Raw genomic sequence first — 64570 nt, 5'->3', positions numbered from 1 at the left:
ATTGTCTTATTGTCAAAATGTATCAAATGTATTCCCAATAGAAGACAAGTTATGAGTTGACTCATGAGTTGTTATTGTCAGGTTTTGTTTTTTTTTCTTCTATGATACAAAACACGAGTTAAAGTTACCATGATTGTTGCTGCAAAATGTTTTCAGCACAGAATTTACATTTGAAGAAATGATTTCATTTATTAAATGAAATTACAATGATGTTTTCTTGACTGGATATAAATCTTAATATCCTAATCATTTCTTGTTGCTAAATGTTCCTTTTTCTTAACTGAAATAACATGAAAAACCAAGTTCACTGAACCTTGTTGACTGTCATATTTGATTTTCAGTGTCCATTTCTTCAACAAACAATGGTGTTTGACTATAAAAGGAACATGGTCAGGTAGTGTATCAGGTTCCTTTGAAAAATACTGATTACATCCATTGATGTAACCCAGTGTCCCAACAGGGGTAATCAGTATTTTTTCATGACACTCTGATTATGTACAGAAAAATAAATGTGTATGTGGAATAAATATAATCCACTTTTGCAATGCAATAATAGGTTTTTAACAAATTTTACATAATTGGCCAAAACTTATTTTGAAAAAATAGTTGTTTTTAGGATAGATCCTGCTCAATATTGACAAAACACATTCAAATTTAAATGAAGGAATACTCCAATTTTTTTTTTTTTCATTTGATGTTTTAAAATGAATTCTTTTTTATCAATCAATCTTTATTTATATAGAGCCAAATTGGGAGAGATAGAAATGATATAAATAAATAAATATATTATTATCATGCATTTTTGTTTTTAATATATTATATTATAAATGCACTTAAATACACTGTAGGTGATTAAAATATGTAATATTTATTATTCTTTGCGGTTACACCATGGGACATTTTCAGGAGCCCTCAGTCTTACTTTGGTAAAAACAATGTTGCAAATGTCATTTCAAATTACACAAAACCAACAAAAACACAAAATATTCATATTAATAAACCTGATACATGCTTTAAAACTATTTTAAAGACATTTTTGAATTTTTCATCTTGCCAACCCTCATTTGTCACTGACCCACATACAGATGTACAGACAGATAAACACACACACACAGGCATAAACATGTAACATTTTACAGTAAAATTACAGTACATAGGTTAAAATTAGCCCTTTGTAGAAAGCATTGTATTTTATAAGTAAAGCTCAATGTATTTGTTTCTGCCCATTAAATGTCACTGCTTGTACACACACACACACACACACACACACACACACACACACACACACATGGTAAATGAGCAAACCTTGAATTCCAGTTGCTGTGTACAGCAGTCTTGAGGTCCTTAATCACTGGAGTCATTGGGTGGCACTTCTCATCTCCTCCAGCAGCTGTGCCTGCAGAGGTGCAATGACGGATAGAGTTGGGGACTTCTCTTCAGACATTCAAGAAAAACTGAATTATATTGAATAGATATAATAAACAAGATAGAACAGTCAACTTGATTATATTAAGGATAATGCCCAGTCTCGTGTATTCTAATAGTAAGTTAAAATTGTTCATATATGTATAATTATATACACTGATCACCTGATTCACCTGATTGACTTACATTGATTATATTGTTAAAATGGCACTTGTTAAGGGGTGGAATATATTAGGCAGCAAGTGAACAGTTAGTTCTTGAAACTGATGTGTTGAAAGCAGGAAAAATGGGAAAGCGTAAGCATCTGAGCATCTCCAAAATTGCAAGTTTTGTGAGGTCTTCATAATATGCAGTGGTCAGGATCTACCAAAAGTGGTCCAAACTAGGGTAACTAATGAATCTGCGACAGGGTTATGCGAGCGCTCATTGATGTACAAGGGGAGCAAAGGCTAGCCTGTCTGGTCTGATCCCACAGAGAAGCTACTGTAGCACAAATTGCTGAAAAAGCTGTGATAGGTTTCAGAACACAGTGCATTGCAGCTTGCTGCATGTGGGGCTTCATAGCCATGACTGGTCAGAGTGCTCATGCTTTACCACTGTCCACTGCTGAAAGCATCTACAATGGGCGCATGTGAGCGTCAGAACTGAACCATGGAGACCTTGGGTGCTGGCATTTTTGTGGATGTTACTTTGAAATGTATCACCTACCTTAACATTGTTGCAGACCAAGTATACCCCTTCAAGGCAACGGTATTCCCTTTTGGCGGTGGCCTCTTTCAACAGGATAATGTGCCCTGCCACACTGCAAAATTGCTCAGGAATGGTTTGAAGAATATAACAAAGAGTTCAGGGTGTTGCCTTGTCCTCCAAATTCACCATATCTCAATCCAGTCGAGCATCTGTTGGTTGTGCTGGACTCACGGAGACCCCATCGTGCAGCATATAGTACTTAAAGGATCTGCTGCTAACATCTTGGTGCCAGATACCAGAGGACACCTTGTCTTTTGGACAAGGTGTCCTCTGGTATGTTTTTGTGGCACAAGGGGGACCAACACAATATAAGGCAGGTGGTTTTAATATTTTTGCTAATCCGTGTATACTTACATTATTTAGCACATTAAAAAGAGAGAAATAGCAAAAAGTATCAAGTGTTGAAACTTTACCATACTTTCCTCAAAGCATTTAGCCTTCTAAGGGCTAAAGTGTCACTTAAAGGGTAGGAGATAGCAGGTGAGTAAAAGGTGTGTGGGCTTTGTGACACATGGATTTGAGGTGTAAATCTGCAGTTGGATTGAATTCCTATAGCAGTCACACACAGTGTCCTTTAGACAGCTAAGCCAAAGCTGCTGAATGAAAAGGTAGAGACAACTAGAGTGCACTGCAGTGCAGGACCTGCAGGTCATGTCTTTCATCCCATGTCATGTCACGTCCATCCCATGTCATGTCTGAATCAGCTCTCAAGTTTCAAGCATGTGTCTATACTGTATGTTGCTGTTGACTCACAAGTTTCTGGACTTTTCTTGTGTCTTATGTGATAATCATCTCCAGCACACAGAGTCCCAAATTTCCTACTTCCTTTTGTTGAAGTGGACTGTATTTCTGCATTTTGACCATGGGATGTCTTCCCTCTTGCCCACATCATCAATAATAGAAAAGCCCAGGAGAATTTCTGCTGAAAAAAGCTGCTGTAGTACAAAATAGCTGAGGGGAAAGTCATATTCTGTTGTTGTTGATGTCACACACACTGAAAGGGGTAGTCTTAGGTATTTATCTCACTGACGGTTGGCAGAGTAAATGCTGGTAAAGCAGTTACTCTAGTGCACAGGTATGAGGGAGTGGCCCAGTGCTATAAGGTTGCCTGATTCACCTGTCTCTATCTCCCAGCCCCACCTGTCAGAGTGAGGGAAGACAAGGAGGAGGGGTGGAAATGGAAAGAGAGGTGTGCCGCCTCAAGAAGCAAGTACATTTCAGTGAAACACAGACATTCAATCACACCAACACGTTGCTTTTAGGAGAATATACAGGGATTTTCTTTGGAAGCCACACAGGTAGGATCTTTTTTTCTTTTAAACTTAGGAGCCAGTTTTCTTTTATGATTCCAAAACAGAAAGTCAAGATGTTGGTGAATGGTGATTCACAGGTAAATGTTGGTGGGGAAATAATGCAGTGAAATAATGAATAATGCAGTGAAATCCTTTTTGATTTTCATGTATTCACTTTATCCCCCCAGGCTATATTTGCTGTCATATTCCTCCTAAAATGATAATCTAAATGGTTTTAAACGGAAACAAAAACCAAACCATAAGCCAATGATTACATGAGTTATCACTACAGAATGTGGCTGTAAAGAGTGAAGAGTGATTGACTATCTACTTTTAACTAAAGATAGTATCTCAAGTGACTTTGGTTTTACATTTTAGATTCGGTTCACGTTTTATGCCAGCTCAATGTTAGAGTTTTTGGGCCCCATCTTGTGCTCAGTGGATAGTGGGCACGATGCATGTGTCTTTGTTAGTTTCAGACCGACACAGTTGTTATTGTCTCGCCCTGCGCTAACGTTATTTAAATAGCAAATGCAATTGCACCAGTCTGTGCGCCCGTGGGCGTGTTGGTCTCAAAATGAGGTGTGGTCTGGTGCATTGGTGGTGCTTTGTTATTTTGAGGCAGAGGAAAGCGATTGCACCACTGATAGGGCTGGATGATTATGGCAAAAATCATAATCACGATTATTTTGATCGATATTGAAATTGCGATTATAAAACACGATTTTTCATAGATTTGTAAACATAAGCATTTATTGAACAACCAGAACTCAACTTGAAATATATTTGAACAGCACAACCAGAAATAACTTAAAATCAAGAGAAAAAAAAGAAAAAGATAAATGGAAATAATAGTCTCACGCATTGACCGTGAGACACTCGCATTTCAAGCAGTTCACACGCTCTCACGCCACACCGTCGTTTCTCACGCTGAGAAGTGATAGATCCCACCGCACAGAAATTCATATATTATATACAGAATGTAATCCAGACATCCCAACTCTCCTGCATATTGATAGCGGCTCCCTAACGCCCGCATATGAGATCCAATCTCCCGAAATCTGGAGCGAACGAGCGCGCGTGTTTGTGTGGCTATCAATGCAGCGTGTGTGAGAGGGCAGCGTCCTTATAGCTCTGTGTTGCTGCTTATTAGACAGCAACCCCACCCCCCACCCCGGGTCAGCACTTTGGAGAGTGTCGCTGCGGACAGTCCTCACAACTGTATGAAGGGTTAACATGATTAAAACAGTTTTTGAACAATATTTAACAAATGTTCTTGAGATGACATAGATCATGTTTCCATACTTTCAGCAATTAAAACCCTGTTACTCAATGACTGAACAAAACGATTGTAGAGAGAACCAAAACTGTAATTTAAAAATAAACAAACAAAAACAAAGCGCCATGATGTCTGTGTGGTGCGCAGCTGCATGCACGGTAAAGTGACGAGAGGAGACGTGAAAAATATGCAGCACAGAGCAGATAGTTGGGGTGTTTGTGGAAAATGGGTCTTAGAACCACATCTGCTTCTGGAGGAGTTCCGCTGCCACTTAGTGATTTTATCAACAAGAAAGGAATCTGTACCTTGACCATTTTTCTGCCGTTGAAATAACAAAAGTGGATTCAGACAAGCCCCAAAGGCACTTGCGCCACGCGCTTCACGCCGTGCAATATAGATCATTCAAATAGGGTCTCCCCACTCTCTCTCTGTCATTCACTCTCACCGGACCAACGCTCTCTCTCTCTCACTTCTATCTCTCGTCTTTTTTAAAGTAAGTCAGGAAGCCAACAGCAAAGCCTACTTCACATTTAACTTTATCAAATGAATATAAATGTCCTCACCTCATCCAAGTCTCTGTCCTCCCTCACATCAGCTGCTTGTATAGAGCTCTGACCAATCACAGCGCACACGTAGCTTAATTGATCAAATAAAATCTCTGGACACACTGATGGGACTTAATTAACAACAGCGCGGCTATTTGTTTGATTTTATCGTTGTAGTCTATGCTCAGTTCAAAAAGTTAGTTTAAAGTTCATTATTTTAATAAATACATTTGTTGAATTAAAGCTAAATCAACTGAGGTCACTGCAGTCATGCAGGTAATCCGTGCGCACTGAGCTTCTTTTTATTTTTAAACCATGTGACCCTAGGGAGCTCTGTACTGTATTTGACATATGTATATGTCCGGTAGTTGTTCTGTATGGCTGGAATTCTGGAATATTACCGGTTAATTGGCCGGCAAAAAAGAAGTCTAGCATAAACTCTGAGTTTTAATATGATACTAATCAATTTTTCTTTTTCTGGCATGGCAACAATACACTGCCTTACATACCATATTTGGATAGAACCAAATAAAACTTATGAGGTTTTTTTTGGGTATCACTTACTATTTCTTTGTAATTGGTTAGCCAAAACACTTAACATACCATAACTCTTAAATGCAAAATGTAATTACAATAAAAAATGTGTGAATCTGGTACATACAGCAAGTGTGTTACATCAATTGCATAACATTTGTTACAATTCTACCCACATGGGGCACTACTGTTATATTATGACATGATATTTCTACAATGCTATTGTCTTTAATAAAATGAAACTTGGTACACAGGTTCTCCACGTGAATGTGCAAGGCAAATTTGAGCATGATACCAGTAGCCCAACTTTCTGGTCATTAATAAAACACCACCATACTACTTAATAACTGCCATATCTTTTAAATATAATATGACATTTTGATTGGTTTTGATGTTGAGATATTAAAGAAAATCATAACTATTAAAATATACTTTTGAAACAGAAACTACTAGTCAAAGGAATTCTACTAATATGTCATGTCTATTCAGAAGTAATTTGCTTGCATAAAAACTGTAGAATTCTATAGAACTAGAAAAATATCTGGCCATCAGAGGAACAACTGAGCAAAACAGACCACAGCTGATTGAACAGACATGGTAGCGTAGATGAAAGCTTGTCAAAATCTTGATATGGAAAGCTGTATATTTTGTTTCAAATATTATCAACATTTGACAATGTTTAAAAGGAAAGGTTCATAATCCTGGGTTGTTTGTTTAGTTTTTCCTTATTCCTTTGTGATATTTTTTTTCTTTGATTTTTGTGTGGAAATGACTTAATATATGCTTTTGCATTTCCACCAACCAGTCCATTATACTTGATAAATGTTTTTTTTCTGTTGGTATGTCTGTCACGTCAGACTATTTGCTTACTACCATTTGTTTACTTCCTGCTAAAGCTAACAATTGTTCAATTGTTCTTTCATTTCATATCATTTGTTTACCTACAGATGTTTCGGAAAAAAGCATCTTCCTCCTTGAGAATGAGAAGAATAACAGAAAGTGCTAGATGTAATTTTTTCCTTCTTACTTCTGTAGAAAAATGTGTAAAGTGGTGTTGTTAGCATTCACTGATGTCAAGAAAACGACACAAATGTAGATGCAGCATTATGTTGTCCTCCAAACAAACAAAAAAACTTGAAAACAACTTGAATGTATTCAAATAAGTAAAATGACTGGTTTCACAAGACTGGAAAAGAGACATACAGTTTTGAGTTTAAAGCTCTTGCTTAGTGAATTACTTGTTTGGTTTTATTCACTTTAGTAGAAGAGAGCTTGACTCATTGATTTTGACCAAATGAATCCTAGGTGGTTTCAACTTTGACATCACTGGATGTTTAACAGAAAACACATCTCCTCTTTGTCTGATTCTATACAAACGTTTCCAATCACCTTTCTTGGGATCAGCTGTGAGAGCATTCCATTCACTGGGTTTTGCTTCCCTGTAAAAATGGTATAAGCCTCTTTTTTGAGATTCTGGGGTTCAAGCCAGGCTGAAAGCAGTGTTTTGTGTTTTTTTCCTGTAAAGATCAGATAAAGGATTGAAAGTTCACAATTATACCCACTCACTAGTTAGTTTTTTGTTTCATGATTTATTTATTTATTTATTTATTTATTCTTTGCCATTATTGCCTTTATTTGAGGGTCAGTGTAGAGAGACTGTGGTGGAATGCGTTTTAACCAGTGGACCACCAAAGTGCCCCTTCTCACCTGTTTGTCAGACTCACTTTTCACAGTAACCATTGTCATGATAGTAGACTTAAATAGAAATTGATCAACAACAATTTTGATAACTATCATTCCATCTATTGAGCAAAATTGCAAATAGCAGTTTAGTAGTGTGTAAGGACATATACAGATTTTGCTGGTGTTATTGTCAAGGCACTGGAGGCTTATGCTCAAAGATTCCCTTTGATCCTGGAATGCTAAATTTTGCTTATTCTATCACATCATATAAACAAAGTTTCTACTTTTGTCCTTCAACAACAAAAAGACAGCTTCTTTGCCTCTTAAGCATTTTATATCAATCCAGTCCACAGGCACTGCAGCCATTGTGTCACCAACAGTCTACAGAGGTTTTAGTGCAAACACTGCAAAACTGCTTTCTGCTGCTTTGAGTTTTTTCTCAGTGTCACAAACAAAGCAATAGTAACATTTAAAATTCAATTCAAGATCCATGTTTAGCCATGTGAATGAATTTGAATCTGAAAGGTTCTGCTGGTGGGGGTTTGGATCCTCAGGTTTTTCAGAAATTGTTCTTCCTCCAGTTTTGCGCTACTGTCCCATCATGCATCAGCGGGTTTCCATGGCTTTGTGTGTGGGGATGTGCATCTATAAACCTAGTGCTTTCTGGTTTTCTTTTCTTCTCTCTGTTTCTCTTGTATTTCATCTATTTTTCTGCCATTTCTTTACATTACTTCACATCCTTCACCCCTTTAAAACTCCAACTTCCATTTCATATTTCTCTTTCTCTTTCTCCACCCTCTCCTCCTCTCAGGGAGTATAGATCGTGGGCGGAGCTTGTCCTTCCATGAGGTGCGTAGTAAGTGTGAGGCAGAAATGAGGGCCACAGCTGAGGAGTCGTCCAACAGCAGCAACAGTGTAGGAGGCAGCACCGTTCTGCAGCGCCTCCTGCAGGAGCAGATGAACCGGAATTATGTGCTGCAACAGCAGCAGCAACAACAAGTAGCAGGAGGTGGTGGAGCAGGAGGGGGGGTTGGAGGAGGTTATCCTGGACAAGGACAAGGAGGCCCCTCTGATGATCACTCCTTGACCCCCCATGTCGCCCGACAGGAGCCTCAGGGACAGGAGCTGCAGACAGACAATGGGCTGGAGAAGCTGGGCGGCACCAGAGTAGGTGGAGGGGGCGGGAGCAGTGGAGGGGGAGGAGGTTTAGGGATTGGAGGAGGAGGCAGCAGTGGAGGTGGTGGAAGCTGTCAAGGGCAGTGCGCGAACCCTGAGGATCTCCCTACGTATGAGGAAGCCAAAGTACAGTCACAGTACTTCCGAGGCCATGGTCCTCCACCTCAGCCTCAGCAGCAGAACAACCAGCCCCAGCAGCCTCCTCTACCCACATCTGTGGGCACTGCCTTCTACGTCACGGGGTTGACCAATGCCAAGGTGCGTACTGAGGGTCGCCCCACAGTGCAGCGTGTTGTAAGTGGCGCAGGCAAGGTACACCAGGATGATGGACTGAAGGATCTGAAGCAAGGTCACGTGCGGTCTCTCAGTGAACGACTCATGCAGCTCTCCCTGGCCACCAGTGGCGTGAAGGCCCATGCTCCTGTCACCAGCACCCCACTATCCCCCCAGTTGCCCCCTCCAGGGCCACCGGGTGAGTACTACAAGTCACATCGTGGCCCACCTCCAGAGTACCCCTTTAAAGGAATGGGCTCACCTACCAAGCAACATGAGCCTGGAGGCCATTTTTACCAGGAGCAGAGAGGGAGGGAGCACTCAAGGGAGGTACCGCACGTCCGATACCAGCCTCCACCTGAATATGGCTCATTCAGGTAAAGAATATGCACTGACACACATACACACAGCCCTTCAGCAGCACAAACACACACACACACACACACACACACACACACACACACACACACGCACACACACACACACTAAAATATAAATACATTATCAATGAAACAAAACAAATGGGTCGCCAGTGACACACACACACACATGGTATGGAGCAACCTTGGCTCATTTAGTGCTAGTTTTTGTTTCCAGTTCAGTTTGCCATTTTTGCTCTTTAGTGTGGTTTACACAAATAAATGCTAATGTTGCCCTGTGTCTACTAGATGTGTAATTAAGGAACTTTGTGCTAAAATGTCACTTATGACGGGCGTGCAGGTGGTCGAGTGGTTAGAGCGCATGCCACATACGCAGCCGACCCCGGTTCGAATCCCAGCAGGAAGTCCTTTGTTGCATGTCACACCCCCCTCTCTCTCCCATGTTTCCTGTCTGTCAACTGCTCAATTGAGGTGTCATGCCAACAAAATCTTTAAAAAATAAAAAAGAGGTGTCAGATATGTAATGACTGACAATACAATTTGACTCAAAAGCAAGACTCAACTCACAGTTCAAAATCCAAGGTTTTAATACACTCAGGTATGGTAAGAAAAAATTGAAAATAATTGATAATGCGTTAGGACTGTGTGTCTGTCAGTTTGTTGTGGAGTCCATCTGCCCCTAAGTGGCCATGAAATCAATAAATGAAGTTTTGAATGTGTATGTCGAAAAGTATGGTCAACCTGCTCACATTTTCTTATTTAGATTCTTCTGCAGTTATAGTGTTCTGAATTTCAAATGTTTGGGTGCAGGAAAAGAAAACTCTCACCACTCTGAGAGCCAGAAGAGAGTTAGAACGGAGAAGAGAATTTCCTGAAAAATCAACCAAAATAACTAAAGATGGCTAAAAATAGAATCTAAAAAGTTGATTTTCTGAGTATACTTACAAGTTTCTACTGGTAAGTGTATTTATGGTAAAAACACAGCTGTGCTTTAAGCAGTATAATGTACTGTATACCGTATTTAATTACACTGTACAGAAACACTTACTTTTCACAGATCTATCTGTAAGGCCTCCTTACTTTTTTTTACTTTTTTTTTTACATTGCATTGCCAATTGAGTCACAAGTTTGTTTTGATGGTTAATGTTCTGAAAAAGGCAAGAATTGTTCTCTAATTTAAGGAGATATTTTATTTTAGTAATGTAAATCTGACATCTATTTTCACAATAACTGCTATAAGAAAATAACTGACCAACAATCTGCTGTAAGGTTTTTAGACCTCAACTGAGTCCTGCACTGGATTGGATTGATTCACCTGTTACACATAAAAAAGTCGTGTAACAGGTAAAAATATAATGATATAACACGGATACAATAATTCATGTTATAATGAGCCATATACATTAATAACTCATATTCACATGTAAAAGATGACGGATAGGGTTCTCCTCATAATAAGAAGATTATTATTTGGAGTGATTACAGTACCTTATTATATTAGCTAAGCTCAACTGTTGCTGATACATTAGTTCTTCTTTTTAAATGACCAGATGTATTTTGGGGCTGAATGTTCACCTTCAGTAATAAGATACTCAATTTAAGATACATGTCTGAGCAACAACATTTAATGCCTGAAATTGAAATCTGATGTTAGTTTTGTCAAATAAAACTTCTGTTGTGTTTAAAACATCCCCAACAACCTATTAACCGGAGTTGTTCTGACTTCAGACTACTATTACGTTTCTCTATGGTCATCACTGATAAATAAGCACTTTTTGAAAGCTGTTTTTGTATTATTAATAATGTTAAAAGCTTCTTTTTAGTGGTATAAATGTTGAGTGTTATAATTCTCTGTCATTGAGTTTGTGTCTTCATCTCTAGTCATATGTAATAAGCAAGTACAGGACCACATAACAATTTTTTCAAATTAAGTGGAAAAATTAGAAAAATGCAGAAGAGAATATTATTCACAAAGACATACATTCATCAGTGTGTTCCCATGATTATCACGCAGTTCTATTTCAACCTCTCCAACTTATGAACTGAAATGATCAATTATCCATCAGTTTAGCCAGTCGTCTGGTGCCAGCAAGCTTACTGACGCCAGCTTGGCTTTTTCCAGCCACAAATTCAGAAACCCACTTTCTGACAGATTGACATGGACACACGCACAGGTTAATGTGGAGTTTCATTGTTCAGTGATGATGTAAGTGCTGCTTCAGGGTTTCTGTCCTCAACAACAAAATTATTTGAATGCTCTTAGTTGTTTTGACAAGGAATTAGGAACTAATAAAACCAAACATTTATAAATAAATGTGGGAACTTTTTCTAGTTTCCTATGTGTGTGAGTGGCCTGTGTCACATAGGTTGTCAAGTTGCCCCTCACCCTTTTTGCTGACTCAGTTTTTGAGATGCCAAGCATAGATCCTGTTGGGCCTGTTTCACACTGATGTGTTTACTTCTGAGTGAACCAGATTCAAACAGCCATGAATACCACAGGATTTTAATCATCAGCACAGGATGAGTCTGGACATGATCTGCTTAGCTTTTGTGACGTTCCTTTGTGGGCTCAAGGCTGGAATGTTTTCTCCTTACAAAGCCAGTTGACAACTGGTTCCCCACCTCAGTAAGCAAGCAAATAGCAGGTGAATCAGTCTGGGCTAAAGGACATATGTTGGACCTCTATGTTATAAAATGTCTGTTACAAAATAAGCCGTAATTAGATTTTTACCTTCACTCTTTTAAACACTCACTGTTGGAAGCGCTCTCCTAAGATAAATCCTTTGGAGCACAGGAAACATGTTAGTTAATTGTTTGGAATTGTACTTTACTGATATTTTAGATGTAATTATTTCAATCTGATAACAATATGTTGGTGGATATTCATTTGTTTACATAAACACACAACATAAGTAAACATTTTTGGTCAATAATATCAGCCATACTGATGTACAGCAAGGGTCGGACTCTAGAACATGGAATAAAACTCTTTAGCATGGGAAGTGATAGTCATTGTGACTGAACTTACAAATAAAACAGTGCCACCTACAGAAACTGACATCTCCTCAACAAAAAGCAGAAACAGTACAACTCATGTAATTTGTACCCAAGACAGAGGCTAACGTTTACATTATGAATATGTTCCGTCTCGTCTTTTTCTGCTTATCCGGGGTCGGGTCGCGGGGGCAGCAGCCTAAGCAGGGAAGCCCAGACTTCCCTTTCCCCAGCCACTTCGTCCAGCTCTTCCCGGGGGATCCCGAGGCGTTCCCAGGCCAGCCGAGATACATAGTCTCTCCAGCGTATCCTGGGTCTCCTACCGGTGGGACATGCCCTGAACACCTCACCAAGGAGGCGTCCGGAAAGCATCCTAACTAGATGCCCGAGCCACCTCATCTGGCTCTTCTCAACGCGGAGGTGCAGCGGGTCTACTCCGAGCTCCTCCCGGATGACTGTGCTTCTCATCCTATCTCTAAGGGAGAGCCCAGCCACCCTACGGAGGAAGCTCATTTCGGCCGCTTGTACCCGCGATCTTGTTCTTTTGGTCACTACCCAAAGCTCATGACCAAAGTGAGGGTAGGAACGAAGATCGACTGGTAAATCGAGAGCTTTGCCTTTCGGCTTAGCTCCCTCTTCACCACGACGGATCTGTGCAGAGTCCGCATTACTGCAGATGCCGCACCGATCCGCCTGTCGATCTCCCGCTCCATCCTTCCCTCACTCGTGAACAAGACCCCGAGGTACTTGAACTCCTCCACTTGGGGCAGGATCTCATCTCATCTCATCCCCGACCCAGAGAGTGCACTCCACCCTTTTCCGGTTAAGGACCATGGACTATTGGAGGTGCTGATTCTCATCCCAGCCGCTTCACAGTTGGAGGTCACGGTCTGATGGAGCCAACAGGACCACATCATCTGCAAAAATCAGCGACCCAATCCTGAGGTCACCCAACCGGACCCCCTCAGTGCCCTGGCTGCGCCTAGAAATCCTGTCCATAAAGATTATGAACAGGATCGGTGACAAAGGGCAGCCATGGCGGAGTCCAACCCTCACTGGAAACAAGTTCCGACTTATTACCGGCAATGCGGGCCAAGCTCTGACACCGGTCGTACAGGGAACGGATGGCCCATATCAGGGTGTCCGATACCCCGTACTCCCGGAGAACACTCCACAGGTCTCCCAGAGGGACACGGTCGAATGCCTTCTCCAAGTCCACAAAACACATGTGGACAGGTTGGGCAAACTCCCATGCACCCTCAAGGATCCAGCCCCAGAGATAGGAGAGCCCACACCTGGGTCCACAGGCCCTGCTTCCTTATCGGAAGGCGTGTCGGTGGGATTGAGGAGGTCTTTGAAGTATTCCTTCCACCGATCCACAACGTCCCTAGTCGAGGTCAGCAGCGCACTGTCCCCACCATACACAGTGTTAACGGTGCACTGCTTCCCCCTCCTGAGACACCAGAAGATGCATTTCCCCTGAAATATAACCAACTATAAAGGAATGATGATTTATTGGTTCAAGTTCAATTAAATTCAAATTCAGTTTTTTTATTATAACATTTTGTCCCATTTTTATATTTTCCATCATGATTTACTGGTGTCATCACTGTTACCCAAGTCTCAGTCCTGATAGCAAAACTATCGTTTTTAAACAAGATAGAACTTTTTTCCACAATTGTAACTAAATGTTTTATTCTTGAAATACATTGCTTGACGAATGCACCGTTACAATAGCAATCCGCCAAAGTGACAGCGCTCCTGGATATTAAAGGGAATGGGAGATGACACTCTTGATTAGTTTACCCCGTGTTATGCCCAAAACACGCCTATGACTAATGAGGGGACCAACCCTTTTGGACCCTTTAGGCGCCTGGTGCATTGACCATTTTTCCCCCGTTAAAATGGCAAAAGTGGATTCGGACTTGCCCCAAAGGCATTTGCGCCACACGATTCACGCCGTGCACTATAGATCGTTAAAATGGGGCCCTGAGACTGAACTGCTCTGACATTCATCATCCTAAAGACCACATTTAATCTTTAAATGTTCACAAAACTTTAAATCTTCAAAGTTATCAGATTGTGTTGGGATATTTTTTCACTTTTGAGGGCTTTTTCCTTTGTTTTCAGGTCTCACTAGTGTGTCGTGATCAGGCAGAGGGATGAGCAGAGATAGTAGACCAAAAAATTCTACACAATTGTCACTCCCACAGTTTTAACTCTTCAAGCACATATTATACCTTAAAATGTTTCCACAAGTGTCCTTGTGGAAACATTTTATATATATAATGGTCAATCACGCTGCTCCTCGTGATTGACTGCTCATCTGCCATGCCCCCCCCTCCTGGAGCCTTCTTCTTCTCTGCCTACTCAGGCAGCATACAGTACCATCTCTCTCACAAGCTCCCCCTGGCGACCAACTCAGGTACTGACACTTTCCTCAGTTCATCGCCCTTGCCATGCTCCCTCTGGTCCACTGTCACCTACTGGCTGTTATAAACCTACCTCCACTGTTGTGATTAACTGGTTTCCAATTTCTGTTGTTATTTCCCATCGCAAATCAATGCGCAGGCACAGGTGTGGATGAACTGTTCATCACAGTGTGCTAGTTAATCCAACCAGGTCAGCTAAACACCAAACCTGACATCAGCAATCTAACCTTTGGGTTATTTAACATCCGCTCGCTGACCAACAAGGGACCTCTGCTCTATGATGTACTGAATGACCGTAAGTTTGATTTCTTGTGTGTTTGACTGAGACGTGGTAGCAGCCTAATGACTTTTCACACCTTAAGCAAACTATGCCTCCTGGGTTTGTCTACACATCACAACCCCGTGCCTCTGTCAGAGGGGGTGGCCTGGCAATACTACACAGTGAAAAGTGGAACGTGTCCTCCATTACGGTCCCTGTGTACCCTTCATTTGAGTCCATTGCTCTGCAAATCAAGGGCCCAACTCCTACTATACTTGCTACTATTTATTGACCACCCAAGCCGAATAATGCCTTCCTACAGGAATTCTCTGCCTTCTTAACAACCTTATGTTCTGTGTCCCCAAATCTACTATTGCTGGGTGATGTTAATATCCACTTTGATGGCATCAACAATACTTTTACAAGGGACTTCGCTCCAAAGGACACATTCTTGACGTAATCTGCTGTTCTGGTATAATCCCTCATAATTTGTGCCTCTGATCTACCTATCTCAGACCACAAGTTAATATCCTTCAATGTCAATCTAATATTATCCTAGAATAATACGCCTTGTTCTATCACATTCTGAAACATCAAGAATATTGACTTGTTGGCACAATTTATTCACCACAGATGAATTGGTATCTCACCACAATGATGGACTTCATGGACTGCTAAAAACTCTTGCACCTCTGGAAACCAGGTCTGTTTCTTTCACCCACTGTGCTCCTTGGTTTACACCAGCACTACGCCAGCTCAAAACTAAAGGCTGTCGTTTGGAGCACCTTTATGTAAAAACTGGCCTAGCCGTTCACAAAAAAATGTATCATAATCACATACTGTACTTCAATACAAGGATGCTCGTTCTTCAGCCAAGACCACTTACTACTTAATCAGGACGGTTGATAGGAACTCCAGAGCCCTATTCTCAACTATCAACAATATTCTGAAACCACCTGATGCTCTACCACCTCACTTACTCACAAGTTGACAGTGTTGATACCTTCTTGACCTTCTTCAATACCAAAAAAATATCCATCAGACACTGACTGCTTCAAATAACTCTGCACCTCTCTGCACTCTTTCCCTACATTTTCCTTCAGCTCTCTGCTCGCCAGCTTCAAACTGTTTTCGAAATAACTGATCTCATCCATGAATCCAAATCATCTACCTGCCAGACCCCCTACCTACCCACCTGGTAAAAGTCTGCCTACCTGCCTTATCCTCCTTAATAACTGACATCATTCACTCCTCACTGACTTCTGAAGTTGTTCCATCATCACTCAAAACTGCTGCAATAACTCCAACACTCAAGAAACCTGGTGCAGATCCGAATGACTTGAACAACTTCCGTCCTATCTCAAACCTGCCATTTCTCTTTAAAATACTTGAAAGAACTGTTGCAGCTCAGGTCCACACCCATCTGTCTGACAACAATCTCTATGAAAAATTTCAGTCTGGTTTCTGTCCCCTCCACAGAACTGAGACAGCCCTAGTGAAAATCACCAATGACCTCCTGATGGCATCTGACTCTGGACTACTCTCCATACCTATTCTCCTCGACCTGAGCGCAGCCTTTGACACAGTCTATCATGACATACTCCTGGAGAGGCTAGCCTCCATTGGAATCACTGACATCCCTCTGGCTTAGTTCAGATCATATCTCTCTGGTTGCACACAGTTTTTTGAACTCAAGAACCTGAGATCCGTCTCCTCTCCAGTCTCCAGTGGTGTTCCCCAGGGCTCTGTCCTTGGGCCCTCCTGTTCATTATTTATCTTCTGCCTCTGTTACATGCTCAGGAAATTTCATATTCAATTCCACTGTTATGCAGACGATACCCAGCTCTATCTTTCCACAAAGCCCACTTCCACTCTGTCGCCCACAGCTCTATCCGACTGCTTACTGGAAATTAAATCATGGCTCTCACTCAACTTTCTCAAACTCAACAGCAACAAAATGAGGGCCTCCTAATCTGGACAAGATCCACCCTAGCAACACCTAACACTTTCTCCATCACTATCAACAATTCCACTGTTCCTCGATCCCCTCAGGTAAAGAGCCTGGGTGTCCTCCTGGACAGCACATTATCCTTCTAATCATACATCAATAATGTTACTCGGTCTACATACTTCCATCGACGAAACATCAATTTTTTCCGTCCCTCACTTACACCAACCTGCACCGCTATCCTTGTAAACACCCTGATTACACCCTGTCTGGACTATTGTAACTCTCTCCTCTTTGGTCTTCCTCGGAAATCTCTTCATAAACTCCAACTGGCCAACTGATTCAGCTGCTCGTATGAACACCAGAACTCCCTCTATTGAACACATCACTCCTGCCCTGCAGTAACTTCATTGGCTCCCTATCAAATCCCGCATTGAAAAATAAGATTCTGCTCATCACTTTCAAGATCCTTCACAACCTGGTACCATCATATCTCTCTGAACTTATTCACATCTACAAACCGTCCCGCACTCTCCGATCCTCTTCTGCCATCCAGCTCTTTGCCCCATCTGCCAACCTAACTACCACTGGGTCAAAGGCTTTCAGCTGATCTGCCCCCCGCCTTTGGAACTCTCTCCCACCAGACATTTGCACTTCTGACTCTGTCTCCCCCTTTAAATCCTGCCTAAAAACGCACTTATTCCGAGTGGCATACTCTGTCTCACATTAACTATGTAATCACATTCTTGTTTATCCATTGTACTATTGTTTTATGTGTGTCTTGTAAGGTGTCCTTGAGTGCTTTGAAAGGTGCCTTTAAATAAAATGAATTATTATTATTATTATTATTATTATATGACTTATAGTTTTTTGAGATTTAAACCTTAATTGTTTGGGAGAGTGCTGTCATGTCGCACACATTAAATAAAAAACTAACAGGTGCTAGATCAAAAATCACACTAAAGGCAAGATTTGTGGTAAATTGAAACATTGCTCAATTAAAATTGCTTTGAGCTACTACAGTGTGTAGATCTATTGTCTGATTCATGCTTTTACAGACAGCAATACAGTCTGCTGGATCTTCTCACTGCTGTTTCTTAGAGATTGTCTCTTCTTTCAAACACTTTGTACACAATTCATTCATTCTCATGGTAAACTAATCCTGCTGCCGCTAATGATGTACAAAACCTTTCAGTTTTAGGCAAATCAATTTCACCTCAACAAATGGAAAGTTTTTTTCCCAAATAGTTTACAAACTTATAAAATTGATACCCACTAATTCCATTGTTCCTCATAACATTATATAACGCAACATTATCAACAAAGTTGCATTAGGTCTCTTCTCTAAAAGTGGTGACTTCAACCCCATCTAATGGCCACACTCAGTTGTTTTAAAGATGAAAAAATGGAGCCTCACACAGATGCTGCAAATGCTGCTGATTGAGACTGGCAGCAGCTAACAGCTTCTAGCTTTCACACGCATTCTCCCAATCTGCTCATTGATACTACAAAACACAGTACACAGGGGCACAGTAGATCGGCGGTTCGATTCCCGGCTCCTCCAGTCCTCCAGTTGATGTGTTCATGTAACCCTGAAAGGCTCCTAATGGCTGAACCAACCCTTTGTGAATGTTTGCTCCATCTGATGAGCAGGTTGGCACCCTGTGTGGTAGCTCCTGTCATCAGTGTGTTAATGGGTGAATGTGTGACATGTAGTGTAAAAGCACATTGAGTGACCAAAATGGCTAGAAAAGAGCTATATAAGTAAAGTCCGTTTACAGCATACTTCTGATAAAAAGTAAATAAAAAATGCACATGAGGCCACCACAAGCTGCTGCTCCAGCAGCAGCAATTTTTAAAACATATTGCAGTGCCACCTACAGGTAAAATTGTATTAAAAGCTACAGACGTGTTTTACACACTTTTGCTGAATTTGGTTGTCATGGAATGTAACATTTAAGAGCTATAGCAGTATCACATTTTACACACCTATGCAGTGTGGCTGTATGTGAAACAAAAACTCATACATTTTGTTAGGGATCATCTACATATTAGATATACCAAGTTTGGGGAAGATTTCTTGAAGAAATTTGACGCTTTTCTAGTCGTTTTTACCACTCAAAGCACTTTTACACTACATGTCACATTCACCTATTCATACACTGATGACAGGGGCTACCATGCAGGGTGCCAATCTGCTCATCAGATGGAAGCTAATCATTCACACACATTCATACACCGTTGGCACAGCAACGCGAGTAATCTGGGGTTAAGTATCCTGCCCAAGGACTGCCCAAGGACTGGAAGAGCCGGGAATCGAAACACCAATCTTCCGATCGGTCGACAACCACTCTACCTCCTGAGCCACAGTCGAGCCGCCCCATATTAGTGTACACCGTGTAAATTGTAAATTGGATGATGTTTGTCACATAAGGCTCAATTCCTGTTGTCAGTAGGTGGTGGTATGACTATGACTCTATATTGACATGTAGAAACCCCTTCAGGGTTCAAACCCTAATAATAAACCAGCACAAACTCAGAAGGATTCTATCCCTTTGGGGTTAAAACCACAATAAACCAGGACAAACACAAAAGAGTTTGAACCCCAATTTAAGTTTTTATTTTTGTCTGTATATTTTGCATATTCATAAGACTATGATAAGTCTGTGTCCCACTCTGTCCTCCAAACTGTCACACAGCTGGTTCAGACTTATATTCAGACACATATTTATGGTCTCCAAAACCCTGATGCTATATTTTTAGGTTTTTGTTTGTATAATGGCTATGCTTTTAATCCCTTCTCGCAACCCCCTCCACCAACAAACCATGAAACAGTGTAATTGGAGCATTGATTATACATGCTATAAATGTAAATGATGGCAAAAATGCACATAAAACAGTTGCCGCAAATTGTTTTATTAGCAAACAAAAAAGAGGCATCCACAGTCAACCTCAGCCAGCTGTTTTCTCTTTGGGTAAAATTTGAATCAGATGAATTTCAGATACTGGTACTTTTCTCTACATTAACACACAACACCAGCAGAGATTCTGAAATCAGACAGTTAAACTAACCTGGGAGTTCATCTTTCCTCAGGTCCAGTAAGGAGGGCTCAGTCCATTCCCAGCGGCCCCTTCACCAGCATAGTCCCACCTCCTCTGTCACCTCTGTAGGCTCCTTGTCCCGTGCTCAGTCCTCCACCCTCAGCAGCATACTCAGCGCATCCCACTCCTCCCATCCCTCCTTTCCTCACCAGCATCCCCACAGCCAGGGAGATTCCTTCCCCAGTATGGGGCCCCGCAGTCTACAGGGCCCTGGCTCCCACCATCTAGGGGAGCCTTTCACCACAGAGACCATTCACCAGACACCTCAGAGGGGTCATGGTTTCTCTCATGATCCTTACGGCTCAACCCCAAGGATGCACCATCAGCAGCAGCACCACCATCAGTATCAGTATCAGCAGCAGCAGCAGTTCCAAGGACCTGCACCTCCCCAATCCCAGCCAACCATCCTGGCAGGACATTTCCCCCACCCGCATTCCTTCTCCCACCTGCAGGGGGAGCCGTTCGCTATGATGGCACGCACCCACCAGATGGTTGAGGTGTTGACAGAGGAGAACAGAATGCTTAGGCAGGAGATGGAGATCTGTCGCGAGAAAGTCACCAAGTTGCACAAGGTAACAACTTCTGCAGAAGAGCTTTAAGATAGTATTTTACAATAACCAAGGTTATACTGCTGTAATTAAAATGCCTATCACATTTATAGATCTTATAACCTGGTCCGGAGGAATGGAAATATCAAATTAGAAATGGGCTAAGAAAAGCTATAGAAAACATCTGGTGTTTAAAATTAAACACCTGGTTGTTTTTGATTCAGTATAAAAAGGCTTCTCTTTCATTTAAGTTTAAAGATTTTTGTGTTTGAATTTCTGTATGCCTTACTGAGCTGGATGAAACACAGATCAGACTATTTGAAGATATATAAGGTATGGTATTTTCAAGATGTAATCTACGTGACTTATGGACAGGGGCCACAGAATCAGTATGAGTAGAGGTGAAACAAATATTTTATTGCATGATAGCTTTCTCTTGAAACAATCAACATTTGAAGGGTTTTGTAAGGTGAAACCATTTGAACTGAAATGTAAATAATATACACTAATAACTTGTCATTTTTATTGTATGTGATTCAAATTTGATCAAAAGTGACTGCTAAATGAATATAATGTTAAACTATGGCATGTCGGATACCTCAAGTTCAAATCTGTGTCATGCAAAGATCAGAGATCTGGCATATTGCTGTGTTATTCGGGAAGATGGTGAGGAGGTACTTTGCAGTGCACAGCAGTGTGCAAGAGAGAGCTGGGATGACATTTTTTGTCAGTTGACTTGAGTTCAAGGACAGGTTCACAATTTTCAAGTCTTTCTTAAAACAGTCAGGTGCCCAAATTAACATTGATGAAGTTATTTGTGTGGATTTTGGCCCTCATCACCTCCATCGAGAGGGTATTTAAAGGGGATCTTTTCATAGTCAGTGTAAACAGGAGGAATGATGACAGCAAGGAAAACGTCTTTCAGTATTAATTTGCACATCTGACTTTTGTTTTAAGACACATTAGTGAACCTGTCCTTTAAAATGGTTAAAATAACATAGCCATTCATTGTTTCTCTCTGTCTGAATTAGTTTCTAAATGTGTTAGCAGTTAAAATGCAGTGTTGCTTTCTCTGTGATGACAGTTTTAACACGTATACTTGAAATGGATATGAATATTGATATGCAGCAGAGAAACAAATTTAATATTAAATACTATACAAGTATTATAACATTAATATAGTTATAATTGAACATTTCAGTGAATGTTAAATGCATCTCCCTAACTCTCTTCATCTTTAGTCTGTTTCCCTTAATTTCTGCTGTGTCTGTGTGCAGTTGGAAACAGAGATCCAGCTTGTGTCAGAAGCCTATGAAAACCTTGCCAAGTCCTCCTCCAAGAGGGAGGCCCTGGAGAAAACCATGAGGAACAAGCTGGAGCTGGAGGTGCGCCGGCTGCATGACTTCAATAGGGACCTCCGAGGTTAGAGAGCAGTGAGCATTACTGCAAAGTCATGCTCGTAATGCAACTGACTTGGGGGGGGGGGCAGAAGTGAAACATTATTTTTAAGTTGAAAACACCTTGATACCTGTGTCATGTAATCAATGTGTACAGAACAATGCAATTTTGAACCTCCAGTTTCACTTTCTTGCACTTTTCGTCCTTTAATGTCAGTATACCACAGTTTCTTAGACTTCATATTAATCCATGTATTTGTAAGATCTGGATTCGCCCATTCGTGTATATACTACATTTTTGCTGCCCAAAAGTATAGCTGCATATTTGGGACTCCCAGTCCCCTTTGACTTTTGCATCGCTGTAATTTAACTATTTTTATTCTGACTATTTCTATTCTTTTTACCCTGCCAAATGAATTGTTTAAACCTTTTATCTAGATTTTTTTATTCCAAAAACTGTTAAGGGTACAACAACCTAGGTAGTATATTCATCTTGAGCACACTTATCCTGCCCAACCAGGAAACAGGTAGGGTTCCCCACCTATATGATTGGTTAAAGGTGTGAGTCGCTACACGATGTGAGTCGCACATGTGCAGTCGGGTCCACCATCTTGGACAGTTACGTACGACAACTCCACTTGGACAAACTACTGTTACTATAGGTTGGATATATGTATTTCATTCCTATTTCAGCTGTTGGATGTGAGTCAGCACAAAGTATAGAAACAATATAAGTTCAGCAAAAGTTTTTTTTCATCCATATACGACTAGAGAATTACTAATGCATGATCTGAGAGCCGTTTTTCACACATGCACAATGTCGCTACCCGAACTGAGTCAGACAAGTGGCCAATGTGAGTCGTGCATTGTTTTTTAGTTTTGTTTTTTATAAACTTTATTTAGATTGCATGTTCTGAGTCAACGGCTGATGTAATTGGGACTTTTTTCTTTTTCTCAGACCCTACAGATGTTTTTTGTAAAAGCCCTTAAAGGGAGTGTTTATGAGTAATTATGAGTATTTCTGTGAAACATGCACAGGCACAAACTTTCCTCTGGTCACATTTGTAATGACTGGAGTTCAACAGCTCTACACTCCCTCTGCTGGAGCCCTGCACTAACTACAGCAACACTTACCCCTGCTGGAGAACTGCACTTACCACTGCTTAGATAAACATTATAAACATAAAACATGAGGAAACAGAAATAACTGTTGTCACAATACTGAAGCTGACAAAAAAACATTTAAAACACAAGATAAACTATAACCTTAGAATGCTAACAATGTACATTATTCAATCTGTCACATTTTCATATTGTTTATTTAGGTACAATTATTGGTTCTTGATTGTATTTGTTCAAGATTTATATTCTATTTTTTTGGCAGTGTTTCCTTAAGCATTATTTCTGAATAAAAAACTATGGCCTAAATTACCACAAATATACAGAATATACAAACTCTCAAAATGCAGGGTTAAATAAAACCTAATCTCTGTCCCTACTGGATTTATTTCAAATACATTGCTTGATCAATGGCAAAACAGGCAGATCAACAAGCCCCTGGCTAGATTCACCATGGGGAAAAAACAGGTAAAGCAAAGGGAGAACATATAGGGAAGGGAGAGGAAGAGTTGTGACAAAAATAGATGATTTGGCTATGATATTTATGTTTGGTTTTAATAATAATAATAATAATAATAAGAAAAGATTATGTTACTTATATTTTTAAAATTATAGTATGTTAGGATATGCAAGTTTTTATATATTACGCTGTTAATTGTTGGATTTACTTTTTTTAACTTCAGTCTTCCTCTTCACATGTAAAAAGCACTCAAAAGTTGCATTTTTACGCAAATCGAGTCGGGTGAGTAATGGGTTTTTTCCAAATGGTGTTGCCATACTTAGCTGTCCAAGACGGTGGACCCGACTGCCATGTGCGACTCAAATTGGGTAATGACAGGGACCAATTCTTATTCCAAGGTATGTCATTTGCTTAGTTGACCAATGAAAAGGAATGGATCAGAGCCTGCCATAGCATCAATGAACATGGCTTCCATTTTTAATAAGTTCACCTTGATCAAGATATGTCCTTCACCTCCCTCATAAAACACGTTTCAAGAACTGCCTTTTTTCACCTGCCTGTGTGGATGATGTAAAAATCAGGCACATCTTTTCTTAAAATTACTTCATTACTTCTAGGCTGGATTATTATAATTCATTATTATCAGTCTGCCCTTACAAGTCGTTAAAGACTCTCCAGCTGGTCCAAAATGCAACATAACATATCACAAATCTAAATTGCTAACCTTAATGTTTCATATCACTTTACACTGCAGCCTATAATATTGATGTACAATTAACGTTCTCCTGGTCCTCTAACCTGTTGATAGCCTCACTCAGCCTTGCTTTGGTGTGTTCAAGTTTAGCTAGCAGCTAAGACACAGTGTCTTCTGTGTGCAGAAGTTCTATGTCCAAGCTGGAACTGAGTTTTACAAAAACGCCTTCATTTATCTTAGCCACCAACAATTTTCTCGGCTTTCGCCATTTTGTCAGTGTCTGGCTCCAACTGAGTTCTTCGAGATTTGCATCGCAAACCCTGTTTGTTTTCAGGTGTTGTTGCCCATAGTTCATGCAATGATATTCTTACTTTGACTGTAGTATTTCAACCATTTCTGGAAGGTTTGAAGATGTATTTGATCCGAGAGCTCAACTGTAGTGCTCCTACTCTCTCTGCATCACGTGGCACCCCCCTCAAATATTATTTTTTATTATTGTTCAATCAGTTAATAGTGAATAAAAATATAGCTGGGGATTTTCTATATTTTTCTTATTGCCAAGAAATCTAGACAGAGCAAAGCCAAACCAATCAATTTGCCCTACTAACAAGTATTGTCAGTGTATCCAAAGTGTAACACTTTATCATCTGTGCTGTAGATCTCCATTGTTGTCCAATAAGTATTAAAAACATGCACTGAGTGACTTCAGACACCATTACAATATTTGTTAGTAGATCAGTTAATTGTTTTCATGGCTCCAAATATGGCACTAATGTGTGTTACTCTGATAAACTTAAAACAAGTTCTCTTGCTCATAGTTGACAGAAACAAGTTTAAGAAGGAATATTTCCCTTTATCCTCCTCTAGTACGCTTGTCAATCACCGAACTTGCAGACTTGCAGAATTTATGCACGTGTTCCCAGGAAGTCTGCAAGTGCTGAGGTCTGTCAAACCCACAGTTCATCACATCCACAAAGGGCCTCAAGCTGACTTATTGCAGACTTCCAGAGAGTCCGCTTGGGCTGCACGCTTTCTACAGATGTCACTCGGGGAAATTACCCATAATCTTGCAGCAATTGGCCATAAAGAGACGGTGTAAGGAATACTAAGTATCAATTCATAGTTTAGATGCACTTCTAATTTTTATGTATGTAATTATTGTATACATGCTTTTCCAGTATTCACTGAATGTTTAGTCTGAGGCATAGTCATCACCTGATGTAGCTTGTCAAAGGTCACAGTGAAGTGATAGCCAACAGCAACTGAGTTTGCAACAGCAAGTTCTTAACTGTTAAAAACTGGATTTTTTATTTTTTTTATTTATCCTTTATTTAACCAGGCAACGTCCCATTGAGATATTAAAATCTCTTTTACAAAGGAGCCCCTTTGATGAAATGCTGTAGAGCTTACTTCCCCTTTAATGTCTGAATCTAAGCAAAATAAACACAAACATGCATGTGTTTGCCCCAATCTGAGCATCCAATTGTGTACTGTTGTTTCATAGAGCGCATGGAGTCAGCCAATAAGCAACTTGCTGCTAAAGACTGTGACGGCTCAGAGGACAATCGCAAGACCATCTCCCAGCTGCTCGCACAGAGTGAGTATTACACACACACACACACTCACACACAGCCTATTAAATCTATCTCTTGGGGAGGAGGAGAAAAGCGAATGTGTTTGTACTTGTGTGTGTGTTCAGACAAAGAGACACTGCGTGAGAAGGAGAAGCTGGACATGGAGCTGAATGCACTGCGCTCAACCACAGAAGACCAGAGGAGACACATTGAGATCAGAGACCAAGCACTCAACAACGCCCAAGCCAAAGTGGTAAAGCTGGAGGAGGAGGTAAGAGTTTAATTCTGGATGTAATCCTGCTTTTTGGATTTTGGCTTTTGGACCAAAATGTCATCTTTATCAAAAACTAATGTCAGAAAAATTGCATGGATACAGAATGTTTTCACAGCCATCTGCTCAAAGGGAAAAGTTTCTCTGTGCTAAATTTGAGTTGAAGGCATGAATGATTTGTGACATCACTACTCATTTGGAGCCAATCATGATGAGTGTGCAATTTGCATGTGTGATGTGGATACTTGAAGCCTCCAGTGCACATAATGCAATGTTTTAAAACATATCTGGAACTTAAAAAAATTAAGATGACAGATTGCTGTAATTAGACCACAACTTTTATAAGTTACATATTATGGATGGTAGAAAGAGACAAAACAGTGATGCACTGTAGTATGCAAGCTAGCTTTGTGCTTATGGGGCTGTGTTTTTATATCTGTTTTATCTCCATTGTTGGATATCTCTTGGGGCGTCGTGGGCAGTTTATGTTCATGTTTGGATGACGTTGATGTATTAATCTGTGAGATGATGATGGGTTTAGATAGGGGAATTATTGGTTTGTTGTTAATTAATGCATCTGAATAAATTCACAAGGGAGGGTCATGTATATGGATGGACACGAAAATAAAATTATTTATTCATTCATTCATTGTAGCTGCCATAGTTACACTGTAATCTGTTCACAGTGAGTCTTAACTACTGTAATAATAGTGATAATTTTATGGAGACAGTATTTTCATAAAACGAAATAGAAATTGACATTTTAAACAAATGCAACAAAAGCACAAAGAGACACAAAATAAAACACAATTAAAGCTGCAAGCAGAGATGAACGGGCCCTCGCACCCACACCCTGCCAGCAACGTTTATTGAACATTTGGTGATGGGGTTAACCAAGACTTCCTGTATCCACTATGTGGCGCTAGAGAACACCCACCAATTATATGTCATGTTATAGTGTATGATGTGGAGAACACACCATGTAAATTTCATGTAAACCGGATGATGTTTGTCATATTAGGTTGACTTCCTGTGTCCAGTAGGTGGCGCTATGGATATGAGTCAGTATTGACACATAGAAGTGTTCAGGCCGGAACAAAGAATTTGATAACTTTTCATCTTCCAGTTCTTAGGCAATCTGTAGCAAGAGGAAATGGGGAAAAATGTCGTAAAAATCTCAGCTGTGAATCAAAATGGCCGACTTCCTGTTGGACTTAGGGTATGGGTCCAAGAGGTTTTTTGTGCATCTGGTCATGATACATGTCATGCATACCAAATGGTGTTCATGTATGTGCATGTAGGAGACTTCAATTTTGACATTTTCGAGGGGGCACTTATCAAAAGTCACTATTTGTGACTCTTGATGTGGTGAGTTTAGGGGTTTGTCAGTACGTAAAAAATGCGAAAAGGCATTAGGGGGCGCTATTTAGCTATTGTGCCACACCCATGGGCAGTTGTGGTATCAAATCATGAGTTTGAACATAACTGCCAAATTTGGTGAGTCTGTGCACATCCTAATGTCCTCTACACGGTGTCGGAGAAATGAAAATTGACGCACAAAATTCAAGATGGCCGACTTCCTGTTGGGGGAAAAAATTCCACAAAATTAATTCCCATGTATACCGATGAGACCTATGAGCCCTGCAAATTTCATTAAGATCAAAGACAATTTTTGGTCACATTACACAGCGTTTGGGGGCACTATGGAGTCTCTTGGTCACACCCTGATCCAATCACATTGACACTTAACATTTTTAATTTAATAATTGCTACAAATACATTGCGCTGATAGGCCTTTAGACTTTGAATAAACAAACAACAATTCCGAGTGCAAGGTCTCAGATTGAAACAAGCGATATGCCTAATGGTCCCAATTTAAATACGTTTCAGAATCCCACACATGCAAAGCACAACCAGCTACAGACAACAAGTGGCAGACAGAACGTGAACTTTTGTTGTGTAATTGTAACAATGAGCATTCAAACACATCAAACCAACTATATAGTAAAAACACACGCAAAAACAGATTTTAATTATTATTCTTCATCAGCAGATGGTACAGGTGATGGTATAGATGATTGGATGTGGGTGATGTGAGGGTATGAGAATGTGTTTGGTTTATCATTTAAGAATTCACAATAACAACTAACTTAAGTTCTGCCCTCAGTCTTTCTAACAATGCCTTTATTACAGAGTTTGACAGCCAAGAGAGATGAAGGAATGAAATGAAACAAAGGTCCCTGTCCTATTCAAACCAGGGATATTGTGTGTAGTAAAACTCCATCAAGCTTGTTTAGACTTTTATTTGCTGGGGTAAAAAAGCTCCTTGCTAAAATGAAATAGAAGACAATGAATCAAAGCTTAGGCAGGATGTGGACTACAGGAAGGTTTATTTCAATCCTGATTACCAGATATAAATAATAGGTTACCACACTCACAGCTCTGGAAATTTACAGAAGCTTTGTCATGGCATTTGTTTTTCAGTTACTTATTTATTAAGAACTGAGCCATACTTGCATTATCTGTTTTGTTTGTTTTTTCAATTAGATATGTAAAATCCTGCTCAGTGTGAAGAAAAGCTAAAAAATCAGGTCACATTATTTTAAAACAATTTTTGCAGTGAGTAGCTTGCATCTCCAGGTTATGGATTTTTTACTTTAGAGGAAAATCTCTGTGTTCTGGTCTGATTTTGGCCTGCTGGCACCAGTGTCTCCTCACAGGCATGCTCATTTAATTTAGTGGATGTGTAAGTCAAGTGCCCTGCTGCCTTTGGAGGGGAATAGCTGCTTATAACTGAAGCACAGGATAAACTACTCTCAATTTCAACAGTCAATGTTTTTTTTCTTCATAGCCTTCCTAGTTAGTTCATGGGTCTTCCCATAATTAAATGTACAAGGGAGGTCTTCGATACTGCTGCAGATGGCACACGCTCATTCCTGCGCTGTATACAATTGCTTTTTGAGTCTTTCATCTTTAAACATACAATTTTTTTAACCTTGGTGCAAAGTGTGCATATCGCTCCACATACACAAATTCCAATTTATTACAACTTCATCATCAGGTAGTATATACACCTAGTATAGACACCTCACGTTTTAATGATGTTGCTGTATTCAAACATCTCAGTAATAAACTTGTCAAGTACAATATTGATGATGGACAAAAAATACAAGTATGACCCATTTTAATGATTCCCACATGGCCCGCAGTAGACATTAGCTCTTCCATTACTTTCTTCTCACCTCTTCTCCCAGCATCCCTCTATCATGGATCTGCCAGCCTGGCTGTTGATACCCAGCTCTCAGCTGGTTGGTATGGTTCCAGAAAGTGGGGGCATAACTGAGGTCCAAAACAGAACAGGAAACAGGCCGAAGCAGGGTCAAAGCCAGCCTTTGAAACACAATGTCTGCTTGTTATTAGAACAAAAGAACTGCAAGCTTTTCTATTGCTCTGTCGTCCTCTGTACAACATTGAAAGAGCCCCTAGATTCTTGGCCCTCAGCCTGCCATCTCTCAGCTCCTACCCACTCTGTTTTCCTCTACTCTTTTCTCCCCAATCTGTTTTTTTATTTTCCTACTTTTGCAAAGAGTCACTCTGATACATGTATAAATCATGCTATTGAGCATCAGCAAAGACTACAGTGAGACACTGGAAAGACTTTTGGGACACAAAGCCTGGATTATGTGTTGTAAGTCTTAAGAGTGTCTTTAGTTCCTCATTACCTGCACAGTAATTGTACACTTAACAATGTAATAATACTGTGTTTCTGTACATCCAAAAACGTGTCATGTCATCTAGCCAGATAAACACAGATGATCAAAAGTGTAGTAGAGGTGTCAGATATGAGGTGCACAGGTGGTCAAGTGGTTAGAGCGCATGCCATATATGCAGCCGACCCCGGTTCAAATCCCGGTCGGAGGTCCTTTGCTGCATGTCACACCCCCATCTCTCTCCCATGTTTCCTGTCGGTCTACTGCTAAATAAAGGTGTCATGCCAACAAAATCTTTAAAAAATAAAAAAGAGGTGTCAGATATGTAATGACTGACAATACAATTTGACTCAACTCACGGTTCAAAATCCAAGGTTTTAATACACTCAGGTACGGTAAGGGATGCTTTAGGCAGAAGACAAAGTCAAAAAACAAAACAGGGTCAAAATACACAAGGACATAACTGGGACGCTCACTTGAACAGATGAGACGAACTGGCAAAGACAAAGGGGAGCACACAGACTAAATACAATAGGGAAGGTGGGATAATTCAAGACAGGTGACAATAATGAGGGCGGGGAAGGTAATCACACACAAGGACAGGAAGTGAAGATCTGAAACGAGACACAAAAGGTGATTACAAAATAAAACAGGAATAACAAAGAATGTACAAAACTCGACGTTATAGATAACTGCTGAGGATTACTCAAAATTAAGGCAGAATAGTTTTTGGTTGAAAACTAACCTTAATTAAAATGTTCTACTTACATGTAGTTCTCCAATCTATAGTACAATCTCTCTTTGCATATTTGTCAAAATGTACAAAAGTACAACATAAATAAATAAATAAAAATAATCCGACGACAGCCTGTCATCTGTATTGGCCAATAACGCCTTTATAATGAAATATCAGCTTTGGGCCAAAATTGATATTTCTACCATCAGCAATTTGTCGCCATCTCCTCTGCCACTTGGCTGTGCTTCCTCCCAGGACTGTTTTATCCTGACAATCGCGGTGCTTCCTTCGCAGGCTCCACTGAATAAAAAAAAAAGTAAGAATAGAATAGAATAGAAAGTCTTTATTGTCATTGTACAAAGCAAAACGAAATTGAGATGCCGTCCTTAAAGTGCAGAAACAAAAATAAATAAATAAATATTTTTTTAAAAAGCAATTATTTAATGCAGTTTAGTGCATTTATGGCTTTAACGTAAAAGCTGTTTTGTAATTTATTTGTGCGGTCAGACAGGAAATCCTTGATCCAGAGGCAGATGGAGTGAGACATTCCCAGGTCTGACAATTTGGTCACCAGTCTGTTGGGGAGGATGGTGTTAAAGGCCGAGCTGAAGTCCACAAAGAGCAGCCGCGCGTAGCTCCCCTACTGCTTTAGGTGAGACAGAGCAAAGTGGAGAGCTGTGGCTATAGCATCCTCTGTGGACCTGGTGGCTCTGTAGGCGAACTGGTGAGGGTCAGCTGGCCAACAGACCCACTGCTTCTTTTCACTTTAACCTGAATAACAGGCTAGTTGGCTGTGATACAGCTAATGCTCTGCTTGCCTCCCAGCTAGCCCAATCAAAGTAGACCATAAGCCCTCTGCTTGTGAGAAAGATTCTGCTGAACCACTATGACTCAGGGTCCTTTGTGCTGGACTTTTCAAACCTTCTTGGTGTGTAGCCAAGAGAGAGAAGCACATTGAAAAAACAATCAACATTGAAGTCAGTAGGACCCTGACAGGAGGATAGCGGGTCCAGGGCATGAAACTGTCATCCAGATATCTACAACCCCAGGTTACCTGTGAGCCAGAAAGCACAGAGAAGTTTAAGTTAGTGAATGCATTAATAGCACATGAATATTAATGGAGATGGGGAGGAGGAGAGAGGAGCTCAGTGCATCATGGGAGTCCCCCGGCAGCATAAACTAGGAGCTGGTCCAGGACAAGCCTGGCCGGCCCTAACTAAAAGCTTTATCAAAAAGGAAAGTTTTAAGCCTACTCTTAAACACAGAGAGGGTGTCTGCCCTCCGGACTGAATCTGGAAGATGGTTCCATAGGAGAGGAGCCTGATAACTGAAGGCTCTGCCTCCCATTCTACTTTTAGAGATACTAGGAACCACAAGTAGGCCTGCATGCTGGGAGCGCAGTGTTCTAGTAGGTACATAAGGTACTATAAGGTACTTTAAAATATGATGGAGCCTGACCATTAAGAGCTTTTTTTTCTGCATCATTTTGAGACAGGATATGTCTGATTTTTGCATTATTACACAGATGAAAAAATGCAATCCTTGAAGTGTGTTTTATGTGGGAGTTGAAGGACAAACTCTGAGATTCCTTACGGTGGTGCTGGATGCCAAAGTATTGCCATCCAGAGCTGCTATATCATTAGATGATGTGCTTCTATGGAGTTTAGGGCCATGCTTAAAAAACCTGCTCCAAAACAGTTTTTCCCCCCTGTCCTTAATTCTGGTGCTTTATGAAGATCCTGTGTGTGTGTGTGTGTGTGTGTGTGTGTGTGTGTGTGTGTGTGTGTGTGTGTGTGTGTGTGTGTGTGTGTGTGTGTGTGTGTGTGTGTGTGTGTGTGTGTGTGTGTGCGCACTCACAGCTGAAGAAAAAGCAGATTTACGTAGAGAAGGTGGAGAGGATGCAGCAGGCTCTGGCGCAGCTCCAGGCAGCATGTGAGAAGAGAGAACAACTCGAGCATAGACTCCGTACAAGACTGGAGAGAGAGCTGGAGTCACTACGCATGCAGCAGGTAACAACATCAACATTAATTGCTAGACAGAGATATGTTCTGACATACTGATATCTTTTAGCATTTTGTTAATGGATGCAAAACCTCATCGGTCACAATGCAAAGCGTCAGGCATTCTGTCACTCTCCTTCAATTTAAGGTATTCTCTGAACTATATTATATAGTAATTAGTATTTTATTCTCTGAACTACAGTCATCTGCAACTTCATTAGGAACACCTGTGCAATATAATTCAATCCAATACAACAGCTCTGCTATAAATTCTGCCCTTTTTTTTAGAAGTTTATACATTTTCAGCTTTTGTTGACTTTGCCAAAACAAGTGATAATTCTACTTTGTTTATTACTAAAGTCATACTAAGTGGTGATGGTGTACTTGGGTGCATTACATTGCACCCTAATACACCACAATCACTAAATAATAAACATAAAGCAGTATTTTCACCTTCTTGTCAAAAAATGTAGGATAAGCTTCATAAATGTAGATTTAGAGCTGTTTCATTGGATTGAATTAGATTGCACAGGTTAGGCCATTGAGTATCTTATGTAGTGAAGTTATTTTCTGAACTATATTTTATAGTAATTACAAGTTATATAGTATTATACAGTTAAGTAGTTATATTCAGTTTCAGTAGCATCACGTTTTTGTTGAATGCCTCACTCTTTCTCTTCAGATCTGTTGAATGAGAAACGTGTTGCTATAGTAACGTCACAGTTACCTGTCTGAGGATTAACGTTGTTAATGTTGACATCACATGGCGCTGTTTGCATTAGTTTTCTGGGCTCCGCTGTTTTTTTCTGAGCAGGTTCTGCCTCAGATGATGTAGATTTATGTTTTAACCAGCGGTCTGTGTTTGTTTCCTTAAACTTAATATCACTGTTAGCTTGTCTGTGTTATGCTAGCGGGAGGTACAGCGAGAGCTACAGGTGTGTTCAGGGTCGAAGTCAGACAGTCGGACACAGCGGTTTCGACCAGTCGTCCTGCAGTAAACACCGCTGCAGACGTTGGTTGAACATTAATATACATCGCTGTACATTTTTTGAAGACGTTAGTTAAGGCGGCCGCCTAAGCAGGAAAGTGCTGTTGGAAACCCTGAATGGTTTGGTGGGGCTTTAGAACATTTTAGGGAGGCTTAAGCCCCCCCAAAATTGGCCTAATGACATCCATGGACTTAAGACCTCAAGTGCTGTAGAGCTAAATGGAGGTCATATATTTTCCGATTGGAAAAAGAGATTTGTAACTGAGAGTCCAAGTTTTGTTATTCAATTTTGAAAAATAAAACAATGTTTTTAAAGAATCAAAATTCATTATTTCATTTTGAATAAATTATTTATTTTCATCCATTTTTTTCCTTTTTGCAGTTTCAAATCTTTTTGTTTCAGTTTCAGGCTTTTGGCACTGATATTGCTTCGGGGCGTGGTATTAAGAGAGAGGGGTGTGAAATAATGATAGACAGCATAACAATGAAGGAGGGCCCTCCTCTGTCACCTTAAACTTGGTTTGTAATGGCTGCTGCTTCCTCAGGAGATGCTACTGGTGTCTCTCCTGAGGGAGACTAGCATGGCTAGCATTCGCTATGTTAGCTTCAAACTACAGCTGTTTGTATATAGTTTATGTTGCAGCCAAGGACTCAGTCACAAGCAGGACTGTAACTAACAGTGTCTTTATTTCTAAAGCAGAAAATCTTCACCTTCACAGTCAACCAGCAGCTGTTTCCACAGCTGATGTGTGACTCTTTAACTGATGGTTCACAGAATTTTATTTAGCATTGAAGTGTCCCTTTCTTTTCTTTGTTCCTTTTCACACAGTGAACACACTGTGAACACAGCATGAACACACTGTAAGAGCTTGAAAGAAAATAAAAATGATTACCATCTTTTAAATTATATTGAAAACCCTAAAAAAATATAACCTTACAATATACATATTCCTCAAAAATAGTGTAAAATCATGACTTGACACCATTTACCTTGAACAATTTCAATCAGAATGCTATCAATAATAATATTTAATTTCATATACCATTTCTTTACATCAAATATAAACACAAAACATACTTTAAGAAAATAATTAGCCTACACACATGTAACCTTGACGGTATTACAGCAAAACATGAATAAACTTAATATATTAGCAGGCAGTTTAACAAACTGTATAGCTCTTCCTTTCAGATCAACAGAATGATTTAGTATCACGCTAACGTTGCAGTCTTATGGGCTTCAGTATACCCCCATTAAACAATGAACTGAAAACAAATAAAAAAGTTCATAATTGAACACAACAAAAACAAAAAAACAAAAAAGTAAACCATCCTTGTATCCTTATCAGGCAGGTGCTAAACAGTTCAGCTATTTCACAATCAGCAGGAACTTGCATGCAAACACATGGCGATACACCATTCCTTTGTCTTGTCTTTGTCCTATCTTTTAAAAAAATATCGCACAGTTTTTGTCACTGTGCGATATTAACGCCAAACTTGAACTCTTGACAGATTTCCTCTCCTGTTGTTTTCTGACACATTAGACAGCATAGTTTTTTCACTGTCTTAAACTCTTTTTTTTTTATACCTCTGTGTTTTCTGTATGTTGTTAACCATGTTAAGAGTGTTACTAGAAAATATATGCAAATAGAATGTTAATAATTACATAACTATTATTGTTAATGGTGTACAGCCATGCTAGCAGCTCTGTGAAGCTATACTCAGCTTGCATGCTTTGAGGTAAATATTAACCACATCTACAATGCTAACATGTTGATGCTAAACAGGTGTAATCTTTTCAATGATCAACATTTAAATCATTCATCTTAGTTTTTATTGGGAGCCTTCTTGCTACCTATTGTCTTTTATTATTTCATCTTGCTATAACATAAAATTACTACACTTGAACAGCAATATAGGTGACAAGCCAGCAACATTTAGTTTTGATTCAAGTCAAATAACAGTCCTCTCTTCTATCTTTCTGTCTCTGCCTTACTTTTTGCCCCCGACCTCGTTCCCCACGTTTTGTTTTCTTTCATCTCTCCCAGCGCCAAGGAGCTTCTCAAAGCAGCAGTGCAGTCCCTTCAGAGTACAACGCCACAGCACTGATGGAGCACTTAAGGGAGAAAGAGGAGCGCATTCTGGCCCTGGAGGCTGACATGACCAAATGGGAGCAAAAGTATTTGGAGGAGAGTGTGATGAGGCAGTTCGCCCTGGATGCTGCCGCCTCTGTTGCCACTCAGAGGTACATTTAAGAGTTTAAATTTGAGAGAAATTAAAAAATGTTAAGCCATTCTTTCAAACACCGACATGTCTGTCAATTGTTTCTTGTTGTGGTTGCTGAAGATTCATTGCAATCACAGACAGCAGAACAATATGGCCACACTATTTGAGACATAATGCCTATGAAGAAACCTGTGTAGTAGGGAGTTTGGGTTTACAGTTCACCACCAGCTTTTTTTCAAATTAACTTTTGAATAATGTAATGTAGCCTGAAATGAGTCCTGCAAACAGCCGCTAGAGCATCAACTGCTCGAACACCTGTAAATCAAATGTTTTTCCTTAAAGGAAAAATAAAGGAAGTTTTGCGAGAGACCAGAGTGAAAATGCAAGCATCGCAGAGACACTGGGATAGCAGACCTGGAATCAGCCTGCGTTGACATGATAGTAGTGATGGATAAGCAGGACAAGATAGTGGACTTTGAAAGCTGCTCAGGAGAAACAATTTCCTTATTATGGAGTACAGGAAGATAAAGAGGGGAGATCAGTCACTTAATTTGTAAGTGAACTATTAAAAAGTCATTTACCCATCATTTTTCTCACCGTAAAGTCAGATCAAAGTGTCAAAACACCTGTTAAAAGGCACCAGAATACAGGAAATGACCTCTACTCTGGTGTCAATCTTCAATCAATCTTTATTTGTATAGCGCCAAATCACAACAAAGTTATCTCAAGGCACTTTACACATAGAGCAGGTTCTAAACCGTACTCTTCAGGTTTTAATTTTAAAGAGACCCAACATTCCCACATGAGCAGCACTTAGCGACAATGGCAAGAAAAAACTCCCTTTTAACAGGAAGAAACCTCAGACAGAACCAGGCTCAAAGTGGGAGAACATCTCCCTCGACCGGTTGGTGTAGAGATTTCAAATGCTTCCTACGCCCATGCTACAATCACAATGATCTATTTTACTATTTATAAGAATACTAGCAAGAATTGGCTGGAACTGGAATTAGGTCAGCCACTTTAAAGGGGGTGAATATTTATGCAATCACCTACTTTATATGATATATTTTTAATTAAGTAACATTATTTTGTAGAAATCAGTTTTTACTTTGGCAATAAAGAGCAGTTTTTTGTAAATTCTTTTTTTTTTTTTTTAATTTTAAGTCAAATTATAATATATTCCATGATTTAGTTTTTAAAAGCAAAAAAAGTGGAAAACATCCAAGGGGGTGAATACTTTTTATAGGCACTGTATCTACAGGAAACACATTTATCAAGGCATGAAACTGAGAAGCTTAAGAGGTTTGTCTATACAAATACATACTACTGCTCCGTCCGTCATGGTTGTAGAAGAGGCGTGACCATACTCATTCTTAACTCAGTGAAATTTAAATATACAAAAGAAATCAGTGATAAGGAAGAAGATATGTTATTGTGAAAGGAAAACTGGAAAATGTAACCCCTTAAGATGTACCGTCTTGTGGCGCACAGGTGGTCGAGTGGTTAGAGCGCATGCCATATACACAGCCGACCTCGGTTTGAATCCCAATCGGAGGTCCTTTGCTGCATGTCACACCCCCCTCTCTCTCCCATGTTTCTTGCCTGTCTTCTGCTAAATAATGGTGTCTATGCCGGACAAAATCTTAAAAAAAAGTCATACAAAATAAGGATAATTATTATAATAATAATGACTGCAAGCGGAACAAAAGGTTCATGCATTCATAAATTATACAAAAGTGGGTAGAAAAAGCGTAGTGACCTCCAGTCAGAGGGAGCTTTGAACCTAAAGGCAGTAGATTTAGAGACTGTAAGAACAGAAGGAGAGCCAGTGTTGTAGAGTATTGAAGTCTGACTGCAAGGCTGATTCAATCTGTAATAGATCAGATTTCCCTCGCACCCCTGTGCATGTGAATGTTCCAACTGAAGTCTCTCCAGGCCCAAGAGTTGACGTAGGATAACGATATTTCCCAGGCGTTCAGGTCTTCTGTTATCTCAATGCTCAACTCTGTTTCCCATCGTTGTTTCACAGTCTGTTGTGTCCTTATTTACTAAAGTGATGAAACATGAAACAACTTGCCTATAAGTCCTTTGTTTAACTGAGTAACAAGCATCCATAAATATATGAATAACCGCTGGTGGCTCTCAGGGATGGAAATTAACTTTTTTGTCCACCTGCCACTGCGGCTGGTAAATTCTAAAATCTACTAGCCACTCAACATTTTTACCAGCCACTTTTATATTTAAGCGTTGATGTGTACAGTACAATGCCTAGAAACATATTTTTCTTGTACAAGACATGCACATAGTATTTCCCAATCAGTACTTGTTACCAGAGTTGATTATTCAGTTATTATGTGATACAGAGGTAAAACTATCCAAAGGTCATCTACTAGGTCATGAAATAACAGGAAACGAAGTCTGAATAGACAAAGTGGTTCAAAATGAAGATTAGATGGTTAGAAATCTATATCAATATCTCCCTGCAACTACAGGAATTTACAGTAAGCATACTTCAACTTATTTCATATGTTCAACTGCACTGGACCCACACAAAGGAAGTGGAAATTGCATCATTAGGTGATTAGAAGGTTAGTAATATATAGCAATATCTACTTGCAACTATAGAATTTACTGTACTTAATTATTCCCTATGTTCAACCGTACTGGACCCACACAAAGAAAGTGGACATTTTTATAGAAAAGTCTGCCAAAAGTAAGGAGAGAAGTTACCACGGTTCAGCTATTAAATTAATGTGTCCGATGCATGTTGACGACAAACCGACCAGTACATCAGTTGACTTTCCTCCTCGTACACAAGCCAATACCGGCGTTCCCCACTCTCCGCTGTTGTCCATTTTTCATTCAGAAATCTCTTGTTGGCCTTTACTTCGCTTGGCTCCCCTTTCTCCTTCACACTCTCCTCAGCGATTCTTTTAACTCCTGCGATGTAACGCCACATTTTAATTTACTTCAGTTCTTGTAAACTTAGAGTCGATGGTTGCCAAGCAACGGGGTAGCCGGCTCCATAGATATATATATCGCCGGCTCGGCTGACCAGAGCGCGGAGTAGCCTAATAATTAGTAGCAGTTAAGAGTCCAAGTGAAGGCTTGCTAGTGAAGTCCAACTGACACTTTGGTCCAATCAGAAACATATAATTTGACCGGATCTAACTCTAGGGTTGTGGAAAGCGCACTGTTATGCCTTAACCAAGATATCGATCATTAAGATTAATTGGATCAGATCTGACTGGAATGAACCCGCCAGTCCCCCTTTCCCTGCGCTCGAGGAGGACTAGAGGCCGATGGATCCGACCAGTGCTCCCTGACGTCAGCGGCTTTGACAGCGTCAGCTGTTCGGTGGACCCCGATCAGCTGTTGCTGCTTCCTTCTAGCTGGCGTGCTCGAACCGGGAGACGCAGTGTTCAGTTGGCTTTGTTGAATGTGAGATCCGTCACCAACAAAACTTTTTTACTAAATTATTTCTTTACCTCATGCAAACTGGATTTTATGTTTTTAATGGAAACCGGGCTCCGTGAAGGTGAACTTGTTCCTTTTTCGGAGTTTCTTCCCCCTGGATGTAGTTTCTTCAGCTCCCCTCGCACCACAGGCAAAGGTGGAGGACTGGCATCCATATTTAAATCCACCTTTCACTGCCAGCAGTCTTCAGCTGTCAACTGCTCCAGCTTCGAGCTCCAACTCTTTGAGGTAAACTTTCCCGTGATTGTTCTTTGTTCTTTGAAATTTAACAAAGACTTTATTATACTTTGCGGACTTTCACTCTTAAATATGATCACTTTTTAATTGTCGGCGATTTCAACGTGCATGTCTGCTGTGAGACTAGACCTCTGGTCAGAGACTTTCTCAATCTCATTGACTCTTTTAATCTCACACAGTCTGTTTCGCATGAAAAGGCCACATTTTGGATCTTGTGTTGTTTTATAGATTGAATGTACAAATTACCGAAATCTGTCACACTCCCTTATCCGACCATCTACCTGTTTTATTTTCCCTCTCACTGCCTGCACTTTCCACTACGGACTCTGCCGCCGTTCGCTGTCTCCGTGTTTTTAATTCTTCAACTCTGCAGTTCTCCACTGCTTTTAAAGACTCCTTCTTGTATTCTCTGGATGATTTTGGCGACCTCAGTGTGGATGTCTTCATGACGATGTTTGATTCACTCTGCAATGAGATTTTGGACTCCATTGCTCCCATGACTTTAAAGCGTGTAAGCCACAGACTGAGCCTTGGCTGAACGAGTCCACTCAGACGCGCATGTAGACAGGAGGAAAGAAAGTGGAAAAAGGCCAAACTCATTTCTTGGGATCTCCTACGTGACTGTCTGCTAACTTATCAGCAGGCTGCTAAAACTGAATAGTTTGCCTCACTTGTCTCCGCAAATGTTCACAAACCGCAGGTTCTTTTTAATGTATTTGATTCTCTTGTGAATCCTTGTGATGCTGCCTGTATTGAGCCTTCTTCTTCTCTGTGTGAGGATTTTCTACAGTTCTTCATCACTAAAATTTCTGCTCTTAGGTCCCCGCTTCCTCAGTCTGCTCAGGACCCCTCAGTTCCCACAGCAAGCTCAGCTGTTTTTCATCAGTTTGAGCCTGTTTCTCTCTCTTCACTCATTGAAATCGTGGAACACTTACGTCCTGCTAACTGCCCATCCGACAGCATCCCACCCCGTTTGTTTAAAGAGGTTTTCAGCTCAGATGAGTCTTTTATCTTGTTTTTTATAAATCAGTGTCTCAGTTCTGGATGTGTTCCATCCTCCTTCAAACATGCCACAATGCAGCCTCTTTTGAAAAAGAAAACTTTGGATCCCTCGGTTTTGTCCAATTTTAGGCCAATTTTCAAAACTTTTATTTCCAAGATTTTAGAGAAAGTCGTTTTTTACCAACTCCAAGACTTTTTAAAAAGAGCCAATGTTTGTGAATTGTTTCAGTCTAGTTTTAAGCCTCTCCACAGCACTGAAACTGCTCTTTTAAAAGTTTTTAATGATCTTTTGTTAAACCTTGATTCTGGTAACTCTGCCTTTTTAATTCTTCTTGACCTGACAGCGGCGTTTGACACAGTGGATCATACAATTCTTCTGTCACGCCTTGAACACTGTGTAGGCATCAAAGGCACTGCTTTGAGTTGGTTTAAATCGTACCTCTCTGATAGATCCTTCTCTGTGCACATGGGCCAGTTTTCCTCCACAGTGGCCCCTCTGACCTGCGGGGTCCCCCAGGGGTCAGTTCTGGGCCCTCTACTGTTCTCCCTTTATATGTTACCCCTAGGGTCGATTTTTAGGAAGTATGGTATTCCTTTTCACTGTTTTGCTGATAATGTGCAGGTATATCTGCCGTTAAAGGTCCCTACCAAAGATTCTCTTCACGCTGTGCATAACTGCATGAGTGACATTAAAACATGGATGGATTTAAACTTCTTAAAATTAAATGAAAACAAAACAGAGGTTGTCCTGTTCGGGCGCCCTGACCTGGTTCAGATCCTTGCCAGCTCCCTTGGCCCACTAGCATCTTACATAGGATCCCACGCCAGGAATCTTAGCGTTATTATTGATGGTGCTTTTAAATTAGATAAACAGGTCAGCTCAGTGGTCAAGTCTAGCTTTTTTCAGCTGAGGCTTCTAGCCGAAGTTAAACCCTATCTCAGCCAGAAAGATCTTGAAAAAGTTATCCATGCTTTTATTACATCTCGCTTAGACTACTGCAACTCCCTGTATGTCGGCATTGACCAGTCAGAGCTTAACCGCCTGCAGCTGGTTCAGAATGCAGCAGCTCGTCTCTTAACTGGGACAAAGAAACAAGGGCACATAACTCCGGTGCTATCTTCTCTCCACTGGCTTCCGGTTAGGTTCAGGATTGATTTTAAGATTCTTTTATTTGTTTTTAAGTCTCTGAATGGGCTGGCCCCAGAATACCTGTCCGACCTTATTAAATTGCATCGGCCCTCCAGAGCCCTTAGGTCAGCTAATCAGGTGGTACTGGACGTTCCTCGATCCTTCAAAAAAACTAGAGGAGATCGAGCCTTTGCAGTTGCGGCCCCCACTCTGTGGAACACATTACCGCTTACTGTGCGGACTGCAAATAGCCTCTCCACTTTTAAAACGCTACTTAAAACCCACTTTTTCACTTTGTCCTTTGGCCTTTAGCCAATTTTATTGGGTGTTTTATCTGTTTTATTTCTCTATATTATTTTGTTAGGGACCGAGCCAAAAGGCAAGAGGGCGAGGACTCCAGAAGGGAGTCCTGCCCTTGCCTGGAGGCAAGGACCCTATTGAATTTGTATCGTTTTTTATTATTATTCTATCGACACTTTGCGCCTCAATTTGACCCCCTAAACCTGCTCCAAAACTCACCAAATTTGGAACGCACATCAGGTCTGGCGAAAAATTAGATAAAATGGAAAAACAAACAACGTCGAACTCTCTAGTGCCACCTAGAAACACTAAAACGGTCACTACGCCTGATAGGAATATCGTAGAAAGATCAAACCAAAACTCGATTTTTTGTCTTTTCAAGACCTACAAATCACGCCCTGACACCCCTGACCTAAATCCAACAGGAAGTGCACAATTTGCTGTTACATGTGGAATTTTTGACGATTCTTGGCCTGCTACAAACGTTATCTTGTCCGAGGGCGTTCATCGTGGCGGCTTCAAACTTAAATAGCTGACTTAGCACACCCTGCTGCACAAAAGTTCTGAACAACTTTTTCATTACTCGTCCGGTTTGGATTTTAGAAGCCCTCAAAGGTCAAGTGCCCAAAAACCTCGCCAAAACGCTCCCATAGACAATGAATGGGAAGATAGTTTAATGCCACTTTGACCCTAAATTTGACCACCTAAACATGCTCCAGGACAGATCAAATTCACCACGCACATCAGGTCTGGCCATAAATTTGATAAAATGGAAAAATTAACCCCTAAAGTGCCAAAATGGGCTCTCTAGCGCCACCTAGAAACAGTAAAACGGCCACTACGCCTGATAGGAATTTCGTAGAAAGATCAAACCAAAACTCAATTGTTTGTCTTATCAAGACCTACAAATCACGTGCTGACACCACTGACCTAAATCCAACAGGAAGTGCAGAGTTTGCCGTTACATGTGGGATCTTTGACGATTTTTCAGGCTTTTCAAAATATATATATTATTCCTGCATACTTTCAGTTACAGATTCCATTCAAACGTCAAAATGTAGCCACAAGTCTCATCTATAGATGTGTGTAATTTGGTCTGGCTATGTTTAATCCTTTTTGATCTGCGGCCCCACATGTGCACCCTGTTCCTCTCCCATTCAATCCCACATCTCCATTCTGTCTGTGCATGCTCTGTTGTCATGCTCTCCAGTCGTTAACTACCATGGCAACGACTGTGTGTGTATGCAGCTGGCTCAGCCAGGTTCATTTGTGGTCTTAGTGTGCCACCCAGTGGAGAAAACTTGTCATGATACCTGATAAGGAAGTTTTCTGATTCTAGTTCAAGTTTATTGACTGTATTATTATGATTTTAGATATCTGTGCAGTCTGTCAACTATTTCACTGACATTGCTGTCAAAGTCTTGATCAAACACGAATTACATGAGCATGAACTACAAATATATCTACAGGTTTCACTGGAAATAAGTTCCTCTCCTGTTTGACTCATCAAAGTGGCAGTTCATTTCAGTTGCTCAGTCTAAATGTCTACACAGACAGAGAGAGAGAGTGTGTAACGTGTATCTACTTATTGCAGTGTCCAATAAATGCCCGGGTCTGAATGCACCTGACGGAAACCTTTGCCGCGGCCCGACGTGCGCAATGGGGCGAGGTCCCGCCCAACACTGCTCGCAGCTTTAATTTTTTATTGCTTTTATTGTTTGTTTTTATTGTTTCTGCTTATTTTACTGTAAAGCACTTTGGTAGGCCATTGGCTGTTTTAAATGTGCTATATAAATAAAGTTGACATTGACATTGACAGTGGCTGGTAAACTGATTCAATTCACCCGCCAGCACACAAATTCACCCGCATTTGGCGTGTGGTGGGTGATAATTTCCATCCCTGGTGGCTCTGTTGGATTACACCCTTTTAAGTTTTCACAAAAATGATCACGAAGCTGTAAGTACCTGTAAAAGTCCTGCCCACCCAGCCCATATGTCTGACTAAATTATTAAAACTATTAAGCTCCCATTTTTTAACAATCTTGCATATGGAAGTGATACCAAATTAGACCCATTGTCTATATCTATGATCGTGTGATGCTGGCATCAATTCAGGGTCATACGCTGGCCATCTAAGTAGTTTAACCTCTTTTTAGAGTTGGAAGTGTTTAACCACTTCCCCCTGATATCTTCAGTGAGAAATTCACCTATTGGCTTGCTGTCTGTAATATTTCCTTCTCCATTCCCATGCAGCCAAGCAATGATTGTATTGGTGCATCTGTTAAAGATGACTCCATAGTCTTCCATTTGAGCATATTACCGTAAAAAAAGGTGTATAAGTCGCACCAGTGTATAAGATGCAGTCTATTTTGGGGTGTGTCATGCTGGGAAAAACACTTTTCTATTAAAGACTGGTTCATTTGACTGCACCAGTAACTATTCATGTATAAAAGAATGTGTTTATACTCCAAAACTCAATTTACTCCATTTAGAAACACCTGAAACAGTGTGTCGGGTTAATAGTTAATGGTCCGGTAATGATTTGCTTAACTGTACCGGACCGGTATATTAGCTGAGTTTCAATTAAACCTTTTAAAAGAACACAGTAACTTTACATATTTAATACAGTGTGTACCTGTATGCTTACTCGAGTCCCAAAAACTCTTCATCAGAGCTGTCGCACTTTTGCACATCGCGCTTCAACATCAGTTTGGTCTGTAAATACTGAAACATCACAGCAACTACTGTCCCGAAATACTTCTGATCAACACACAATCATTTTTCCGCACAACATACAGCATTAGCGGGTCTATTTTCATTAGCTGCTGACACAGCCGGAGTGTGCAGCGATGCTTGACACTGCTGCTTATATGATGTTATAATTCTTTATCTTTACAGTTATAATTATTGTTATAGTTATTGTTCTAAGTGTGGATGGCCTTTTACATACCTATGATCATTTGCCAACCTCTCTGTATTTTACTGGTGAATAGGACACACCGGTGTATAAGACGCACCCCACTTTTAAATGAAAGAATATTGTGTTAAAAGTGCGTCTTATAAACTGGTTTTACGGTACTTGCACCAATATACAAGAGGTTTCAACTGGGCTGATAAGTAATAAACTCCCAAAGATGGGAGGGCCATGCCACCTCTCTCTTCCGGGAGCTGAAGGGTAGAACATTTTACCCATGGCCTCTTTTTATCCTCTCTTTTTATATAAGATATAATAATCTAGGAAAGATATTCATTTTGACTGATCTGATTCTGCTGCCAAAGTCGAGTGGGAGCAGGCCCCACCCATTGAGGTCATCATTGTTTTTTTGTTAATGCAGTTGTAGTTAATATTAAATAACTAAATAAATCTATTAACAAAGGCATAACAGATTCCATTATTTTTGCTAGAATGGTGGCATACAGTTTATAGTCTGTGTTTAAAACACTGACATGTCCATATCTTTTACAGTCCGTTCTGTTCTTCCCTTCCTTGGGGATTACTGTTATGAAGGCCTACCTTCAGGAGAGCCTTCTTTTAAGATGTAATTAAAATAGGACTCCACTAAAGGGAGCAGGTGGTCTCTCATTGACCTTTATCATTCTGGGGGGAAACCATCAGTGCCAGAGCTTTCTAAGTATTCAAGATCAAAATTACTTATTTCTTCCTTTTTTATTGGTTAATCTCTCAGTTTTTCCTGCAGTCTAATCCGTTTTTGGTCTTTTATCTTTTTCAGTGCAGCCATCCTGGCAATAAGCCTCCCCTAAGAACAGCTTTAGCTGTGTCCTATAGTATACCAGAGTTTATATGCCTTAGTCCTCCTCCATTGAACTTCTAAAGGTGTGATCAACACCAGTGTTTAGCCTCCACAATGTTTTTTGCTGTCTACCATCTAAGTTGTAATGTTAGACAGATCCTCAGGTGGTCTGAAAGATCCCTCTGGCTTATTCTGCAATATTTCAGCCTATGTAGATCCTTGTTACAGATGAAAAGTAGTCGATTTTGAACAGGTGTGTCGTGTGGAATATCCTGGATGTTATCCATGCAAGGGATTAATAAATCCCAAGTCTTAAAGTATCTTGTTTATGTGTTTTCTAATTGAATTCCTTCCTTCTATCCTATTTGTTGTATCTAATGAAAGATTTAGAAGTATATTAAAATCCCCCTTTAAGATAAGAATCCTTTATGTTTCTGATTACATCAGAGATGGGGGGGGGGGCATAGACTTCTAGAATAATGTTACTTTTTTTTTAAATTCTCTATTTATTATGATTTTACATGGTTCACATGTTCATTAACATTACAGTTCATCATTCATCTATAAACTACAACTGAATCACACAGCAGTATATTTGCGATTCCATAAATAATACAGGGATGAATGATTGGCCCTTCCACCATCATATAAGAGATGAATTCTATAAAATACAGAATAAGAACTACACTCCCTAGAACAGGAATGCTGGGATGCACCTTTATGATACTAAAAAAACCTTTACAAAGGGGTTTAAAGGGAAATAGAAAAGGGAAAGGGACATAAAACTTAACATTAGATAAAATATCATCGTACCGGTGTGACATACATAATCCATCTTTCCCATCTTTTCAAAAACACACCTTGTTGTAGTGTTATGGCAAAGAGTACGTTTAGACCTGCTCTTTTTGAAAAGTGCCTAGAGATGACTTTTTTATGATTTGACGCTATACAAATAAAGATGTGCCTGAAGCATTTGCGTCCATAAAGACTTTTAATAAGATGTTATCCCAGTGCTCTTGTTTGATCTCTTTTCTTATTTGCTCCATATAGTGAAAAACCTGTAGAAATCTATAGAAGTCATCATTATTCAAACCGAATTGTCTCGTCAGGTTTTGAAAATTGTTCACTGACCCCTTACACAAAAATGTGCAATATGCTGTTGACTCATGAGTTACCCATCCCTTAAACCTTGCATCCCAATTTTTGGGCACGAAATCTGGATCAAACGCACACCATCTCAAAACCTTTATCGCCTCTTTTAAATGGTTTTGAGCTATTACCCTGTTCCACAGTTTAAGTGGCAAACAAATCCAAGGGTTCCCCAGATCAGTTAACTTATTATCAACCCCTTATTCCCTATTGCTGCTTGAATTGGGAACTCCCCTGTTATAGCCCCCTCAATCTCCCTCCATCTAGCCCTGTAATCTGGATTACACCAACATACTAATGGTCTCAATTGAGCAGCAATGTAGTAATCTTTTAAACACGGGAGTGTGACCCCGCCCTTATTTTTTGCTAATTGTAAGTTCTGGTATCTGATTCTTGGTCTGTGCCCTGCCAAATGTACCTCGAAATGAGTTTATCCCACTCCTGGAACTGTTGGTCAGATATATCTAATGGAAGGGATTGAAAGAGATACAACAATCTCAGCAGAATAACACTTTTAATTGATTCAATACGAGATCCAAAATTAAGTAATGGTATTAAAACCCATCTCCTTATGTCTTTCCTAATTTTGTTGTTCAGTGGGAGAAAGTTAAGTGAATACTGTTTCAACAGGTCTGTAGGTATACTTACCCCCAGATACCTCATGGATTCAGCCTCCCAGCTCAGATTATACCTTTGCTTCACATTTTCTGAGGGGACTGTAGTTAGAACTGAGAATTTGTGTTATTGAAACATTCAACTTATATCCAGAGAAGGATCCATATTGTTCCAAAAGAGAAAACCACTGTACAAGTGACTGTTTTGGGCTGGATAACTGTATCAATATATCATCCGCAAACAAGGAAATATTTTGTTCTCCACCATTCATACATATACCCTTAATGTCTTTATTCTGATAATCCACTGACTCAGTGGTTCATAAAAAATCGCAAATAAATTGGCGCTAATTGGACAGCCCTGCCTTGCTCCGCGTTCCAGTGGAAAGGGGTTTGAAACTACTCCATTGATTTTAAAGGAATTGCGGAAGCCAAACTCATCCAAGACTCTAAACAAAAAAGGCCAATTTACACAATCAAAAGTAACACTGCTTCTAAATTGCTGTCTGTTATATGGCTTATTACATGCAAGGTCCATCTGATGTTGTCTTGAGTTTGTCTCTGTCGGATAAAAACCCATCTGATCAAGGGTAATGATTTGTGGTAACATTCCATCTATTCGCTTGGCAAATATATGTGTAAGGAATATGGAATAAGTGAGATTACTGCTTCCCTCCAGGAGGAGGGTAGCATTTTTTTTAAGGACCCAATTAAAGGTGGATTGCAACACAGGGATCAATGAGTCCCCCATCACCCTGTACCACTCTGAAGGGAACCCATCTGGGCCAGAGGCCTTACCTGATTTGAGATGGGATATGGCTGCTCTAATTTCTTTCTCTGTTACTTCTGCTGCAAGTTGGTTATTCTGTTCAACAGTCAAATCTCAAAGAATTCCTCCATTTTTACTCTATCAACATTAGGTTGAGAGCATGGGCGTAGGAAGCATTTGAAATGTAGGTGGGACACTTTAAGGGTGGGGTCTGGGGGTCCCCCCCCAGAAGATTTTTACCAGAGTAGAGGACATGTATTCTGGTGCCTTTTAACAGGTGTTCTGACACTTTGATCCGACTATACTGTGACTTAGCTTCGGCATATTCCTTTTCGTTTTTTCAACACATCAGGCGCGTAGTCATGATCCAGATTAACTCTTTTTCCATGAAGTTGAAATCCCCGCTTTTGCCAGGCCAGTCTCAGTATCTCCTCTTTCAAAGGTGGGGTGACCATTGGGAGAGACAGGACAATCCCTGGTAGGCCGTCCGGCCAGCGACGTCTTTTATACTCCGCAGACCGGCTGTCATGAGCCGGTCAATATTCAGTCATGCAATGTACACGGGTGACACCGATGCCGCAAGATACTGAGAAAACTACACGACCTATATGTCAGTTCAGTGTAATCTATGATGTATTTACTGTATACCGCTTTCTTGCTGTGCATTTCTCAGTCATGGTCACTCTTGTGGTCCGGTTCTTTCTTATCACTTCCAATTTTTCAACTTAAATCAACTCCTATTTCAGTATTCTACTACTTCCATGGTTGTATATTTTAAAAATTATAACTGCAATATATTATTTTCTTTGTTTGTTCTTAAAATGTGGAATGGAGCACGGCCTGCTGGGAAAGGGAGAAAAGGGCTCATCCAATGAACGCGATTTTCAAGTCGCAGTTCACATCTACTGCAGCGAATATTTTTCTGAAAGTGAGCACTATATAACTGCGTCTTAAAAATCTCCAGTAATATGCTGTGCATATTTGTGAATTTGTGACGAATCTGCTGACGGAAGCGCTACACAGCTGGAGCTGTTCGGTAAGGAAACCAGTTAAATTGGAAACCAGTTGGGACATAACACTGGGGCCGGGGGCAGTGAAAAAATTCCCAGAGGGTTTCAAAGCCTCACTCCTCCGCTGTCCTCTTTCATCCTTTAGCTTAACATTTTGGCCACAATGGACCTCGATGGAGCACCCGGTGGCGGCTTTGGAGTGAGCTCTCTCCACTGGCAGCTCAAAGAAATCCTGGAGCTCCAGACCCTCCCGCAGCAAGTGCTCAACATAACATGCCATCGATGGAGAATCCTCCTCCGCTCCCTCTTTAACTCTGTGGATTCTAATATTCTCTCTTCTGGAGCAGCCCTCCAAATCCATCAGCTTTGCATCCAGGTGTATCTGTAGTTTCAGAAGCTCCGTAACCGCTTCTTCCACCACTTGTATCCGAGTTTCGGCTGTGTCAATCCTCTTTTCAGCCTCAGTTTTGTTTATTTCTTCACGAATCTCTTTCAGCTGCTGACTGTTGTGCTTCCTAAACTCCCTCAGTTCTTTCAGTATAAGACCCAGACCTGCTCCTTCCATCTGCTCCTGACCGTGGTCCGATTCCATACCATCGTCCTCCATTACGCTCCTAGCTGGGGGCACCTGGCTAACTGACTCCGACTGCATTGACTTTTTCAGCTTTTATTTAGGCATTCTCAAGACCCACAATCCTAAATCCAACTGGTCTTAAGTTTTTAAAGTATTAGGGTTGTTGTGGGCAACCTTTTACTCAAAATGTGGGGAGCAAGTTTCCTACGCTGCCATTACCTAGCTCGTCAAAACCGGAAGCCCAATGTTACTTATTTTTCGGTTGATTTTTCCTTTTACCAGAACAAATCAGTACCTGAGTACTGGGAAAGTAGTGGGAAAAAGTCTTCTGGCTCTGTCTTAGTTCCACAAGTATCAGCCTTTCCTTAAACTTGGCGTCATTATAATCGAATAATGGGAAATTATGATTAAATGTCTCTCTCATCCCTTGCTTCGGTTCCAAGCTTCATCCTATGGTACTCCTTCAACTTCTCCTGGATCTGCTGCTGAAACAGGTGCTTTTCTCTGTCTCATCAGATCTCAGTTGTCTTCCAAGGTAGATGTTGAGCCAGCGTTTCCTCTGAGATGCCCTAGCTCTTGGTTCCACGGGTAACTTCGCCCAACATGAATCACTGCTTCCGCAGGTCCTCTGCTGCTTGTGTCATGCTGTTTCAAAAAAAGACGCCTTTATAACGGGTATATTCATCTTGTTCTGAACCTCCGTTGCATAATCATTCCCCCTCTTTATTTTCTTAATTGTAAAATATTAAATTGAATTCTAGGCTTCTTTCCTTGCCAGATAAATCTACAAATCCATTTATCCCACTTCCTAAATTGGTTGTAATTTATTTCCACCTGTAAAGTCCGAAAAATGTATAACAAAAAATCTATAATGTCTTGGGAGAGTGTTCTTTTTAATTGCGCTGAACTTAGACGTAGAAAGGGGATAAGATTCCATCGTTGCAAGCTTCATGTTGATTGCACTTTTATGAGGATGTTTTAAACATGTTTCATTTAATATGTTTTAACTTGAACTTTTATTAGCTGGTTTGGCCTTCTTAATGTTAAAAACAAAAATATACTTCTGGGTATTGTTAAAGTGTGTCGTAAGTGGTGGGTACGACTTTAAATGACCTCCCTCAGCTCTACAAGGCAAGGGTTTTAAGCAAGACCTGGACAATCCTTGCTGAGCTGTCTCACCCTCTGGCTGTGGAATTTGAGTTGTTCCCGTCTGGCTGCAGATACAGATTGCCTCGGTGCAGGACAAATAGACTTAAGAACTCTTTTGTTACTGCTGCCATCAATGTCCTCAATGAGTGACCTGTGTGTTTTGTCTATTATTTGTGGAAGTTTTCATTGTTTATTGTATTTTATGTGTTTGCTGCTGGCTGTACCACAATTTGCCCCTCGGGCATAATAAAGCTGACCTTGACCTTGTCTTTATACCTCTCTGTAGTGAAACCGTCGGAGCATGAGGACTTGCCTACCTTTAGTTTAGCAATGGCTAAATTCAATTATTTTCCAGAAATTGGTTGTACAAGACTCTCGCTCTGTGAACTACTGTGTGTGGGTAGTTCTAAGGAACTCAGAAATGTATCAATATGGCGCGCAGGTGGTCGAGTGGTTAAGAGCACATGCCACGTACGCAGCGGACCGGTTTTGTTGATTTTCCCCTACTTCATTTCTTTGTTTCAAGAAGACACGCCTTTCTGGGTTTCCATTGTATATTCATCGTCAATTTCACTCTGCAATTTTCTTATTTCCTGTTTCAAATTAGAATTTATTTTACTACTGTCAGTCAATTGTAGCTTTTTTAGTTTTCCCTGTAGATCCGCTAACTTTTGTCCTTTATGTTTCTTCATATATTAAGGAATGGAGATCATTTTCCCTTTCATTACAGCTTTCAGTGTGTCCCACAGAATTGCTGGTGATACTTCTCCCGAGTCATTAAGGTCAAGATAGTCACTAATGTCCCCAGTGTCTTCAGCCTCTCCAGTAACTTTGAGTCATTGAGTATATTCGATTCCAGCTTCCATAAAAATTTCCTTTTTTTCTTTTCTAGAGCTAGTGACATAGAAATAGGGCTATGGTTTGACAGGTGAATTGTTGCAATATTACAATCTCTAATCCTAAATTTATCAGACCAATAAGTAATCCAACCTTGAGTAAATGCAGGAAGGAATAGTGTGTATAATCTCTGCTAATAGAGTGTTATTCTCTCCACACGCATTTTAATTAGAAATTTTAAAAAGTCAAATTTAAGCTGTAAAAAATTGGAACCGTACAATTAATACAGTAGAAGTAGAATCTTGACTAGGTCAGTGTGGTAGCTCATTATCAGCAGCATGTAGGCAGATCTTTTAGTCTTTAAATGTGCCTGGTTGGTCAGAATACAACTGAAACATGAGGATTTAATGAATATTTATGAAAATAAAATTGATTTCATGGAGTAGAGGCTTTCGACTTATACTTCCTGTTGTTAGACAAGCTAATAACAGAATTGTATTGTGTTTTTTTAACTATATCATTCATGTATGTGTGCATGCACTGTGAGTGGTGTAATGGGAACAACTATCCCAGGGTGAGAATAACAGAGTTGAGTTCTTTTTTTCTTTTCTTTTGGTCATATCTGCTTATGTTTTCTGCCACCTGTTTTGCAGGGATACATCTGCAGCAGTGATAAGCCACTCTCCCAGCAGCAGCTATGACACCTCTGTGGAGGCTCGAATCCAGAAGGAAGAAGAGGAGATTCTCATGGCTAACCGGCGCTGTTTAGACATGGAGAGCAGGTAAAGCACTCTCCACATACATGCAGCCTTCCTGAGACCTTTGATGTAAATATTAATATGTTACACATTTCGCAAAGACATGCTTCTGCACACACTTTTGTGGAGATGTTATATTTCATATTAGTCTGCTTTCACACCAGTTTAAATGAACTGCTATGTTTGGTGGTATGGTTTAGTTTGTTCAGGCGGTGTGAAAGCTTTCAGTTGAACTCTGCAAACCAAACAACTGGACCGAGACTGCCTGAAAGCGGGGGTCTTCATCAAGGTGAACTGTGTTGTGTTTGTTTGTGGTGTGAAAGCAGTCCTTGAAAGAGGTCCAGTTGTAGTCTGGATGTATGATGCTGTTAGCAAGTTATTCCTTATGAGCTCTTGAAGATATCCATAACACATCGACCCCGGGAAGGTTCAGAATTACCTGCTGTTAGACACAAAAAATAGACTTTCAATATAGAGCTTATGATGCAGGATGACATCACCAAAACCTTCCATTAAATGAGTTACCTGTCAGTTCACAGGGCCTCCTGTTTACTTACAGTGGTCTATTTGTGAAAATAAACCTCACTGGAACTAAATAGCAACAGCATATCTAGATAAAATGAACAAGATTGCAGGTGTGAAAGCACCTATGTAGCTCTCAGGATCTCGCTGCCCTGCAATAACCATGGCTCCCTTCTTGCTGTACCTTAACCAGGATAAAGAATCTCCATGCCCAGATCATAGAGAAGGACGCCATGATCAAGGTGCTCCACCAGCGCTCCAGAAAGGAACCCATCAAGTCAGATGCACCACCTGCCATGAGGCCCTCTAAGTCCCTGATGTCCATCTCCAACACTGGATCTGGTAGTTCAGGACTGCTCTCTCACAGCCTGGGACTCAGTAGTTCACCCATTACCGAAGAACGCAAGGACACGAGCTGGAAAGGCAGCCTGGGTAAGATCCAGCAGGCTTATACTACTGAGTTTTTTACTACGTGTAATTGATACTTGAATTAAAGATTGTTCTCTTTTCATTCCTTCAGGGGTTCTGCTGGGTCCAGAGTTTCGCACAGAGTCTCTCAGAACAGAGTCAATCTCATCATCCCCCTCCCCGGTGCTTCCTTCCACCCCGATGACAGCAGGGCACTCAAAGTCAGGCAGCAGAGATAGCTGCACGCAGACTGAGAAGGGCCAGAGTCAGGACACCAGCAAGCCCAGTACCCCAGCCCTGCAGAGCATGACGCTGCCTGCTCGTCTGTCCAGCCCCAGCCCCGTCTACATCCCTGACCGCATAGCAGGTCAGCACACTCAATGCTCAATTTGGAGTTTTTAGTCAGATCTGATGTTTTTATGTGGGGCGGCTGTGGCTCAGGAGGTAGAGCGGTCGTCCACCAATTGGAAGATTAACGGTTCAATTCCCGGCTCCTCCAGTCTACATGTCGATGTGTCCTTGGGCAAGACACTTAACCCTGTTGCTGTGCCAAGGATGAGTGAATGTGTATGAATGGTTCGTTTCCTCGAGGTGAGCAGGTTAGCACCCTGTGTGGTAGCTTCTGTCATCAGTGTATTAATGTGTGTAATGGGTGAATGAGACGTAGTGTAAACGCACTTTGAGTGGTCTTAACGACTAGAAAAGTGCTATGTAAGTACTAATCCATTTACCATTTATGTTGTGTCACATTCCTGTGTTCACTGTGACATATGTGAACACCGCTGACATCCTAAACTGATTTAACTGACATATGAGCCACAAGCATACAAGAACAACAATTAAATTGGTGCAACATTTAGGTAAACATGGATGACATAGCTGCTAGCATACATTTGCTTTATTTACTTTGTGATCTGAATTACCACCAGACTTTTGAGATGATTGGAGTTAGCTAGCTCACACCCAATGGATCAAATTCTGATAGTGAATTGAGTCATTTTATGGGGGTTTTGACACTCCAGCTAATTTATCCACTGATCTTTTTCACAATGTAAGTCTATGGGGAAAAGTATTTTTGGGCACAATAGTATCATGTGACATTGTAATTACATGGTTTGGCCACTATATCAAATTGGCTTCAAAGCTGTATTGGAGGCATGGGAGCTACCCAACCTCTTCCAGATTTTTATCTTTTGGCACATCATAAGTGATGTCATGGTTTGAACCAGGAATGAGGGGAAAGGAGAGCCAAGATGGCGGCAACATAGGAAGCATACCTCTTTGCTCTGTCAGGTAAATTGGAGGTTTTGTAATTCACAAACAATGCAACTCGGCCCTGTCATTGACAATTTCTTGAAGTGGTGTGAGGATTCACACCTTGAGCTCAACCTATCCAAAACCAAAGATATGGCCATCGACTTCAGAAAAAATGCCAATACGCCTGAACCCACCACTATCAAGGGACAAACTATTGAACAAGTGCAATCTTACAAATACCTTGGGACTATTATTGACTCCAAACTGAATTTTTAAAGAAAATTGTAAAGTTATGAGCAGGAAGGGACACCAGCGTTTGTTTTGTTTGAGGAAGCTGTCCCGTTTCCACATTGATAAAACCCTGATGACACTTTTTGTCATGCCTTTATTGAGTTGATTTTATCTTTTTTATCTTGTGTCATGGTTTGGAAACCTGCCCCTGAAAGAAAGGAACTCAATTAATCAGATCATTAAATGGTCAGGTCGGTTGATCGGGGAGCCACAGCTGGGCCTAGAATCACTGTAGACAAGACAGTTACGGTGGATAGCCAGCTCCATTTAAGTGATGACTCCCATCCCCTATCATATGAGTTCCAGCCTTTGCCGTCTGGACGGAGACTCAAAGTCCCAAGGTCTAAGACCACACGTTATAGGAACAGCTTCGTTCCTGCTGCTGTCTCCATTTTAAACATGTCTTAGTGCACTCTTCTACTTTTAAGTTCTACCTTATTTGTTTTTCTATTTATTTGAAATTAGACCTGATTTTAACTTTATTTATTTATTTATTTATCATCCATGTCCTTTGAATCATCATACTCTTAACAGGTTTTTTATACTTGCATTTCAGTGGTCCTTTTAGTGGTCTTTTTTTATCTTGTTTACCTTTTCAGTAACACTTTACTTGAAGGTATCGTCATAAGAGTGACATGACACTGTCATAACTGTTACATGACACAGTCATGAACGTGTCATAAACATTATGTCAATGTCATAACGTATATGACATTAACTGTCATTCGGTTTTTCTAATGACAAGTTGGCATTGTTTGGGTTGTCTTGATTATGACAACTTGACATTAATCAAAGTGACATGACCAGATGTTGTCTTTGTCATGACAACTTTCAGTAAATTTGTTTGGGATTTTGTTATTATGACAACTTGACTCCTTCATGATATGGCTGCGGCTGTTGCTCAGGAGGTAGAGCGGTCGTCCTCCAATTGGAAGATTAGCTTCGAAGAAGATTGGTTCGATTCCCGGCTCCTCCAGTCCACATGTTGATGTGTCCTTGGGCAAGACACAAAATGACAAATCAAAATGCTACCACTTTACTTGAGGTCAAATAATTTCTTAATTACACAGTCATAATGGTGTCATGACAGTCAATTTTGAGTATCGTGTCCGTATCCTGTCAAACATCTATGACCAAGTGCTAGAATTGGTCTGTAACCTTGCACATCTAATTATAATAATCATTATGTCAACTTGCCATGAACACAAAAATAGGTGCAAATGTCAAGTTGTCATGACAAAGATATTTTCTGGTAATTTCACTTTGATTAATGTCAAGTTGTCATAATAAGGACATCCCAAACAAATTTAATGTCAAGTTGTCATGACAAAGACAACCCAAACAATGCCAACTTGTCATTACAAAAACCGAATGACACTTAATGACAACAGTCATATACGTTTATGACATTGACATAATGTTTATGACACGTTCATAACTGTGTCATGTAACAGTTATGACAGTGTCCTGTCACTCTTATGACAATACCTTCAAGTAAAGTGCTACCTACTTTTCAAATCCTGTTTAGTTAGTCTGTTGTCACTGAAGTTTGTATGTATGTATCTGTTTGAATGTTGAGATGCCCTCTCCTGAAACTGTAACCAAATCTACCTTTGGGTATTTATAAAGTTACGTTGACCTTGACCTTGACCTCTTAACAAATAATATAAGGAGCTGGAACTAACTTGTCTTAGCAAAAAAAAAAAAAAAAAAGTTTTGTCGACGACCACGACAATGGAGGAAGCTAGAAGTGATACGCCAAATATTCTACATGAGACTTAAACGTATTATTACAACCCTGTAACTAAAAAGGACATGTAAAACATGATAACAAAGAAAATGCTGAAATTGTGAAGCAATGTGTTATCTGAAAAACATCAATTAATTGCAATCAACTTATTGCAACAGAGATTTCAAGCATGTTGATATCTCCAAGACATTGACCAACTTCGCGTATAGTGCCACAGCCCTGCCAACCATGGCAAATCAGACCACTGTCTGATACAGCCCGTTCCATGGAAGCCTTTTGTCAGGAGACCAGGACAATGCAGCAGTGTTCTGTGGAAGCAGAGGAGGCCCTGATGGAGTGTTACAAGATAACAGACTGGGAGATGTTTCAGGAGAACTATGGTGATGACATTGAGTCACGAGTACATCAAGTTCTGTGAGGAGAGTGTTGTTGTTCCGAAGTTCAAAAAAATATTCAAAGAGAATTGAGGAGGGCTAAAGAATGCTACAAAAATAGGACTGAGGGGAAGCTGCAGCTGAACAATGTAAGAGAGGTGTGGGAAGGGTTGAGGAATCATGCTGATGAGCTAAACCTGTTTTTCAACATGTTTGATCCCCTCCCCCCCTCTTCCCGCATCCCCTTTCTTTTCCTTTCTAAACCCGCTCCCAGGGGGGAAAAACTGATGCCCTTCCCTGGGGGCAGTTTTTTCCCAGCCCTTACAACCCCGATTATCAAGAGCAGTCAGCACAGGGCACTGTACTGTCACCGTTTTTGTTCATATACACCTCTGACGTGCCACCTGCAGAAGTTCTCAAATGACTCCTCCATTGCTGGCTGCAACACAGACAATAAGGAGGAGGACTAGAGACCTAGTTTAGAATTTTGTAGGATGGTGTGACAGGAAACCCTACAGCTCAACATACGGAAAGGAGCTGGTGGTGGACTTCCTCCAACACATTTTTTCATAAATGGGCAGGGGGTGGAGACAGTGGATACTTACAAGTTCAGTGAAACTGAACAACAAGCTGGACTGGTCAGACAACACTTAGGGCCTCTACAGGAAAGGACAGGGCAGGCTGTTCTTTCTGAGAAGGCTCAGGTCCTTTAATGTGTGCACCAGGCTGCTGTGTATGTTCTATCAGTCTGTGGTGGCCAGTGTCATCTTCTGTGCCGCAGTGTGCCGGAGGGGTGGCATCGAGAGCTGTTGTGCAAATGAACTAAATAAGCTGGTGAGGAAAGCCAGCTCTGTAGTGGGGATGGAAGTGGACAATATGGAGGTAGTGACAGAGAAGAAGATGAGAGGGAAGCTGGAAGCTAGAAGCTATCATCGACAATCCCTCTAATCCCCTCTATGCTGAGCGGAGGCAGCTCAGGAGCATGTTCAGCCAAAGACTCATTCAGCTTCAAGGCGCTTGAGGAGTTCTTTCATACTGTTGGAACCTAGTAATAATGGGGAAGCCATTATTTAGGGGAGTGGATCTAGCCTCATCACGGGAGCACAATTTGTTAGAACTCATGGCCTCACTAAGAGAACACTAAAATTGTAGGGATTTAGTAATCACTAGAAATAATGAACTCACTACTGAGCACCAAAATGTAAGAACTAGCTCCAGTAAGGAATGACTACTATAATGTAGGTGCTAGCCTTGCTACAAGGCAACCATACATGTAAGAGTAGAAAGGATTGTGTTTGTTTATTATTAATGACTAATATCCTAAATAATTATTAATTATTAACAAGAAATTAAAGAATAATCAATTCTAATGATTAATATGGGGCACCACCGGGAAAACCGGAACAATATCCAAACTGTCTGATTAGCCTTTATCAGTCATAGCATCCAAAAAAAGGTGAAGGTGTGAACTCCAAGCACAGTCTATTTTGATCAGCCACTTATCATAATAACATATGCACAATGATCACAAACTAACTTGCTAACACAGGTAGAATGTGATTGTAAAGGAAATGCAGTTGCAATAATTATGCACATCTATAGATGACTTGTGGCTACATTTTGACTTTTGAACGGAGTCTATAGCTTAAAGTATGCAAAACTAATGTATTTTGAAAAGCCTGAAAAATTGCTGAAAATCACACATTTAAGTGCAAAATGTGCACTTCCTGTTGGATTTAGGTCAGTGGTGTTAGCGCATGATTTGTAGGTCTTGATAAGACAAACAATTGAGTTTTGGTTTGATCTTTCTGCGACATTCCTATCAGGCGTAGCGATGTCTAAGTGTTCCAAGGTGGCCAAAAATCAGCGATAATCCCACATTTAAGGGCAAGTAGTGCACTTTCTGTTGGATTTAAGTCAGTGGTGTCAGCATGGGATTTGTAGGTCTTGATAAGACAAACAATTGAGTTTTTGTTTGATCTTTCTACGCATTCCTATCAGCCATAGTGGCCGTTTTAGTATTTCTAGGTGGCGCTAGAGAGCACATTTTGGCACTTTTGAGGTAAATTTTTCCATTTTATCAAATTTATGGCAAGACCTGATGGTGAATTTGGTCTGTCCTGGAGCATGTTTAGGTGGTCAAATTTAGGGTCCAAGTGGCATTAGACTCTCCTCCCATTCATTGTCTATGGGAGCTTTTTGGCAAGGGATTTTGGGCACTTAATCTTGAAGGCTTCTAAAATCCAAACCAGGACACTATGAATACTTTATGTCTGTATATAATTTACAACTTGTGCTGTCCCTGATAAATTAATTCAACTTGTGAAAAGCCACAAACAAGATATCACAGCCTAGTGTTGGATGGTAAATAGTAGAAATACAAGATGGTACCCAGAAGTTTTTGCACTGACAAATTGAAGACATAAACTGGAGGGCTTGACTTTTGCCTTTATAAGTACTGTATCTCAAACAAAGGTAGGAAATACACTTTAAAATCCTACGTAAAATATGCCCTAGTAACAGTCTTTTGGTCAGTTCACAGACATTGATGTTTCTTGCACCTTTTGTAAACCCACCTGTCTCTCCCTGTCTCTCCTAATATCTAGTCTAGGATTAAGTAGTGGTCTGTTTCCACTTCTGGCATTCCAATTAATGAGTCTAATGGGAGGGTTGCTGACCCTTCTGGGTCATCCCAGAGACAATATAGTTACAGGCTTCAACAAATTTCGCAACAACACTTTCCACAAGACACTTGGGAAATCAGTTTCTAATTTATTTTTATCAACAACCCACTATACTTGTTAATCAGCTCAGTGTCCTGATAACACACTTCTCCTTTATGTATTCCTGTATGTTCTTTCCAGAACATTTACCACATCTTTAAAATTGTAGGTGTTTTCACATCCCTCAGGACTCAGTGTTTGCTTGAAACAGCAGTATCAGCACACACATGTCACCATAAGCAAATGTTACAGCTTGATCTGTATATCAGACATTTTCATCTGTATTTCAGAAATGGTGACTGACATTTTTTGATGTTTTGACTAGTTTCCATGTTCTCTGTGTAGACGTGCCAGTGTTTCACAGCAGCACCCTGGAGCGGAGGGTCCCAGCTCAGTCCCACCTACAGCCACAACTGCACCACCCAGCCCCACCCACCCAACAGGAAGTGGACAGTGACATGGTGGAAATCCTCATCTGACTCCATGACCTCGGGAAAAAAACCCATAATCCATAGCTCCATTGGAACAAACACAATGACAGACCTTGGAATATGAGCCGGGATGATTGACAGACCCACACATAGACCTTTTCATACTCTTATGTTTACATGTGCACTAATTCAAACACAGTCTTTAGTATTTCTTTAATTTTTTGATTAATCATTTGGTCTTTAAAATATTCAAAAAATGTGAATAATGCCCATCACAATTTCCTAGAGCGCAATGACATCATCAAATGTCTAGTTAAGTCCTACCAACATTCCAGTTCCCAAAGATGTTCAATGTACTATAACTCTTAAATTGAGATTCTGGAACAATTTGGCATAGTATAACATCAAATACAATTATACTATATTTATATCAAATATAGTTTTTCTGTAAAAAAAAGCTAAATGATATAAAAATGATCAAAAATGTGATTTCTGTCAATTGATTAATGGACTAATCGTTGCAGCTGTAGTAATGGAGTGGGACTGAAACTAAAAAAATGTTCATTGCCTCATGTTCATGTTTGCCTTTTTATGTTCAAAATGACGGGTTTAACTTTGTAAACTGATGTTTGAATGTCATGCCATGCTCGAGAGGTTTGATAAAACGTAATTTAAAACATTTCAGTAATGTGAGTTGTTAAAACTTGACACATAAATGAGATATCTAAAAAGGAAGGGGTAAAGCTGAAAGTTAAAATTCAAGATTCATACATGTATTTTTAACTTTTTAACAACACCTGTTTCCCTGCGTGTAGATTTAAAGTGAAGGATTTCTCTTTTTGTCCCTCTGTTATGTATGGCTGGATGTGGTCAGTGACTAAATCTTTGTTCAAATGTACTACTTTTTGATCTGGGGAGTTTAGTGTCATTGTCACACTAGTGACTAGTACACTAGTGAATACATTACTAACTGCACCAATGGCATTTTAGCAGATTTTGGAAAATTTACAGATATAGCATAAGCAGCATTTTGTTCATTGTCGACATGCAAATGAGAGAGAAAGCAGCTAGTTACTTAGTGATCTGTAAACTTTTCCCATACAGTATTGTTGGAGGCTGGTTTGCTATGTTGGACCAAATGTATTGGCTACCTTTTTGTTGCATTTATTGCACTACTTAAAAGTGTTTCTGTTTTGCTTTATTACCTTAACACGTCTGACACTAGGTATTGTATTTATATGTAATAAGTATTGTTTTGTTTTTTTTACCACAGTTAGACATGGCACTTGGGTAATCAAAAGTGATTTAAACTATACACATTCTTAATCATGTAAATGGGGTATCAACATTGTGTTTCTTCTGTAACACCCTGTTAGACTGTGTACTGTGGAGGAATCTGAGAGTTAAGCCTTTCAGTCGTGTTACATTCCCAGAACCATTGAATTAGCAAGATAGCAGATTTGCTTCTTTCCATGGTTGGTGAAAATTAACCAGCATCTTAGTAGCCCTGTTTGGACTTCAGTGACAAGAGGGGAAAGAGACTGATAGTTCTGCATGACCCCACTGGTTGGGGTGAATCTCACATAGTAGAGGATTTTGGGGAGGGGGCAGGGAGCTCTTGGGATTTTTTAGGAACGTTACTGACAGTGTACTTGCGTCCATGTCCTTTGGCTAAATGATAATCCAAGTCAGGTTGGGGCATAATTCTGCTCAGGCAGGGTGTGTTTCCTTAAGAGCCCACAATGGTCCAAGATGTGCAAGTTTAGCATGTTAGTGTTGCAGAAAAGAAACTAATAAAGTAGCTTGGGGAATTGATATGCATTGATGTGCCTTCACTGCAGCTAAGGCTTTCCACATCTTGTTTAAGTTTATTTATTTCAAGACCAGGTGTGACCCATTGTTTTCTTGATTATTTCGTTTTCAATGAGCATTTCAGTGCTTCGAGGGTCATGAATTTGAAGTTGATCCACTTAAATTCATGGTTGAGTTCTGCTGCAGCAAACAGGGCACTTGCTCAACACTCACTGGCAAGTGTTGATCAGGAGTTCCACCAAATGATCAGGAAATGGCAAATGCATCAATCAACTAAGTCTGATTTTATAATCTAATTAATGATAATTTTGACAAGTTATCAGGTTAAGACAATGTTTCATTACATTGTCAATAGCAAATACCCAACACTCTGTATAGCAGATGTCCTTCCATTCCATTTTTGCCATCTTTTTTAACAGGAAACAAAATGCATTTGTATTCATCCTTGTTGACAAGTGTGAACATCATGAGAATTATCACAATTCAGGTGAAACAATTTGCATGTAGGGTGAGGTCATTCCTTCACTTTCATTAATAATTTCAGTACTGTCATGTCACAGTTTTTTGGTAAAATTCATTGTATAGTTGAATTGGATTATGATGATTCAAGCTGTTGAAGAAATACAACAAAATTCAACTTTGAAATCAAGCCTACGGAATAGACCAGCCTTCACAAAATGTTCCCTTTTTTTTCTTCTTTTTAAAAAAAAAACGTATGTGGTTAAGTATTTCCAGCAAGGTTAATGTAGTTCGATTAAAGATAACCAAAAATGTAGAACCAAAGAAGCTCACTGAAGCTAACTGATGTTGATTTTTCAGATGGTCAGGTGTCTCATCAAAATAACATAATTACGAATGCACTGATATATTGTAACTGTGTACACCTGATTTAGTAAGGAATAAGGACTTAGACCATTGCAACCTCATCAGCCAAAATGAATGGTGTCATCTCTAATACAGAAATCCTTGTGTGAAATCTTTTGAAATTCAAGTTTATGGCACAGAAGCTGCCAACATATTTTATTCCACTGTTGTGCTGGGGTCCACTGCCATGTTAGTATTAGGTGGATCCCCAAATAGAAATAGATCTTGGTTGATGTAAATGTCTGTCTTGTGTGTTCATGGCTGTGTGAAAGTTTTATATAACTGAATGAAAAAAGCACATTGACAGTGCAAAAAAGACAGCCAAAAATACACTATATTGCCAAAAGTATTGGCTCACCTGCCTTGACTCGCATATGAACTTAAGTGACATCCCATTCTTAATCCATAGGGTTTAATATGACGTCGGTCGACCCTTTGCAGCTGTAACAGCTTCAACTCTTCTGGGAAGGCTTTCCACAAGGTTTAGGAGTGTGTTTATGGGAATTTTTGACCATTCTTCCAGAAGCGCATTTGTGAGGTCACACACTGATGTTGGACAAGAAGGCCTGGCTCTCAGTCTCCGCTATAATTCATCCCAAAGGTGTTCTATCGGGTTGAGGTCAGGACTCTGTGCAGGCCAGTCAAGTTCATAAACACCAAACTCTCTCATCCATGTCTTTATGGACCTTGCTTTGTGCACTGGTGCACAGTCATGTTGGAACAGGAAGGGGCCATCCCCAAACTGTTCCCACAAAGTTGGGAGCATGGAATTGTGAAAAATGTCTTGGTATGCTGAAGCATTCAGAGTTCCTTTCACTGGAACTAAGGGGCCAAGCCCAGCTCCTGAAAAACAACCCCTCATCATAATCCCCCCTCCTGCAAACTTTACACTTGGTACAATGCAGTCAGACAAGTACCGTTCTCCTGTCAATTGCCAAACCCAGACACGTCCATCAGATCGCCAGATGGTGAAGCGGGATTCATCACTCCAGAGAACGCGTCTCCACTGCACTAGAGTCCAGTGGCAACGTGCTTTACACCACTGCATCTGACGCTTTGCATTGCACTTGGTGATGTATGGCTTGGATGCAGCTTCTCTGCCTTGGAAACCCTTCCCATGAAGCTCTCTATGCACTGTTTTTGAGCTAATCTGAAGGTCACATGAAGTTCGGAGGTCTGTAGTGATTGACTCTGCAGAAAGTTGGCGACCTCTGTGCACTATACGCCTCGGCATCCACTGACCCTGCTCCCTCATTTTACGTGGCCTACCACTTCGTGGCTGAGTTGCTGTCGTTCCCAATCGCTTCCACATTGTTATAATACCACTGACAGTTGACTGTGGAATATTTAGGAGTGAGGTCATTTCATGACTGGACTTGTTGCACAGGTGGCATCCTATCACAGTACCACGCTGGAATTCACTGAGCTCCTGAGAGCGACCCATTCTTTCACAAATGTTTGTAGAAACAGTCTGCATGCCTTGGTGCTTGATTTTATACACCTGTGGCCATGAAAGTTATTGGAACACTTGATTTCAATTATTTGGATGGGTGAGTGAATACTTTTGGCAATATAGTGTATATGTT

The 64570-nt window shown here is 40.4% G+C and overlaps 1 protein-coding gene across 1 annotated transcript; it reads left to right on the top strand.

Annotated features, from left to right (window-relative positions):
- Positions 1 to 6772: 6772 nt before the first annotated feature.
- On the top strand, positions 6773 to 60371 carry amot (angiomotin). Its single transcript, XM_062433247.1, has 13 exons — positions 6773 to 6833; positions 8320 to 8664; positions 8719 to 9334; positions 20065 to 20644; positions 21898 to 22042; positions 25795 to 25887; positions 25990 to 26135; positions 32441 to 32590; positions 35618 to 35814; positions 52448 to 52576; positions 53268 to 53506; positions 53595 to 53849; positions 60223 to 60371. The coding sequence occupies exons 1-13, from the start codon at positions 6773 to 6775 to the stop codon at positions 60354 to 60356; spliced, it is 3090 nt and encodes a 1029-aa protein (XP_062289231.1). The 3' UTR covers positions 60357 to 60371.
- Positions 60372 to 64570: the final 4199 nt, after the last annotated feature.

This window comes from Scomber scombrus, chromosome 14 (assembly GCF_963691925.1).
Source record: "Scomber scombrus chromosome 14, fScoSco1.1, whole genome shotgun sequence".
Classification (NCBI taxonomy): domain Eukaryota; kingdom Metazoa; phylum Chordata; class Actinopteri; order Scombriformes; family Scombridae; genus Scomber; species Scomber scombrus.
This window is presented reverse-complemented; position numbering and strand designations above follow the sequence as displayed.

Bases quoted from the DNA above. Each gene is read 5' to 3' on its own strand.
- amot (XM_062433247.1), top strand. From the start codon at position 6,773: ATGTTTCGGAAAAAAGCATCTTCCTCCTTGAGAATGAGAAGAATAACA. The intron at 20,645-21,897 runs GTAACAACTTCT...GTCTGTGTGCAG, and splicing joins AAGTCACCAAGTTGCACAAG to TTGGAAACAGAGATCCAGCT. The intron at 22,043-25,794 runs GTTAGAGAGCAG...GTTGTTTCATAG, and splicing joins CTTCAATAGGGACCTCCGAG to AGCGCATGGAGTCAGCCAAT.